This window comes from Schistocerca gregaria, chromosome 11 (assembly GCF_023897955.1).
Source record: "Schistocerca gregaria isolate iqSchGreg1 chromosome 11, iqSchGreg1.2, whole genome shotgun sequence".
Classification (NCBI taxonomy): Eukaryota; Metazoa; Arthropoda; class Insecta; order Orthoptera; family Acrididae; genus Schistocerca; species Schistocerca gregaria.
Genome location: NC_064930.1, coordinates 8,442,540 through 8,514,628, shown reverse-complemented (window position 1 = coordinate 8,514,628; position 72,089 = coordinate 8,442,540). Strand labels below are relative to the sequence as shown.

Here is a 72,089-nt window from a genome sequence, read left to right as displayed (position 1 = left end):
GTATACATCATATCAGTCTGTGACGATGGCTTTGCAACATCTTGCGTGCCTTTAGGTTCGCCGCGACCAACACTTACAATGCACTGACCACAAAAAATGGAGGCGCTGCGGCTTGAACACTGCACCTCTCTCTTGTGAAGCGAACGCTCTACCAACTGAGCTACGCCCCAGGCACGACCAAACTGCGCTATTCCCCAATCTTTGCGACTCTGATGCGCACAGACACGATGGTTGGTTGGTTTGTAGCGGTGAAGGGAGCAGAGTACAAAGGCGCGGAAACGTTCATATACACAAAAGTTCCAAGTAGTTTCGATGCTCTGGTATTACAAATGCAAATTCCGTCTGTTTTTAACGTCTTAAATTGAAAGAGCCGTCACAAATTGCTCCGTTTTCACTCCTTGTCGACAATCATACAGCACCTGAGGTAACAAACACATCTCGAGCCCCATTGTGCACTCCATTATTCATGCCAACTCAGTGCCTCGCTCTTTACTACTGTGTACTAATCTTGTCGTCCAGCTGCAAAACACTGGGCCACAACAAGTTTCCGCGTCTCCATTGCACTGCGCATACTACAAAACGCTCCCCAAACTTGGCACTCACCCACGCAGCCGACTTTTCCGACTTTCCACGACGCTCACGCTAGTGACAGCATTATTTATAGTTCGACGTCGCGCCAAAGCGAATGAGCACATTTCGCCTACGGCTTAGGCCGCCCTCCTAGTGTGGCTGCTCGGTGTCTGCAGGCAGCGAGGGTCTGCTAGCTTCCTGTGTTCGCACCTATGTCACCTGTGCTTGCTTGTCAGAGACAGACTATCGCAAAACATACAACTCACTCCATGAATTGATTGCTACAGCATCTGTTATCAGCAGTCACAACTAGCAACACCAGTAGCAGCCGACTGCACGCAAAGAATAGGAATGTGCAGTGGGATTTACGTGAACTCGGCGCAACGCAGATCTTTCCGACATAGGCTTGAGAATCTTACGGGAACACTTGTACTGTTTCTAAATAAAGTGTAGGCGTGGGAGGAGGGTGCTTCCCGCGCACTAATAACAGCACGCTTGCCAATTGTGGATGCTAATCATTCGCTTGTATCTTCCTAGACACATCTACAGGCTGTGAATTATTCCACTTGCATGGCAAGGTGCGCATGTAGGTGTGTTAAAAATTCTGGAGGCACTGGGTATTGATCCCACTACCTCTCGCATACTAAGCGAGCGCTCTACCATCTGAGCTAAGCCCGCCCCCCGATGACTAATGGTGCTACATACAGCAATATAGACGACGCAGAACCTTGCACTCCCATTATTCAGCAGACAAACACTACTCTCTATGTATCTGTTAGGGTGTCTTTCAGGTTTCGTGCATTCTGTATCGAATCGTAGTTGGCCACAATGAAAGTGGCACGTATAACGTCGAAAATAGAGTTCGGACACCACTCTGAGTAAGACGAACGTGTTGTCCACCCTCTAGACTTCAATGAGGTTAAGCCGTGATACCTAAGACAGATCTGCACTCGATGACACCTCGATAACAGCCGGTCCCCACACTTACATCTTGCTCTCCTTACGTCAGTATACATCATATCAGTCTGTGACGATGGCTTTGCTATATCTTGCGTGCCTTTAGGTTCGCCGCGACCAACACTTACAATGCACTGACCACAAAAAATGGAGGCACCGCGGCTTGAACCCTGCACCTCTCTCTTGTGAAGCGAACGCTCTACCAACTGAGCTACGCCCCAGGCACGACCAAACTGCGCTATTCCCCAATCTTTGCGACTCTGATGCGCACAGACACGATGGTTGGTTGGTTTGTAGCGGTGAAGGGAGCAGAGTACAAAGGCGCGGACACGTTCATATACACAAGAGTTCCAAGTAATTTCGATGCTCTGGTATTACAAATGCAAATTCCGTCGGTTTTTAACGTCTTAAATTGAAAGAGCCGTCACAAATTGCTCCGTTTTCACTCCTTGTCGACAATCATACAGCACCTGAGGTAACAAACACATCTCGAGCCCCATTGTGCACTCCATTATTCATGCCAACTCAGTGCCTCGCTCTTTACTACTGTGTACTAATCTTGTCGTCCAGCTGCAAAACACTGGGCCACAACAAGTTTCCGCGTCTCCATTGCACTGCGCATACTACAAAACGCTCCCCAAACTTGGCACTCACCCACGCAGCCGACTTTTCCGACTTTCCACGACGCTCACGCTAGTGACAGCATTATTTATAGTTCGACGTCGCGCCAAAGCGAATGAGCACATTTCGCCTACGGCTTAGGCCGCCCTCCTAGTGTGGATGCTCGGTGTCTGCAGGCAGCGAGGGTCTGCTAGCTTCCTGTGTTCGCACCTATGTCACCTGTGCTTGCTTGTCAGAGACAGACTATCGCAAAACATACAACTCACTCCATGAATTGATTGCTACGGCATCTGTTATCAGCAGTCACAACTAGCAACACCAGTAGCAGCCGACTGCACGCAAAGAATAGGAATGTGCAGTGGGATTTACGTGAACTCGGCGCAAGGCAGATCTTTCCGACATAGGCTTGAGAATCTTACGGGAACACTTGTTCTGTTTCTAAATAAAGTGTAGGCGTGGGAGGAGTGTGCTTCCCGCGCACTAATAACAGCACGCTTGCCAATTGTGGATGCTAATCATTCGGTTGTATCTTCCTAGACACATCTGCAGGCTGAGAATTATTCCACTTGCATGGCAAGGTGCGCATGTAGGTGTGTTAAACATTCTGGAGGCACTGGGTATTGATCCCAGTACCTCTCGCATACTAAGCGAGCACTCTACCATCTGAGCTAAGCCCGCCCCCCGAAGACTAATGGTGCTACATACAGCCATATAGACGACACAGACATTTGCACTCCCATTATTCAGCAGACAAACACTACTCTCTATGTATCCGTTAGGGTGTCTTTCAGGTTTCGTGCATTCTGTATCGAATCGTAGTTGGCCACAATGAAAGTGGCACGTATAACGTCGAAAATAGAGTTCGGACACCACTCTGAGTAAGACGAACGTGTTGTCCACCCTCTAGACTTCAATGAGGTTAAGCCGTGATACCTAAGACAGCCATATAGACGACACAGACCCTTGCACTCCCATTATTCAGCAGACAAACACTACTCTCTATGTATCCGTTAGGGTGTCTTTCAGGTTTCGTGCATTCTGTATCGAATCGTAGTTGGCCACAATGAAAGTGGCACGTAGTACGTCGAAAATAGAGTTCGGACACCACTCTGAGTAAGACGAACGTGTTGTCCACCCTCTAGACTTCAATGAGGTTAAGCCGTGATACCTAAGACAGATCTGCACTCGATGACACCTCGATAACAGCCGGTCCCCACACTTACATCTTGCTCTCCTTACGTCAGTATAAATCATATCAGTCTGTGACGCTGGCTTTGCAACATCTTGCGTGCCTTTAGGTTCGCCGCGACCAACACTTACAATGCACTGAACACAAAAAATGGAGGCGCCGCGGCTTGAACCCTGCACCTTTCTCATGCGAAGCGAACACTCTACTAACTGAGCTACGCCCCAGGCACGACCAAACTGCGCTATTCCCCATTCTTTGCGACTCTGATGCGCACGGACACGATGGTTGGTTGGTTTGTAGCGGTGAAGGGAGCAGAGTACAAAGGCGCGGACACGTTCATATACACAAAAGTTCCAAGTAGTTTCGATGCTCTGGTATTACAAATGCAAATTCCGTCTGTTTTTAACGTCTTAAATTGAAAGAGCCGTCACAAATTGCTACGTTTTCACTCCTTGTCGACAATCGTACAGCACCTGAGGTAACAAACACATTTCGAGCCCCATTGTGTCCTCCATTATTCATGTCAACTCAGTGCCTCGCTCTTTGCTACTGTGTACCAATGTTGTCGTCCAACTGCAAAACACTAGGCCACAACAAGTTTCCGCATCTCCATTGCACTGCGCATACTACAAAACGCTCCCCAAACTTGGCACTCACCCACGCAGCCGACTTTTCCGACTTTCGACGACGCTCACGCTAGTGACAGCATTATTTATAGTTCGACGTCGCGCCAAAGCGAATGAGCACATTTCGCCTACGGCTTAGGCCGCCCTCCTAGTGTGGCTGCTCGGTGTCTGCAGGCAGCGAGGGTCTGCTAGCTTCCTGTGTTCGCACCTATGTCACCTGTGCTTGCTTGTCAGAGACAGACTATTGCAAAACATACAACTCACTCCATGAATTGATTGCTACGGCATCTGTTATCAGCAGTCACAACTAGCAACACCAGTAGCAGCCGACTGCACGCAAAGAATAGGAATGTGCAGTGGTATTTAAGTGAACTCGGCGCAACGCAGATCTTTCCGACATAGGCTTGAGAATCTTACGGGAACACTTGTACTGTTTCTAAATAAAGTGTAGGCGTGGGAGGAGGGTGCTTCCCGCGCACTAATAACAGCACGCTTGCCAATTGTGGATGCTAATCATTCGCTTGTATCTTCCTAGACACATCTGCAGGCTGAGAATTGTTCCACTTGCGTGGCAAGGTGCGCATGTAGGTGTGTTAAAAATTCTGGAGGCACTGGGTATTGATCCCAGTACCTCTCGCATACTAAGCGAGCGCTCTACCATCTGAGCTACGCCCGCCTCCCCGAAGACTAATAGTGCTACATACAGCTATATACACGACACAGACCCTTGCACTCCCATTATTCAGCAGACAAACACTACTCTCTATGTATCCGTTAGGGTGTCTTTCAGGTTTTGTGCATTCTGTATCGAATCGTAGTTGGCCACAATGAAAGTGGCACGTATAACGTCGAAAATAGAGTTCGGACACCACTCTGAGTAAGACGAACGTGTTGTCCACCCTCTAGACTTCAATGAGGTTAAGCCGTGATACCTAAGACAGATCTGCACTCGATGACACCTCGATAATAGCCGGTCCCCACACTTACATCTTGCTTTCCTTACGTCAGTATACATCACATCAGTCTGTGACGCTGGCTTTGCAACATCTTGCGTGCCTTTAGGTTCGCCGCGACCAACACTTACAATGCACTGACCACAAAAAATGGAGGCGCCGCGGCTTGAACCCTGGACCTTTCACATGCGAAGCGAACGCTCTACCAACTGAGCTACGCCCCAGGCACGTCCAAACTGCGCTATTCCCCTTTCATTGCGACTCTGATGCGCACGGACACGATGGTTGGTTGGTTTGTAGCGGTGAAGGGAGCAGAGTACAAAGGCGCGGACACGTTCATATACACAAAAGTTCCAAGTAGTTTCGATGCTCTGGTATTACAAATGCAAATTCCGTCTGTTTTTAACGTCTTAAATTGAAAGAGCCGTCACAAATTGCTCCGTTTTCACTCCTTTTCGACAATCATACAGCACCTGAGGTAAGAAACACATCTCGAGCCCCATTGTGCACTCCATTATTCATGCCAACTCAGTGCCTCGCTCTTTACCACTGTGTACTAATCTTGTCGTCCAACTGCAAAACACTGGACCACAACAAGTTTCCGCGTCTCCATTGCACTGCGCATACTACAAAACGCTCCCCAAACTTGGCACTCACCCACGCAGCCGACTTTTCCGACTTTCCACGACGCTCACGCAACGCTCACGCTAGTGACAGCATTATTTATAGTTCGACGTCGCGCCAAAGCGAATGAGCACATTTCGCCTACGGCTTAGGCCGCCCTCCTAGTGTGGCTGCTCGGTGTCTGCAGGCAGCGAGGGTCTGCTAGCTTCCTGTGTTCGCACCTATGTCACCTGTGCTTGCTTGTCAGAGACAGACTATCGCAAAACATACAACTCACTCCATGAATTGATTGCTACGGCATCTGTTATCAGCAGTCACAACTAGCAACACCAGTAGCAGCCGACTGCACGCAAAGAATAGGAATGTGCAGTGGGATTTACGTGAACTCGGCGCAACGCAGATCTTTCCGACATAGGCTTTAGAATCTTACGGGAACACTTGTACTGTTTCTAAATAAAGTGTAGGCGTGGGAGGAGGGTGCTTCCCGCGCACTAATAACAGCACGCTTGCCAATTGTGGATGCTAATCATTCGCTTGTATCTTCCTAGACACATCTACAGGCTGAGAATTATTCCTCTTGCATGGCAAGGTGCGAATGTAGGTGTGTTAAAAATTCTGGAGGCACTGGGTATTGATCCCAGTACCTGTCGCATACTAAGCGAGCGCTCTACCATCTGAGCTAAGCCCGCCCCCCGAAGACTAATGGTGCTACATACAGCAATATAGACGACGCAGAACCTTGCACTCCCATTATTCAGCAGACGAACACTACTCTCTATGTATCTGTTAGGGTGTCTTTCAGGTTTCGTTCATTCTGTATCGAATCGTAGTTGGCCACAATGAAAGTGGCACGTATAACGTCGAAAATAGAGTTCGGACACCACTCTGAGTAAGACGAACGTGTTGTCCACCCTCTAGACTTCAATGAGGTTAAGCCGTGATACCTAAGACAGATCTGCACTCGATGACACCTCGATAACAGCCGGTCCCCACACTTACATCTTGCTCTCCTTACGTCAGTATACATCATATCAGTCTGTGACGATGGCTTTGCTACATCTTGCGTGCCTTTAGGTTCGCCGCGACCAACACTTACAATGCACTGACCACAAAAAATGGAGGCGCCGCGGCTTGAACCCTGCAACTCTCTCTTGTGAAGCGAACGCTCTACCAACTGAGCTACGCCCCAGGCACGACCAAACTGCGCTATTCCCCAATCTTTGCGACTCTGATGCGCACAGACACGATGGTTGGTTGGTTTGTAGCGGTGAAGGGAGCAGAGTACAAAGGCGCGGACACGTTCATATACACAAAAGTTCCAAGTAGTTTCGATGCTCTGGTATTACAAATGCAAATTCCGTCTGTTTTTAACGTCTTAAATTGAAAGAGCCGTCACAAATTGCTCCGTTTTCACTCCTTGTCGACAATCGTACAGCACCTGAGGTAAAAAACACATTTCGAGCCCCATTGTGCACTCCATTATTCATGCCAACTCAGTGCCTCGCTCTTTACTACTGTGTACTAATCTTGTCGTCCAACTGCAAAACACTGGGCCACAACAAGTTTCCGCGTCTCCATTGCACTGCGCATACAACAAAACGCTCCCCAAACTTGGCACTCACCCACGCAGCCGACTTTTCCGACTTTCCACGACGCTCACGCTAGTGACAGCATTAATTATAGTTCGACGTCGCGCCGAAGCGAATGAGCACATTTCGCCTACGGCTTAGGCCGCCCTCCTAGTGTGGCTGCTCGGTGTCTGCAGGCAGCGAGGGTCTGCTAGCTTCCTGTGTTCGCACCTATGTCACCTGTGCTTGCTTGTCAGAGACAGACTATCGCAAAACATACAACTCACTCCATGAATTGATTGCTACGGCATCTGTTATCAGCAGTCACAACTAGCAACACCAGTAGCAGCCGACTGCACGCAAAGAATAGGAATGTGCAGTGGGATTTACGTGAACTCGGCGCAACGCAGATCTTTCCGACATAGGCTTGAGAATCTTACGGGAACACTTGTACTGTTTCTAAATAAAGTGTAGGCGTGGGAGGAGGGTGCTTCCCGCGCACTAATAACAGCACGCTTGCCAATTGTGGATGCTAATCATTCGCTTGTATCTTCCTAGACACATCTACAGGCTGAGAATTATTCCACTTGCATGGCAAGGTGCGCATGTAGGTGTGTTAAAAATTCTGGAAGCACTGGGTATTGATCCCAGTAACTCTCGCATACTAACCGAGCGCTCTACCATCTGAGCTAAGCCCACCCCCCGAAGACTAATGGTGCTACATACAGCAATATAGACGACGCAGAACCTTGCACTCCCATTCTTCAGCAGACGAACACTACTCTCTATGTATCTGTTAGGGTGTCTTTCAGATTTCGTGCATTCTGTATCGAATCGTAGTTGGCCACAATGAAAGTGGCACGTATAACGTCGAAAATAGAGTTCGGACACCACTCTGAGTAAGACGAACGTGTTGTCCACCCTCTAGACTTCAATGAGGTTAAGCCGTGATACCTAAGACAGATCTGCACTCGATGACACCTCGATAACAGCCGGTCCCCACACTTACATCTTGCTCTCCTTACGTCAGTATACATCATATCAGTCTGAGACGCTGGCTTTGCAACATCTTGCGTGCCTTTATGTTCGCCGCGACCAACACTTACCATGCACTGACCACAAAAAATGGAGGCGCCGCGGCTTGAACCCTGCACCTTTCTCATGCGAAGCGAACGCTCTACCAACTGAGCTACGCCCCAGGCACGACCAAACTGCGCTATTCCCCATTCATTGCGACTCTGATGCGCACGGACACGATGGTTGGTTGGTTTGTAGCGGTGAAGAGAGCAGAGTACAAAGGCGCGGACACGTTCATATACACAAAAGTTCCAAGTAGTTTCGATGCTCTGGTATTACAAATGCGAATTCGGTCTGTTTTTAACGTCTTAAATTGAAAGAGCCGTCACAAATTGCTCCGTTTTCACTCCTTGTCGACAATCATACAGCACCTGAGGTAACAAACACATCTCGAGCCCCATTGTGCACTCCATTATTCATGCCAACTCAGTGCCTCGCTCTTTACTACTGTGTACTACTCTTGTCGTCCAACTGCAAAACACTGGGCCACAACAAGTTTCCGCGTCTCCATTGCACTGCGCATACTACAAAACGCTCCCCAAATTGGGCACTCACCCACGCAGCCGACTTTTCCGACTTTCCACGACGCTCACGCTAGTGACAGCATTATTTATAGTTCGACGTCGCGCCAAAGCGAATGAGCACATTTCGCCGACGGCTTAGGCCGCCCTCCTAGTGTGGCTGCTCGGTGTCTGCAGGCAGCGAGGGTCTGCTAGCTTCCTGTGTTCGCACCTATGTCACCTGTGCTTGCTTGTTAGAGACAGACTATCGCAAAACATACAACTCACTCCATGAATTGATTGCTACAGCATCTGTTATCAGCAGTCACAACTAGCAACACCAGTAGCAGCCGACTGCACGCAAAGAATAGGAATGTGCAGTGGGATTTACGTGAACTCGGCGCAAGGCAGATCTTTCCGACATAGGCTTGAGAATCTTACGGGAACACTTGTACTGTTTCTAAACAAAGTGTAGGCGTGGGAGGAGGGTGCTTCCCGCGCACCAATAACAGCACGCTTGCCAATTGTGGATGCTAATCATTCGCTTGTATCTTCCTAGACACATCTACAGGCTGAGAATTATTCCACTTGCATGGCAAGGTGCGCATGTAGGTGTGTTACAAATTCTGGGGGCACTGGGTATTGATCCCAGTACCTCTCGCATACTAAGCGAGCGCTCTACCATCTGAGCTAAGCCCGCCCCCCGAAGACTAATGGTGCTACATACAGCAATACAGACGACGCAGAACCTTGCACTCCCATTATTCAGCAGACAAACACTACTCTCTATGTATCTGTTAGGGTGTCTTTCAGGTTTCGTGCATTCTGTATCGAATCGTAGTTGGCCACAATGAAAGTGGCACGTATAACGTCGAAAATAGAGTTCGGACACCACTCTGAGTAAGACGAACGTGTTGTCCACCCTCTAGACTTCAATGAGGTTAAGCCGTGATACCTAAGACAGATCTGCACTCGATGACACCTCGATAACAGCCGGTCCCCACACTTACATCTTGCTCTCCTTACGTCAGTATACATCATATCAGTCTGTGACGATGGCTTTGCAACATCTTGCGTGCCTTTAGGTTCGCCGCGACCAACACTTACAATGCACTGACCACAAAAAATGGAGGCGCTGCGGCTTGAACCCTGCACCTCTCTCTTGTGAAGCGAACGCTCTACCAACTGAGCTACGCCCCAGGCACGACCAAACTGCACTATTCCCCAATCTTTGCGACTCTGATGCGCACAGATACGATGGTTGGTTGGTTTGTAGCGGTGAAGGGAGCAGAGTACAAAGGCGCGGAAACGTTCATATACACAAAACTTCCAAGTAGTTTCGATGCTCTGGTATTACAAATGCAAATTACGTCTGTTTTTAACGTCTTAAATTGAAAGAGCCGTCACAAATTGCTCCGTTTTCACTCCTTGTCGACAATCATACAGCACCTGAGGTAACAAACACATCTCGAGCCCCATTGTGCACTCCATTATTCATGCCAACTCAGTGCCTCGCTCTTTACTACTGTGTACTAATCTTGTCGTCCAGCTGCAAAACACTGGGCCACAACAAGTTTCCGCGTCTCCATTGCACTGCGCATACTACAAAACGCTCCCCAAACTTGGCACTCACCCACGCAGCCGACTTTTCCGACTTTCCACGACGCTCACGCTAGTGACAGCATTATTTATAGTTCGACGTCGCGCCAAAGCGAATGAGCACATTTCGCCTACGGCTTAGGCCGCCCTCCTAGTGTGGCTGCTCGGTGTCTGGAGGCAGCGAGGGTCTGCTAGCTTCCTGTGTTCGCACCTATGTCACCTGTGCTTGCTTGTCAGAGACAGACTATCGCAAAACATACAACTCACTCCATGAATTGATTGCTACGGCATCTGTTATCAGCAGTCACAACTAGCAACACCAGTAGCAGCCGACTGCACGCAAAGAATAGGAATGTGCAGTGGGATTTACGTGAACTCGGCGCAAGGCAGATCATTCCGACATAGGCTTGAGAATCTTACGGGAACACTTGTTCTGTTTCTAAATAAAGTGTAGGCGTGGGAGGAGTGTGCTTCCCGCGCACTAATAACAGCACGCTTGCCAATTGTGGATGCTAATCATTCGCTTGTATCTTCCTAGACACATCTGCAGGCTGAGAATTATTCCACTTGCATGGCAAGGTGCGCATGTAGGTGTGTTAAAAATTCTGGAGGCACTGGGTATTGATCCCAGTACCTCTCGCATACTAAGCGAGCGCTCTACCATCTGAGCTAAGCCCGCCCCCCGAAGACTAATGGTGCTACATACAGCCATATAGACGACACAGACCCTTGCACTCCCATTATTCAGCAGACAAACACTACTCTCTATGTATCCGTTAGGGTGTCTTTCAGGTTTCGTGCATTCTGTATCGAATGGTAGTTGGCCACAATGAAAGTGGCACGTATAACGTCGAAAATAGAGTTCGGACACCACTCTGAGTAAGACGAACGTGTTGTCCACCCTCTAGACTTCAATGAGGTTAAGCCGTGATACCTAAGACAGCCATATAGACGACACAGACCCTTGCACTCCCATTATTCAGCAGACAAACACTACTCTCTATGTATCCGTTAGGATGTCTTTCAGGTTTCGTGCATTCTGTATCGAATCGTAGTTGGCCACAATGAAAGTGGCACGTATAACGTCGAAAATAGAGTTCGGACACCACTCTGAGTAAGACGAACGTGTTGTCCACCCTCTAGACTTCAATGAGGTTAAGCCGTGATACCTAAGACAGATCGGCACTCGATGACACCTCGATAACAGCCGGTCCCCACACTTACATCTTGCTCTCCTTACGTCAGTATACATCATATCAGTCTGTGACGCTGGCTTTGCAACATCTTGCGTGCCTTTAGGTTCGCCGCGACCAACACTTACAATGCACTGACCACAAAAAATGGTGGCGCCGCGGCTTGAACCCTGCACCTTTCTCATGCGAAGCTAACACTCTACCAACTGAGCTACGCCCCAGCCACGACCAAACTGCGCTATTCCCCATTCTTTGCGACTCTGATGCGCACGGACACGATGGTTGGTTGGTTTGTAGCGGTGAAGGGAGCAGAGTACAAAGGCGCGGACACGTTCATATACACAAAAGTTCCAAGTAGTTTCGATGCTCTGGTATTACAAATGCAAATTCCGTCTGTTTTTAACGTCTTAAATTGAAAGAGGCGTCACAAATTGCTACGTTTTCACTCCTTGTCGACAATCGTACAGCACCTGAGGTAACAAACACATTTCGAGCCCCCTTGTGTCCTCCATCATTCATGTCAACTCAGTGCCTCGCTCTTTGCTACTGTGTACCAATGTTGTCGTCCAACTGCAAAACACTAGGCCACAACAAGTTTCCGCAACTCCATTGCACTGCGCATACTACAAAACGCTCCCCAAACTTGGCACTCACCCACGCAGCCGACTTTTCCGACTTTCCACGACGCTCACGCTAGTGACAGCATTATTTATAGTTCGACGTCGCGCCGAAGCGAATGAGCACATTTCGCCTACGGGTTAGGCCGCCCTCCTAGTGTGGCTGCTCGGTGTCTGCAGGCAGCGAGGGTCTGCTAGCTTCCTGTGTTCGCACCTATGTCACCTGTGCTTGCTTGTCAGAGACAGACTATCGCAAAACATACAACTCACTCCATGAATTGATTGCTACGGCATCTGTTATCAGCAGTCACAAATAGCAACACCAGTAGCAGCCGACTGCACGCAAAGAATAGGAATGTGCAGTGGGATTTACGTGAACTCGGCGCAACGCAGATCTTTCCGACATAGGCTTGAGAATCTTACGGGAACACTTGTACTGTTTCTAAATAAAGTGTAGGCGTGGGAGGAGGGTGCTTCCCGCGCACTAATAACAGCACGCTTGCCAATTGTGGATGCTAATCATTCGCTTGTATCTTCCTAGACACATCTACAGGCTGTGAATTATTCCACTTGCATGGCAAGGTGCGCATGTAGGTGTGTTAAAAATTCTGGAGGCACTGGGTATTGATCCCACTACCTCTCGCATACTAAGCGAGCGCTCTACCATCTGAGCTAAGCCCGCCCCCCGATGACTAATGGTGCTACATACAGCAATATAGATGACGCAGTACCTTGCACTCCCATTATTCAGCAGACAAACACTACTCTCTATGTATCTGTTAGGGTGTCTTTCAGGTTTCGTGCATTCTGTATCGAATCGTAGTTGGCCACAATGAAAGTGGCACGTATAACGTCGAAAATAGAGTTCGGACACCACTCTGAGTAAGACGAACGTGTTGTCCACCCTCTAGACTTCAATGAGGTTAAGCCGTGATACCTAAGACAGATCTGCACTCGATGACACCTCGATAACAGCCGGTCCCCACACTTACATCTTGCTCTCCTTACGTCAGTATACATCATATCAGTCTGTGACGATGGCTTTGCTACATCTTGCGTGCCTTTAGGTTCGCCGCGACCAACACTTACAATGCACTGACCACAAAAAATGGAGGCGCTGCGGCTTGAACCCTGCACCTCTCTCTTGTGAAGCGAACGCTCTACCAACTGAGCTACGCCCCAGGCACGACCAAACTGCGCTATTCCCCAATCTTTGCGACTCTGATGCGCACAGACACGATGGTTGGTTGGTTTGTAGCGGTGAAGGGAGCACAGTACAAAGGCGCGGACACGTTCATATACACAAAACTTCCAAGTAGTTTCGATGCTCTGGTATTACAAATGCAAATTCCGTCGGTTTTTAACGTCTTAAATTGAAAGAGCCGTCACAAATTGCTCCGTTTTCACTCCTTGTCGACAATCATACAGCACCTGAGGTAACAAACACATCTCGAGCCCCATTGTGCACTCCATTATTCATGCCAACTCAGTGCCTCGCTCTTTACTACTGTGTACTAATCTTGTCGTCCAGCTGCAAAACACTGGGCCACAACAAGTTTCCGCGTCTCCATTGCACTGCGCATACTACAAAACGCTCCCCAAACTTGGCACTCACCCACGCAGCCGACTTTTCCGACTTTCCACGACGCTCACGCTAGTGACAGCATTATTTATAGTTCGACGTCGCGCCAAAGCGAATGAGCACATTTCGCCTACGGCTTAGGCCGCCCTCCTAGTGTGGCTGCTCGGTGTCTGCAGGCAGCGAGGGTCTGCTAGCTTCCTGTGTTCGCACCTATGTCACCTGTGCTTGCTTGTCAGAGACAGACTATCGCAAAACATACAACTCACTCCATGAATTGATTGCTACGGCATCTGTTATCAGCAGTCACAACTAGCAACACCAGTAGCAGCCGACTGCACGCAAAGAATAGGAATGTGCAGTGGGATTTACGTGAACTCGGCGCAAGGCAGATCTTTCCGACATAGGCTTGAGAATCTTACGGGAACACTTGTTCTGTTTCTAAATAAAGTGTAGGCGTGGGAGGAGTGTGCTTCCCGCGCACTAATAACAGCACGCTTGCCAATTGTGGATGCTAATCATTCGCTTGTATCTTCCTAGACACATCTGCAGGCTGAGAATTATTCCACTTGCATGGCAAGGTGCGCATGTAGGTGTGTTAAACATTCTGGAGGCACTGGGTATTGATCCCAGTACCTCTCGCATACTAAGCGAGCACTCTACCATCTGAGCTAAGCCCGCCCCCCGAAGACTAATGGTGCTACATACAGCCATATAGACGACACAGACCCTTGCACTCCCATTATTCAGCAGACAAACACTACTCTCTATGTATCCGTTAGGGTGTCTTTCAGGTTTCGTGCATTCTGTATCGAATCGTAGTTGGCCACAATGAAAGTGGCACGTATAACGTCGAAAATAGAGTTCGGACACCACTCTGAGTAAGACGAACGTGTTGTCCACCCTCTAGACTTCAATGAGGTTAAGCCGTGATACCTAAGACAGCCATATAGACGACACAGACCCTTGCACTCCCATTATTCAGCAGACAAACACTACTCTCTATGTATCCGTTAGGGTGTCTTTCAGGTTTCGTGCATTCTGTATCGAATCGTAGTTGGCCACAATGAAAGTGGCACGTAGTACGTCGAAAATAGAGTTCGGACACCACTCTGAGTAAGACGAACGTGTTGTCCACCCTCTAGACTTCAATGAGGTTAAGCCGTGATACCTAAGACAGATCTGCACTCGATGACACCTCGATAACAGCCGGTCCCCACACTTACATCTTGCTCTCCTTAGATCAGTATACATCATATCAGTCTGTGACGCTGGCTTTGCAACATCTTGCGTGCCTTTAGGTTCGCCGCGACCAACACTTACAATGCACTGAACACAAAAAATGGAGGCGCCGCGGCTTGAACCCTGCACCTTTCTCATGCGAAGCGAACACTCTACTAACTGAGCTACGCCCCAGGCACGACCAAACTGCGCTATTCCCCATTCTTTGCGACTCTGATGCGCACGGACACGATGGTTGGTTGGTTTGTAGCGGTGAAGGGAGCAGAGTACAAAGGCGCGGACACGTTCATATACACAAAAGTTCCAAGTAGTTTCGATGCTCTGGTATTACAAATGCAAATTCCGTCTGTTTTTAACGTCTTAAATTGAAAGAGCCGTCACAAATTGCTACGTTTTCACTCCTTGTCGACAATCGTACAGCACCTGAGGTAACAAACACATTTCGAGCCCCATTGTGTCCTCCATTATTCATGTCAACTCAGTGCCTCGCTCTTTGCTACTGTGTACCAATGTTGTCGTCCAACTGCAAAACACTAGGCCACAACAAGTTTCCGCATCTCCATTGCACTGCGCATACTACAAAACGCTCCCCAAACTTGGCACTCACACACGCAGCCGAGTTTTCCGACTTTCCACGACGCTCACGCTAGTGACAGCATTATTTATAGTTCGACGTCGCGCCAAAGCGAATGAGCACATTTCGCCTACGGCTTAGGCCGCCCTCCTAGTGTGGCTGCTCGGTGTCTGCAGGCAGCGAGGGTCTGCTAGCTTCCTGTGTTCGCACCTATGTCACCTGTGCTTGCTTGTCAGAGACAGACTATTGCAAAACATACAACTCACTCCATGAATTGATTGCTACGGCATCTGTTATCAGCAGTCACAACTAGCAACACCAGTAGCAGCCGACTGCACGCAAAGAATAGGAATGTGCAGTGGGATTTACGTGAACTCGGCGCAACGCAGATCTTTCCGACATAGGCTTGAGAATCTTACGGGAACACTTGTACTGTTTCTAAATAAAGTGTAGGCGTGGGAGGAGGGTGCTTCCCGCGCACTAATAACAGCACGCTTGCCAATTGTGGATGCTAATCATTCGCTTGTATCTTCCTAGACACATCTGCAGGCTGAGAATTATTCCACTTGCGTGGCAAGGTGCGCATGTAGGTGTGTTAAAAATTCTGGAGGCACTGGGTATTGATCCCAGTACCTCTCGCATACTAAGCGAGCGCTCTACCATCTGAGCTACGCCCGCCTCCCCGAAGACTAATAGTGCTACATACAGCCATATAGACGACACAGACCCTTGCACTCCCATTATTCAGCAGACAAACACTACTCTCTATGTATCCGTTAGGGTGTCTTTCAGGTTTTGTGCATTCTGTATCGAATCGTAGTTGGCCACAATGAAAGTGGCACGTATAACGTCGAAAATAGAGTTCGGACACCGCTCTGAGTAAGACGAACGTGTTGCCCACCCTCTAGACTTCAATGAGGTTAAGCCGTGATACCTAAGACAGATCTGCACTCGATGACACCTCGATAATAGCCGGTCCCCACACTTACATCTTGCTTTCCTTACGTCAGTATACATCACATCAGTCTGTGACGCTGGCTTTGCAACATCTTGCGTGCCTTTAGGTTCGCCGCGACCAACACTTACAATGCACTGACCACAAAAAATTGAGGCGCCGCGGCTTGAACCCTGGACCTTTCACATGCGAAGCGAACGCTCTACCAACTGAGCTACGCCCCAGGCACGTCCAAACTGCGCTATTCCCCTTTCATTGCGACTCTGATGCGCACGGACACGATGGTTGGTTGGTTTGTAGCGGTGAAGGGAGCAGAGTACAAAGGCGCGGACACGTTCATATACACAAAAGTTCCAAGTAGTTTCGATGCTCTGGTATTACAAATGCAAATTCCGTCTGTTTTTAACGTCTTAAATTGAAAGAGCCGTCACAAATTGCTCCGTTTTCACTCCTTTTCGACAATCATACAGCACCTGAGGTAAGAAACACATCTCGAGTCCCATTGTGCACTCCATTATTCATGCCAACTCAGTGCCTCGCTCTTTACCACTGTGTACTAATCTTGTCGTCCAACTGCAAAACACTGGACCACAACAAGTTTCCGCGTCTCCATTGCACTGCGCATACTACAAAACGCTCCCCAAACTTGGCACTCACCCACGCAGCCGACTTTTCCGACTTTCCACGACGCTCACGCTAGTGACAGCATTATTTATAGTTCGACGTCGCGCCAAAGCGAATGAGCACATTTCGCCTACGGCTTAGGCCGCCCTCCTAGTGTGGCTGCTCGGTGTCTGCAGGCAGCAAGGGTCTGCTAGCTTCCTGTGTTCGCACCTATGTCACCTGTGCTTGCTTGTCAGAGACAGACTATCGCAAAACATACAACTCACTCCATGAATTGATTGCTACGGCATCTGTTATCAGCAGTCACAACTAGCAACACCAGTAGCAGCCGACTGCACGCAAAGAATAGGAATGTGCAGTGGGATTTACGTGAACTCGGCGCAAGGCAGATCTTTCCGACATAGGCTTGAGAATCTTACGGGAACACTTGTTCTGTTTCTAAATAAAGTGTAGGCGTGGGAGGAGTGTGCTTCCCGCGCACTAATAACAGCACGCTTGCCAATTGTGGATGCTAATCATTCGCTTGTATCTTCCTAGACACATCTGCAGGCTGAGAATTATTCCACTTGCATGGCAAGGTGCGCATGTAGGTGTGTTAAACATTCTGGAGGCACTGGGTATTGATCCCAGTACCTCTCGCATACTAAGCGAGCACTCTACCATCTGAGCTAAGCCCGCCCCCCGAAGACTAATGGTGCTACATACAGCCATATAGACGACACAGACCCTTGCACTCCCATTATTCAGCAGACAAACACTACTCTCTATGTATCCGTTAGGGTGTCTTTCAGGTTTCGTGCATTCTGTATCGAATCGTAGTTGGCCACAATGAAAGTGGCACGTATAACGTCGAAAATAGAGTTCGGACACCACTCTGAGTAAGACGAACGTGTTGTCCACCCTCTAGACTTCAATGAGGTTAAGCCGTGATACCTAAGACAGCCATATAGACGACACAGACCCTTGCACTCCCATTATTCAGCAGACAAACACTACTCTCTATGTATCCGTTAGGGTGTCTTTCAGGTATCGTGCATTCTGTATCGAATCGTAGTTGGCCACAATGAAAGTGGCACGTAGTACGTCGAAAATAGAGTTCGGACACCACTCTGAGTAAGACGAACGTGTTGTCCACCCTCTAGACTTCAATGAGGTTAAGCCGTGATACCTAAGACAGATCTGCACTCGATGACACCTCGATAACAGCCGGTCCCCACACTTACATCTTGCTCTCCTTACGTCAGTATACATCATATCAGTCTGTGACGCTGGCTTTGCAACATCTTGCGTGCCTTTAGGTTCGCCGCGACCAACACTTACAATGCACTGAACACAAAAAATGGAGGCGCCGCGGCTTGAACCCTGCACCTTTCTCATGCGAAGCGAACACTCTACTAACTGAGCTACGCCCCAGGCACGACCAAACTGCGCTATTCCCCATTCTTTGCGACTCTGATGCGCACGGACACGATGGTTGGTTGGTTTGTAGCGGTGAAGGGAGCAGAGTACAAAGGCGCGGACACGTTCATATACACAAAAGTTCCAAGTAGTTTCGATGCTCTGGTATTACAAATGCAAATTCCGTCTGTTTTTAACGTCTTAAATTGAAAGAGCCGTCACAAATTGCTACGTTTTCACTCCTTGTCGACAATCGTACAGCACCTGAGGTAACAAACACATTTCGAGCCCCATTGTGTCCTCCATTATTCATGTCAACTCAGTGCCTCGCTCTTTGCTACTGTGTACCAATGTTGTCGTCCAACTGCAAAACACTAGGCCACAACAAGTTTCCGCATCTCCATTGCACTGCGCATACTACAAAACGCTCCCCAAACTTGGCACTCACCCACGCAGCCGAGTTTTCCGACTTTCCACGACGCTCACGCTAGTGACAGCATTATTTATAGTTCGACGTCGCGCCAAAGCGAATGAGCACATTTCGCCTACGGCTTAGGCCGCCCTCCTAGTGTGGCTGCTCGGTGTCTGCAGGCAGCGAGGGTCTGCTAGCTTCCTGTGTTCGCACCTATGTCACCTGTGCTTGCTTGTCAGAGACAGACTATTGCAAAACATACAACTCACTCCATGAATTGATTGCTACGGCATCTGTTATCAGCAGTCACAACTAGCAACACCAGTAGCAGCCGACTGCACGCAAAGAATAGGAATGTGCAGTGGGATTTACGTGAACTCGGCGCAACGCAGATCTTTCCGACATAGGCTTGAGAATCTTACGGGAACACTTGTACTGTTTCTAAATAAAGTGTAGGCGTGGGAGGAGGGTGCTTCCCGCGCACTAATAACAGCACGCTTGCCAATTGTGGATGCTAATCATTCGCTTGTATCTTCCTAGACACATCTGCAGGCTGAGAATTATTCCACTTGCGTGGCAAGGTGCGCATGTAGGTGTGTTAAAAATTCTGGAGGCACTGGGTATTGATCCCAGTACCTCTCGCATACTAAGCGAGCGCTCTACCATCTGAGCTACGCCCGCCTCCCCGAAGACTAATAGTGCTACATACAGCCATATAGACGACACAGACCCTTGCACTCCCATTATTCAGCAGACAAACACTACTCTCTATGTATCCGTTAGGGTGTCTTTCAGGTTTTGTGCATTCTGTATCGAATCGTAGTTGGCCACAATGAAAGTGGCACGTATAACGTCGAAAATAGAGTTCGGACACCGCTCTGAGTAAGACGAACGTGTTGCCCACCCTCTAGACTTCAATGAGGTTAAGCCGTGATACCTAAGACAGATCTGCACTCGATGACACCTCGATAATAGCCGGTCCCCACACTTACATCTTGCTTTCCTTACGTCAGTATACATCACATCAGTCTGTGACGCTGGCTTTGCAACATCTTGCGTGCCTTTAGGTTCGCCGCGACCAACACTTACAATGCACTGACCACAAAAAATGGAGGCGCCGCGGCTTGAACCCTGGACCTTTCACATGCGAAGCGAACGCTCTACCAACTGAGCTACGCCCCAGGCACGTCCAAACTGCGCTATTCCCCTTTCATTGCGACTCTGATGCGCACGGACACGATGGTTGGTTGGTTTGTAGCGGTGAAGGGAGCAGAGTACAAAGGCGCGGACACGTTCATATACACAAAAGTTCCAAGTAGTTTCGATGCTCTGGTATTACAAATGCAAATTCCGTCTGTTTTTAACGTCTTAAATTGAAAGAGCCGTCACAAATTGCTCCGTTTTCACTCCTTGTCGACAATCGTACAGCACCTGAGGTAAAAAACACATTTCGAGCCCCATTGTGCACTCCATTATTCATGCCAACTCAGTGCCTCGCTCTTTACTACTGTGTACTAATCTTGTCGTCCAACTGCAAAACACTGGGCCACAACAAGTTTCCGCGTCTCCATTGCACTGCGCATACTACAAAACGCTCCCCAAACTTGGCACTCACCCACGCAGCCGACTTTTCCGACTTTCCACGACGCTCACGCTAGTGACAGCATTAATTATAGTTCGACGTCGCGCCAAAGCGAATGAGCACATTTCGCCTACGGCTTAGGCCGCCCTCCTAGTGTGGCTGCTCGGTGTCTGCAGGCAGCGAGGGTCTGCTAGCTTCCTGTGTTCGCACCTATGTCACCTGTGCTTGCTTGTCAGAGACAGACTATCGCAAAACATACAACTCACTCCATGAATTGATTGCTACGGCATCTGTTATCAGCAGTCACAACTAGCAACACCAGTAGCAGCCGACTGCACGCAAAGAATAGGAATGTGCAGTGGGATTTACGTGAACTCGGCGCAACGCAGATCTTTCCGACATAGGCTTTAGAATCTTACGGGAACACTTGTACTGTTTCTAAATAAAGTGTAGGCGTGGGAGGAGGGTGCTTCCCGCGCACTAATAACAGCACGCTTGCCAATTGTGGATGCTAATCATTCGCTTGTATCTTCCTAGACACATCTACAGGCTGAGAATTATTCCTCTTGCATGGCAAGGTGCGAATGTAGGTGTGTTAAAAATTCTGGAAGCACTGGGTATTGATCCCAGTACCTCTCGCATACTAAGCGAGCGCTCTACCATCTGAGCTAAGCCCGCCCCCCGAAGACTAATGGTGCTACATACAGCAATATAGACGACGCAGAACCTTGCACTCCCATTATTCAGCAGACGAACACTACTCTCTATGTATCTGTTAGGGTGTCTTTCAGGTTTCGTGCATTCTGTATCGAATCGTAGTTGGCCACAATGAAAGTGGCACGTATAACGTCGAAAATAGAGTTCGGACACCACTCTGAGTAAGACGAACGTGTTGTCCACCCTCTAGACTTCAATGAGGTTAAGCCGTGATACCTAAGACAGATCTGCACTCGATGACACCTCGATAACAGCCGGTCCCCACACTTACATCTTGCTCTCCTTACGTCAGTATACATCATATCAGTCTGTGACGATGGCTTTGCTACATCTTGCGTGCCTTTAGGTTCGCCGCGACCAACACTTACAATGCACTGACCACAAAAAATGGAGGCGCCGAGGCTTGAACCCTGCACCTCTCTCTTGTGAAGCGAACGCTCTACCAACTGAGCTACGCCCCAGGCACGACCAAACTGCGCTATTCCCCAATCTTTGCGACTCTGATGCGCACGGACACGATGGTTGGTTGGTTTGTAGCGGTGAAGGGAGCAGAGTACAAAGGCGCGGACACGTTCATATACACAAAAGTTCCAAGTTGTTTCGATGCTCTGGTATTACAAATGCAAATTCCGTCTGTTTTTAACGTCTTAAATTGAAAGAGCCGTCACAAATTGCTCCGTTTTCACTCCTTGTCGACAATCGTACAGCACCTGAGGTAAAAAACACATTTCGAGCCCCATTGTGCACTCCATTATTCATGCCAACTCAGTGCCTCGCTCTTTACTACTGTGTACTAATCTTGTCCTCCAACTGCAAAACACTGGGCCACAACAAGTTTCCGCGTCTCCATTGCACTGCGCATACAACAAAACGCTCCCCAAACTTGGCACTCACCCACGCAGCCGACTTTTCCGACTTTCCACGACGCTCACGCTAGTGACAGCATCAATTATAGTTCGACGTCGCGCCGAAGCGAATGAGCACATTTCGCCTACGGCTTAGGCCGCCCTCCTAGTGTGGCTGCTCGGTGTCTGCAGGCAGCGAGGGTCTGCTAGCTTCCTGTGTTCGCACCTATGTCACCTGTGCTTGCTTGTCAGAGACAGACTATCGCAAAACATACAACTCACTCCATGAATTGATTGCTACGGCATCTGTTATCAGCAGTCACAACTAGCAACACCAGTAGCAGCCGACTGCACGCAAAGAATAGGAATGTGCAGTGGGATTTACGTGAACTCGGCGCAACGCAGATCTTTCCGGCATAGGCTTGAGAATCTTACGGGAACACTTGTATTGTTTCTAAATAAAGTGTAGGCGTGGGAGGAGGGTGCTTCCCGCGCACTAATAACAGCACGCTTGCCAATTGTGGATGCTAATCATTCGCTTGTATCTTCCTAGACACATCTACAGGCTGAGAATTATTCCTCTTGCATGGCAAGGTGCGAATGTAGGTGTGTTAAAAATTCTGGAAGCACTGGGTATTGATCCCAGTACCTCTCGCATACTAAGCGAGCGCTCTACCATCTGAGCTAAGCCCGCCCCCCGAAGACTAATGGTGCTACATACAGCAATATAGACGACGCAGAACCTTGCACTCCCATTATTCAGCAGACGAACACTACTCTCTATGTATCTGTTAGGGTGTCTTTCAGGTTTCGTGCATTCTGTATCGAATCGTAGTTGGCCACAATGAAAGTGGCACGTATAACGTCGAAAATAGAGTTCGGACACCACTCTGAGTAAGACGAACGTGTTGTCCACCCTCTAGACTTCAATGAGGTTAAGCCGTGATACCTAAGACAGATCTGCACTCGATGACACCTCGATAACAGCCGGTCCCCACACTTACATCTTGCTCTCCTTACGTCAGTATACATCATATCAGTCTGTGACGATGGCTTTGCTACATCTTGCGTGCCTTTAGGTTCGCCGCGACCAACACTTACAATGCACTGACCACAAAAAATGGAGGCGCCGAGGCTTGAACCCTGCACCTCTCTCTTGTGAAGCGAACGCTCTACCAACTGAGCTACGCCCCAGGCACGACCAAACTGCGCTATTCCCCATTCTTTGGGACTCTGATGCGCACGGACACGATGGTTGGTTGGTTTGTAGCGGTGAAGGGAGCAGAGTACAAAGGCGCGGACACGTTCATATACACAAAAGTTCCCAGTAGTTTCGATGCTCTGGTATTACAAATGCAAATTCCGTCTGTTTTTAACGTCTTAAATTGAAAGAGCCGTCACAAATTGCTCCGTTTTCACTCCTTGTCGACAATCGTACAGCACCTGAGGTAACAAACACATTTCGAGCCCCATTGTGTCCTCCATTATTCATGTCAACTCAGTGCCTCGCTCTTTGCTACTGTGTACCAATGTTGTCGTCCAACTGCAAAACACTAGGCCACAACAAGTTTCCGCATCTCCATTGCACTGCGCATACTACAAAACGCTCCCCAAACTTGGCACTCACCCACGCAGCCGACTTTTCCGACTTTCCACGACGCTCACGCTAGTGACAGCATTATTTATAGTTCGACGTCGCGCCAAAGCGAATGAGCACATTTCGCCTACGGCTTAGGCCGCCCTCCTAGTGTGGCTGCTCGGTGTCTGCAGGCAGCGAGGGTCTGCTAGCTTCCTGTGTTCGCACCTATGTCACCTGTGCTTGCTTGTCAGAGACAGACTATTGCAAAACATCCAACTCACTCCATGAATTGATTGCTACGGCATCTGTTATCAGCAGTCACAACTAGCAACACCAGTAGCAGCCGACTGCACGCAAAGAATAGGAATGTGCAGTGGGATTTACGTGAACTCGGCGCAACGCAGATCTTTCCGGCATAGGCTTGAGAATCTTACGGGAACACTTGTACTGTTTCTAAATAAAGTGTAGGCGTGGGAGGAGGGTGCTTCCCGCGCACTAATAACAGCACGCTTGCCAATTGTGGATGCTAATCATTCGCTTGTATCTTCCTAGACACATCTGCAGGCTGAGAATTATTCCACTTGCATGGAAAGGTGCGCATGTAGGTGTGTTAAAAATTCTGGTGGCACTGGGTATTGATCCCAAGACCTCTCGCATACTAAGCTAGCGCTCTACCACCTGAGCTACGCCCCCCCCCCCCCCCCCCCGAAGGCTAATGGTGCTATAAACAGCCATATAGACGACACAGACCCTTGCACTCCCATTATTCAGCAGACAAACACAACTCTCTGTGTATCCGTTAGGGTGTCTTTCAGGTTTCGTGCATTCTGTATCGAATCGTAGTTGGCCACAATGAAAGTGGCACGTATAACGTCGAAAATAGAGTTCGGACACCGCTCTGAGTAAGTCGAACGTCTTGTCCACCCTCTAGACTTCAATGAGGTTAAGCCGTGATACCTAAGACAGATCTGCACTCGATGACACCTCGATAACAGCCGGTCCCCACACTTACACCTTGCTCTCCTTACATCAGTTTACATCATATCAGTCTGTGACGCTGGCTTTGCAACATCTTGCGTGCCTTTAGGTTCGCCGCGACCAACACTTACAATGCACTGACCACAAAAAATGGAGGCGCCGCGGCTTGAACGCTGCACCTTTCACATGCGAAGCGAACGCGCTACCAACTGAGCTACGCCACATGCACGACCAAACTGCGCTATTCCCCATTCTTTGCGACTCTGATGCGCACGGACACGATGGTTGGTTGGTTTGTAGCGGTGAAGGGAGCAGAGTACAAAGGCGCGGACACGTTCATATACACAAAAGTTCCAAGTAGTTTCGATGCTCTGGTATTACAAATGCAAATTCCGTCGGTTTTTAACGTCTTAAATTGAAAGAGCCGTCACAAATTGCTCCGTTTTCACTCCTTGTCGACAATCATACAGCACCTGAGGTAACAAACACATCTCGAGCCCCATTGTGCACTCCATTATTCATGCCAACTCAGTGCCTCGCTCTTTACTACTGTGTACTAATCTCGTCGTCCAGCTGCAAAACACTGGGCCACAACAAGTTTCCGCGTCTCCATTGCACTGCGCATACTACAAAACGCTCCCCAAACTTGGCACTCACCCACGCAGCCGATTTTTCCGACTTTCCACGACGCTCACGCAACGCTCACGCTAGTGACAGCATTATTTAAGGTTCGACGTCGCGATAAAGCGAATGAGCACATTTCGCCTACGGCTTAGGCCGCCCTCCTAGTGTGGCTGCCCTGGTGTCTGCAGGCAGCGAGGGTCTGCTAGCTTCCTGTGTTCGCACCTATGTCACCTGTGCTTGCTTGTCAGAGACAGACTATCGCAAAACATACAACTCACTCCATGAATTGATTGGTTCGGCATCTGTTATCAGCAGTCACAACTAGCAACACCAGTAGCAGCCGACTGCACGCAAAGAATAGGAATGTGCAGTGGGATTTACGTGAACTCGGCGCAAGGTAGATCTTTCCGACATAGGCTTGAGAATCTTACGGGAACACTTGTTCTGTTTCTAAATAAAGTGTAGGCGTGGGAGGAGTGTGCTTCCCGCGCACTAATAACAGCACGCTTGCCAATTGTGGATGCTAATCATTCGCTTGTATCTTCCTAGACACATCTGCAGGCTGAGAATTATTCCACTTGCATGGCAAGGTGCGCATGTAGGTGTGTTAAAAATTCTGGAGGCACTGGGTATTGATCCCAGTACCTCTCGCATACTAAGCGAGCGCTCTACCATCTGAGCTAAGCCCGCCCCCCGAAGACTAATGGTGCTACATACAGCCATATAGACGACACAGACCCTTGCACTCCCATTATTCAGCAGACAAACACTACTCTCTATGTATCCGTTAGGGTGTCTTTCAGGTTTCGTGCATTCTGTATCGAATCGTAGTTGGCCACAATGAAAGTGGCACGTATAACGTCGAAAATAGAGTTCGGACACCACTCTGAGTAAGACGAACGTGTTGTCCACCCTCTAGACTTCAATGAGGTTAAGCCGTGATACCTAAGACAGATCTGCACTCGATGACACCTCGATAACAGCCGGTCCCCACACTTACATCTTGCTCTCCTTACGTCAGTATACATCATATCAGTCTGTGACGCTGGCTTTGCAACATCTTGCGTGCCTTTAGGTTCGCCGCGACCAACACTTACAATGCACTGACCACAAAAAATGGAGGCGCCGCGGCTTGAACCCTGCACCTTTCTCATGCGAAGCGAACACTCTACCAACTGAGATACGCCCCAGGCACGACCAAACTGCGCTATTCCCCATTCTTTGCGACTCTGATGCGCACGGACACGATGGTTGGTTGGTTTGTAGCGGTGAAGGGAGCAGAGTACAAAGGCGCGGACACGTTCATATACACAAAAGTTCCCAGTAGTTTCGATGCTCTGGTATTACAAATGCAAATTCCGTCTGTTTTTAACGTCTTAAATTGAAAGAGCCGTCACAAATTGCTCCGTTTTCACTCCTTGTCGACAATCGTACAGCACCTGAGGTAACAAACACATTTCGAGCCCCATTGTGTCCTCCATTATTCATGTCAACTCAGTGCCTCGCTCTTTGCTACTGTGTACCAATGTTGTCGTCCAACTGCAAAACACTAGGCCACAACAAGTTTCCGCATCTCCATTGCACTGCGCATACTACAAAACGCTCCCCAAACTTGGCACTCACCCACGCAGCCGACTTTTCCGACTTTCCACGACGCTCACGCTAGTGACAGCATTATTTATAGTTCGACGTCGCGCCAAAGCGAATGAGCACATTTCGCCTACGGCTTAGGCCGCCCTCCTAGTGTGGCTGCTCGGTGTCTGCAGGCAGCGAGGGTCTGCTAGCTTCCTGTGTTCGCACCTATGTCACCTGTGCTTGCTTGTCAGAGACAGACTATTGCAAAACATCCAACTCACTCCATGAATTGATTGCTACGGCATCTGTTATCAGCAGTCACAACTAGCAACACCAGTAGCAGCCGACTGCACGCAAAGAATAGGAATGTGCAGTGGGATTTACGTGAACTCGGCGCAACGCAGATCTTTCCGACATAGGCTTGAGAATCTTACGGGAACACTTGCACTGTTTCTAAATAAAGTGTAGGCGTGGGAGGAGGGTGCTTCCCGCGCACTAATAACAGCACGCTTGCCAATTGTGGATGCTAATCATTCGCTTGTATCTTCCTAGACACATCTGCAGGCTGAGAATTATTCCACTTGCATGGCAAGGTGCGCATGTAGGTGTGTTAAAAATTGAGGAGGCACTGGGTATTAATCCCAGTACCTCTCGCATACTAAGCGAGCGCTCTACCATATGAGCTACGCCCACCTCCCCGAAGACTAATAGTGCTACATACAGCCATATAGACGACACAGACACTTGCACTCCCATTATTCAGCAGACAAACACTACTCTCTATGTATCCGTTAGCGTGTCTTTCAGGTTTTGTGCATTCTGTATCGAATCGTAGTTGGCCACAATGAAAGTGGCACGTATAACGTCGAAAATAGAGTTCGGACACCGCTCTGAGTAAGACGAACGTGTTGTCCACCCTCTAGACTTCAATGAGGTTAAGCCGTGATACCTAAGACAGATCTGCACTCGATGACACCTCGATAACAGCCGGTCCCCACACTTACATCTTGCTTTCCTTACGTCAGTATACGTCACAACAGTCTGTGACGCTGGCTTTGCAACATCTTGCGTGCCTTTAGGTTCGCCGCGACCAACACTTACAATGCACTGACCACAAAAAATGGAGGCGCCGCGGCTTGAACGCTGGACCTTTCACATGCGAAGCGAACGCTCTACCAACTGAGCTACGCCCCAGGCACGACCAAACTGCGCTATTCCCCATTCTTTGCGACTCTGATGCGCACGGACACGATGGTTGGTTGGTTTGTAGCGGTGAAGGGAGTAGAGTACAAAGGCGCGGACACGTTCATATACACAAAAGTTCCAAGTAGTTTCGATGCTCTGGTATTACAAATGCAAATTCCGTCTGTTTTTAACGTCTTAAATTGAAAGAGCCGTCACATATTGCTCCGTTTTCACTCCTTGTCGACAATCATACAGCACCTGAGGTAACAAACACATCTCGAGCCCCATTGTGCACTCCATTATTCATGCCAACTCAGTACCTCGCTCTTTACTACTGTGTACTAATCTTGTCCTCCAACTGCAAAACACTGGGCTACAACAAGTTTCCGCGTCTCCATTGCACTGCGCATACAACAAAACGCTCCCCAAACTTGGCACTCACCCACGCAGCCGCCTTTTCCGACTTTCCACGACGCTCACCCTAGTGACAGCATTATTTATAGTTCGACGTCGCGCCAAAGCGAATGAGCACATTTCGCCTACGGCTTAGGCCGCCCTCCTAGTGTGGCTGCTCGGTGTCTGCAGGCAGCGAGGGTCTGCTAGCTTCCTGTGTTCGCACCTATGTCACCTGTGCTTGCTTGTCAGAGACAGACTATCGCAAAACATACAACTCACTCCATGAATTGATTGCTGCGGCATCTGTTATCAGCAGTCACAACTAGCAACACCAGTAGCAGCCGACTGCACGCAAAGAATAGGAATGTGCAGTGGGATTTACGTGAACTCGGCGCAACGCAGATCTTTCCGACATAGGCCTGAGAATCTTACGGGAACACTTGTACTGTTTCTAAATAAAGTGTAGGCGTGGGAGGAGGGTGCTTCCCGCGCACTAATAACAGCACGCTTGCCAATTGTGGATGCTAATCATTCGCTTGTATCTTCCTAGACACATCTGCAGGCTGAGAATTATTCCACTTGTTTGGCAAGATGCGCATGTAGGTGTGTTAAAGTTTCTGGAGGAACTGGGTATTGATCCCAGTACCTCTCGCATACTAAGCGAGCGCTCTACCATCTGAGCTACGCCCGCCCCACCCCCGAAGACGAATGGTGCTACATACAGCCATATAGACGACACAGACCCTTGCACTCCCATTATTCAGCAGACAAACACTACTCTCTATGTATCCGTTAGGGTGTCTTTCTGGTTTCGTGCATTCTGTATCGAATCGTAGTTGGCCACAATGAAAGTGGCATGTACAACGTCGATAATAGAGTTCGGACACCGCTCTGAGTAAGACGAACGTGTTGTCCACCCTCTAGACTTCAATGAGGTTAAGCCGTGATACCTAAGACCGATCTGCACTCGATGACACCTCGACAACAGCCGGTCCCCTCACTTACATCTTGCTCTCCTTACGTCAGTATACATCATATCAGTCTGTGACGCTGGCTTTGCAACATCTTGCGTGCCTTTAGGTTCGCCGCGACCAACACTTACAATGCACTGACCACAAAAAATGGAGGCGCCGCGGCTTGAACGCTGCTCCTTTCACATGCGAAGCGAACGCTCTACCAACTGAGCTACGCCCCAGGCACGACCAAACTGCGCTATTCCCCATTATTTGCGACTCTGATGCGCACGGACACGATGGTTGGTTGGTTTGTAGCGGTGAAGGGAGCAGAGTACAAAGGCGCGGACACGTTCATATACACAAAAGTTCCAAGTAGTTTCGATGCTCTGGTATTACAAATGCAAATTCCGTCTGTTTTTAACGTCTTAAATTGAAAGAGCCGTCACAAATTGCTCCGTTTTCACTCCTTGTCGACAATCATACAGCACCTGAGGTAACAAACACATCTCGAGCCCCATTGTGCACTCCATTATTCATGCCAACTCAGTGCCTCGCTCTTTACTACTGTGTACTAATCTTGTCCTCCAACTGCAAAACACTGGGCCACAACAAGTTTCCGCGTCTCCATTGCACTGCGCATACAACAAAACGCTCCCCAAACTTGGCACTCACCCACGCAGCCGCCTTTTCCGACTTTCCACGACGCTCACGCTAGTGACAGCATTATTTATAGTTCGACGTCGCGCCAAAGCGAATGAGCACATTTCGCCTACGGCTTAGGCCGCCCTCCTAGTGTGGCTGCTCGGTGTCTGCAGGCAGCGAGGGTCTGCTAGCTTCCTGTGTTCGCACCTATGTCACCTGTGCTTGCTTGTCAGAGACAGACTATCGCAAAACATACAACTCACTCCATGAATTGATTGCTACGGCATCTGTTATCAGCAGTCACAACTAGCAACACCAGTAGCAGCCGACTGCACGCAAAGAATAGGAATGTGCAGTGGGATTTACGTGAACTCGGCGCAAGGCAGATCTTTCCGACATAGGGTTGAGAATCTTACGGGAACACTTGTACTGTTTCTAAATAAAGTGTAGGCGTGGGAGGAGGGTGCTTCCCGCGCACTAATAACAGCACGCTTGCCAATTGTGGATGCTAATCATTCGCTTGTATCTTCCTAGACACATCTGCTGGCTGTGAATTATTCCACTTGCATGGCAAGGTGCGCATGTAGGTGTGTTAAAAATCCTGGAGGCACTAGGTATTGATCCCAGTACCTCTCGCATACTAACCGAGCGCTCTACCATCTGAGCTACGCCCGCCCCCCCGAAGACTAATGGTGCTACAAACAGCCATATAGACGACACAGACCCTTGCACTCCCATTATTCAGCAGACAAACACTACTCTCTATGTATCCGTTAGGGTGTCTTTCAGGTTTCGTGCATTCTGTATCGAATCGTAGTTGGCCACAATGAAAGTGGCACGTACAACGTCGAAAATAGAGTTCGGACACCGCTCTGAGTAAGACGAACGTGTTGTCCACCCTCTAGACTTCAATGAGGTTAAGCCGTGATACCTAAGACCGATCTGCACTCGATGACACCTCGATAACAGCCGGTCCCCTCACTTACATCTTGCTCTCCTTACGTCAGTATACATCATATCAGTCTGTGACGCTGGCTTTGCAACATCTTGCGTGCCTTTAGGTTCGCCGCGACCAACACTTACAATGCACTGACCACAAAAAATGGAGGCGCCGCGGCTTGAACGCTGCTCCTTTCACATGCGAAGCGAACGCTCTACCAACTGAGCTACGCCCCAGGCACGACCAAACTGCGCTATTCCCCATTATTTGCGACTCTGATGCGCACGGACACGATGGTTGGTTGGTTTGTAGCGGTGAAGGGAGCAGAGTACAAAGGCGCGGACACGTTCATATACACAAAAGTTCCAAGTAGTTTCGATGCTCTGGTATTACAAATGCAAATTCCGTCTGTTTTTAACGTCTTAAATTGAAAGAGCCGTCACAAATTGCTCCGTTTTCACTCCTTGTCGACAATCATACAGCACCTGAGGTAACAAACACATCTCGAGCCCCATTGTGCACTCCATTATTCATGCCAACTCAGTGCCTCGCTCTTTACTACTGTGTACTAATCTTGTCCTCCAACTGCAAAACACTGGGCCACAACAAGTTTCCGCGTCTCCATTGCACTGCGCATACAACAAAACGCTCCCCAAACTTGGCACTCACCCACGCAGCCGACTTTTCCGACTTTCCACGACGCTCACGCTAGTGACAGCATTATTTATAGTTCGACGTCGCGCCAAAGCGAATGAGCACATTTCGCCTACGGCTTAGGCCGCCCTCCTAGTGTGGCTGCTCGGTGTCTGCAGGCAGCGAGGGTCTGCTAGCTTCCTGTGTTCGCACCTATGTCACCTGTGCTTGCTTGTCAGAGACAGACTATCGCAAAACATACAACTCACTCCATGAATTGATTGCTACGGCATCTGTTATCAGCAGTCACAACTAGCAACACCAGTAGCAGCCGACTGCACGCAAAGAATAGGAATGTGCAGTGGGATTTACGTGAACTCGGCGCAACGCAGATCTTTCCGACATAGGCTTGAGAATCTTACGGGAACACTTGTACTGTTTCTAAATAAAGTGTAGGCGTGGGAGGAGGGTGCTTCCCGCGCACTAATAACAGCACGCTTGCCAATTGTGGATGCTAATCATTCGCTTGTATCTTCCTAGACACATCTGCTGGCTGTGAATTATTCCACTTGCATGGCAAGGTGCGCATGTAGGTGTGTTAAAAATCCTGGAGGCACTGGGTATTGATCCCAGTACCTCTCGCATACTAACCGAGCGCTCTACCATCTGAGCTACGCCCGCCCCCCCGAAGACTAATGGTGCTACAAACAGCCATATAGACGACACAGACCCTTGCACTCCCATTACTCAGCAGACAAACACTACTCTCTATGTATCCGTTAGGGTGTATTTCAGGTTTCGTGCATTCTGTATCGAATCGTAGTTGGCCACAATGAAAGTGGCATGTACAACGTCGAAAATAGAGTTCGGACACCGCTCTGAGTAAGACGAACGTGTTGCCCACCCTCTAGACTTCAATGAGGTTAAGCCGTGATGCCTAAGACCGATCTGCACTCGATGACACCTCGATAACAGCCGGTCCCCTCACTTACATCTTGCTCTCCTTACGTCAGTATACATCATATCAGTCTGTGACGCTGGCTTTGCAACATCTTGCGTGCCTTTAGGTTCGCCGCGACCAACACTTACAATGCACTGACCACAAAAAATGGAGGCGCCGCGGCTTGAACGCTGCACCTTTCACATGCGAAGCGAACGCTCTACCAACTGAGCTACGCCCCAGGCACGACCAAACTCCGCTATTCCCCATTCTTTGCGACTCTGATGCGCACGGACACGATGGTTGGTTGGTTTGTAGCGGTGAAGGGAGCAGAGTACAAAGGCGCGGACACGTTCATATACACAAAAGTTCCAAGTAGTTTCGATGCTCTGGTATTACAAATGCAAATTCCGTCTGTTTTTAACGTCTTAAATTGAAAGAGCCGTCACAAATTGCTCCGTTTTCACTACTTGTCGACAATCATACAGCACCTGAGGTAACAAACACATCTCGAGCCCCATTGTGCACTCCATTATTCATGCCAACTCAGTGCCTCGCTCTTTACTACTGTGTACTAATCTTGTCCTCCAACTGCAAAACACTGGGCCACAACAAGTTTCCGCGTCTCCATTGCACTGCGCATACAACAAAACGCTCCCCAAACTTGGCACTCACCCACGCAGCCGACTTTTCCGACTTTCCACGACGCTCACGCTAGTGACAGCATTATTTATAGTTCGACGTCGCGCCAATGCGAATGAGCACATTTCGCCTACGGCTTAGGCCGCCCTCCTAGTGTGGCTGCTCGGTGTCTGCAGGCAGCGAGGGTCTGCTAGCTTCCTGTGTTCGCACCTATGTCACCTGTGCTTGCTTGTCAGAGACAGACTATCGCAAAACATACAACTCACTCCATGAATTGATTGCTACGGCATCTGTTATCAGCAGTCACAACTAGCAACACCAGTAGCAGCCGACTGCACGCAAAGAATAGGAATGTGCAGTGGGATTTACGTGAACTCGGCGCAACGCAGATCTTTCCGACATAGGCTTGAGAATCTTACGGGAACACTTGTACTGTTTCTAAATAAAGTGTAGGCGTGGGAGGAGGGTGCTTCCCGCGCACTAATAACAGCACGCTTGCCAATTGTGGATGCTAATCATTCGCTTGTATCTTCCTAGACACATCTGCAGGCTGAGAATTATTCCACTTGCTTGGCAAGGTGCGCATGTAGGTGAGTTAAAATTCCTGGAGAAACTGGGTATTGATCCCAGTACCTCTCGCATACTAAGCGAGCGCTCTAACATCTGAGCTACGCCCGCCCCCCCGAAGACTAATGGTGCTACATACAGCCATATAGACGACACAGACCCTTGCACTCCCATTATTCAGCAGACAAACACTACTCTCTATGTATCCGTTAGGGTGTCTTTCAGGTTTCGTGCATTCTGTATCGAATCGTAGTTGGCCACAATGAAAGTGGCACGTACAACGTCGAAAATAGAGTTCGGACACCGCTCTGAGTAAGACGAACGTGTTGTCCACCCTCTAGACTTCAATGAGGTTAAGCCGTGATACCTAAGACCGATCTGCACTCGATGACACCTCGATAACAGCCGGTCCCCTCACTTACATCTTGCTCTCCTTACGTCAGTATACATCATATCAGTCTGTGACGCTGGCTTTGCAACATCTTGCGTGCCTTTAGGTTCGCCGCGACCAACACTTACAATGCACTGACCACAAAAAATGGAGGCGCCGCGGCTTGAACGCTGCTCCTTTCACATGCGAAGCGAACGCTCTACCAATTGAGCTACGCCCCAGGCACGACCAAACTGCGCTATTCCCCATTCTTTGCGACTCTGATGCGCACGGACACGATGGTTGGTTGGTTTGTAGCGGTGAAGGGAGCAGAGTACAAAGGCGCGGACACGTTCATATACACAAAAGTTCCAAGTAGTTTCGATGCTCTGGTATTACAAATGCAAATTCCGTCTGTTTTTAACGTCTTAAATTGAAAGAGCCGTCACAAATTGCTCCGTTTTCACTCCTTGTCGACAATCATACAGCACCTGAGGTAACAAACACATCTCGAGCCCCATTGTGCACTCCATTATTCATGCCAACTCAGTGCCTCGCTCTTTACTACTGTGTACTAATCTTGTCCTCCAACGGCAAAACACTGGGCCACAACAAGTTTCCGCGTCTCCATTGCACTGCGCATACAACAAAACGCTCCCCAAACTTGGCACTCACCCACGCAGCCGACTTTTCCGACTTTCCACGACGCTCACGCTAGTGACAGCATTATTTATAGTTCGACGTCGCGCCAAAGCGAATGAGCACATTTCGCCTACGGCTTAGGCCGCCCTCCTAGTGTGGCTGCTCGGTGTCTGCAGGCAGCGAGGGTCTGCTAGCTTCCTGTGTTCGCACCTATGTCACCTGTGCTTGCTTGTCAGAGACAGACTATCGCAAAACATACAACTCACTCCATGAATTGATTGCTACGGCATCTGTTATCAGCAGTCACAACTAGCAACACCAGTAGCAGCCGACTGCACGCAAAGAATAGGAATGTGCAGTGGGATTTACGTGAACTCGGCGCAACGCCGATCTTTCCGACATAGGCTTGAGAATCTTACGGGAACACTTGTACTGTTTCTAAATAAAGTGTAGGCGTGGGAGGAGGGTGCTTCCCGCGCACTAATAACAGCACGCTTGCCAATTGTGGATGCTAATCATTCGCTTGTATCTTCCTAGACACATCTGCAGGCTGAGAATTATTCCACTTGCTTGGCAAGGTGCGCATGTAGGTGTGTTAAAATTCCTGGAGAAACTGGGTATTGATCCCAGTACCTCTCGCATACTAAGCGAGCGCTCTAACATCTGAGCTACGCCCGCCCCCCCGAAGACTAATGGTGCTACATACAGCCATATAGACGACACAGACCCTTGCACTCCCATTATTCAGCAGACAAACACTACTCTCTATGTATCCGTTAGGGTGTCTTTCAGGTTTCGTGCATTCTGTATCGAATCGTAGTTGGCCACAATGAAAGTGGCACGTACAACGTCGAAAATAGAGTTCGGACACCGCTCTGAGTAAGACGAACGTGTTGTCCACCCTCTAGACTTCAATGAGGTTAAGCCGTGATACCTAAGACCGATCTGCACTCGATGACACCTCGATAACAGCCGGTCCCCTCACTTACATCTTGCTCTCCTTACGTCAGTATACATCATATCAGTCTGTGACGCTGGCTTTGCAACATCTTGCGTGCCTTTAGGTTCGCCGCGACCAACACTTACAATGCACTGACCACAAAAAATGGAGGCGCCGCGGCTTGAACGCTGCTCCTTTCACATGCGAAGCGAACGCTCTACCAACTGAGCTACGCCCCAGGCACGACCAAACTGCGCTATTCCCCATTCTTTGCGACTCTGATGCGCACGGACACGATGGTTGGTTGGTTTGTAGCGGTGAAGGGAGCAGAGTACAAAGGCGCGGACACGTTCATATACACAAAAGTTCCAAGTAGTTTCGATGCTCTGGTATTACAAATGCAAATTCCGTCTGTTTTTAACGTCTTAAATTGAAAGAGCCGTCACAAATTGCTCCGTTTTCACTCCTTGTCGACAATCATACAGCACCTGAGGTAACAAACACATCTCGAGCCCCATTGTGCACTCCATTATTCATGCCAACTCAGTGCCTCGCTCTTTACTACTGTGTACTAATCTTGTCCTCCAACTGCAAAACACTGGGCCACAACAAGTTTCCGCGTCTCCATTGCACTGCGCATACAACAAAACGCTCCCCAAACTTGGCACTCACCCACGCAGCCGACTTTTCCGACTTTCCACGACGCTCACGCTAGTGACAGCATTATTTATAGTTCGACGTCGCGCCAAAGCGAATGAGCACATTTCGCCTACGGCTTAGGCCGCCCTCCTAGTGTGGCTGCTCGGTGTCTGCAGGCAGCGAGGGTCTGCTAGCTTCCTGTGTTCGCACCTATGTCACCTGTGCTTGCTTGTCAGAGACAGACTATCGCAAAACATACAACTCACTCCATGAATTGATTGCTACGGCATCTGTTATCAGCAGTCACAACTAGCAACACCAGTAGCAGCCGACTGCACGCAAAGAATAGGAATGTGCAGTGGGATTTACGTGAACTCGGCGCAACGCAGATCTTTCCGACATAGGCTTGAGAATCTTACGGGAACACTTGTACTGTTTCTAAATAAAGTGTAGGCGTGGGAGGAGGGTGCTTCCCGCGCACTAATAACAGCACGCTTGCCAATTGTGGATGCTAATCATTCGCTTGTATCTTCCTAGACACATCTGCTGGCTGTGAATTATTCCACTTGCATGGCAAGGTGCGCATGTAGGTGTGTTAAAAATCCTGGAGGCACTGGGTATTGATCCCAGTACCTCTCGCATACTAACCGAGCGCTCTACCATCTGAGCTACGCCCGCCACCCCGAAGACTAATGGTGCTACAAACAGCCATATAGACGACACAGACCCTTGCACTCCCATTACTCAGCAGACAAACACTACTCTCTATGTATCCGTTAGGGTGTATTTCAGGTTTCGTGCATTCTGTATCGAATCGTAGTTGGCCACAATGAAAGTGGCATGTACAACGTCGAAAATAGAGTTCGGACACCGCTCTGAGTAAGACGAACGTGTTGCCCACCCTCTAGACTTCAATGAGGTTAAGCCGTGATGCCTAAGACCGATCTGCACTCGATGACACCTCGATAACAGCCGGTCCCCTCACTTACATCTTGCTCTCCTTACGTCAGTATACATCATATCAGTCTGTGACGCTGGCTTTGCAACATCTTGCGTGCCTTTAGGTTCGCCGCGACCAACACTTACAATGCACTGACCACAAAAAATGGAGGCGCCGCGGCTTGAACGCTGCACCTTTCACATGCGAAGCGAACGCTCTACCAACTGAGCTACGCCCCAGGCACGACCAAACTCCGCTATTCCCCATTCTTTGCGACTCTGATGCGCACGGACACGATGGTTGGTTGGTTTGTAGCGGTGAAGGGAGCAGAGTACAAAGGCGCGGACACGTTCATATACACAAAAGTTCCAAGTAGTTTCGATGCTCTGGTATTACAAATGCAAATTCCGTCTGTTTTTAACGTCTTAAATTGAAAGAGCCGTCACAAATTGCTCCGTTTTCACTACTTGTCGACAATCATACAGCACCTGAGGTAACAAACACATCTCGAGCCCCATTGTGCACTCCATTATTCATGCCAACTCAGTGCCTCGCTCTTTACTACTGTGTACTAATCTTGTCCTCCAACTGCAAAACACTGGGCCACAACAAGTTTCCGCGTCTCCATTGCACTGCGCATACAACAAAACGCTCCCCAAACTTGGCACTCACCCACGCAGCCGACTTTTCCGACTTTCCACGACGCTCACGCTAGTGACAGCATTATTTATAGTTCGACGTCGCGCCAATGCGAATGAGCACATTTCGCCTACGGCTTAGGCCGCCCTCCTAGTGTGGCTGCTCGGTGTCTGCAGGCAGCGAGGGTCTGCTAGCTTCCTGTGTTCGCACCTATGTCACCTGTGCTTGCTTGTCAGAGACAGACTATCGCAAAACATACAACTCACTCCATGAATTGATTGCTACGGCATCTGTTATCAGCAGTCACAACTAGCAACACCAGTAGCAGCCGACTGCACGCAAAGAATAGGAATGTGCAGTGGGATTTACGTGAACTCGGCGCAACGCAGATCTTTCCGACATAGGCTTGAGAATCTTACGGGAACACTTGTACTGTTTCTAAATAAAGTGTAGGCGTGGGAGGAGGGTGCTTCCCGCGCACTAATAACAGCACGCTTGCCAATTGTGGATGCTAATCATTCGCTTGTATCTTCCTAGACACATCTGCAGGCTGAGAATTATTCCACTTGCTTGGCAAGGTGCGCATGTAGGTGAGTTAAAATTCCTGGAGAAACTGGGTATTGATCCCAGTACCTCTCGCATACTAAGCGAGCGCTCTAACATCTGAGCTACGCCCGCCCCCCCGAAGACTAATGGTGCTACATACAGCCATATAGACGACACAGACCCTTGCACTCCCATTATTCAGCAGACAAACACTACTCTCTATGTATCCGTTAGGGTGTCTTTCAGGTTTCGTGCATTCTGTATCGAATCGTAGTTGGCCACAATGAAAGTGGCACGTACAACGTCGAAAATAGAGTTCGGACACCGCTCTGAGTAAGACGAACGTGTTGTCCACCCTCTAGACTTCAATGAGGTTAAGCCGTGATACCTAAGACCGATCTGCACTCGATGACACCTCGATAACAGCCGGTCCCCTCACTTACATCTTGCTCTCCTTACGTCAGTATACATCATATCAGTCTGTGACGCTGGCTTTGCAACATCTTGCGTGCCTTTAGGTTCGCCGCGACCAACACTTACAATGCACTGACCACAAAAAATGGAGGCGCCGCGGCTTGAACGCTGCTCCTTTCAAATGCGAAGCGAACGCTCTACCAATTGAGCTACGCCCCAGGCACGACCAAACTGCGCTATTCCCCATTCTTTGCGACTCTGATGCGCACGGACACGATGGTTGGTTGGTTTGTAGCGGTGAAGGGAGCAGAGTACAAAGGCGCGGACACGTTCATATACACAAAAGTTCCAAGTAGTTTCGATGCTCTGGTATTACAAATGCAAATTCCGTCTGTTTTTAACGTCTTAAATTGAAAGAGCCGTCACAAATTGCTCCGTTTTCACTCCTTGTCGACAATCATACAGCACCTGAGGTAACAAACACATCTCGAGCCCCATTGTGCACTCCATTATTCATGCCAACTCAGTGCCTCGCTCTTTACTACTGTGTACTAATCTTGTCCTCCAACGGCAAAACACTGGGCCACAACAAGTTTCCGCGTCTCCATTGCACTGCGCATACAACAAAACGCTCCCCAAACTTGGCACTCACCCACGCAGCCGACTTTTCCGACTCTCCACGACGCTCACGCTAGTGACAGCATTATTTATAGTTCGACGTCGCGCCAAAGCGAATGAGCACATTTCGCCTACGGCTTAGGCCGCCCTCCTAGTGTGGCTGCTCGGTGTCTGCAGGCAGCGAGGGTCTGCTAGCTTCCTGTGTTCGCACCTATGTCACCTGTGCTTGCTTGTCAGAGACAGACTATCGCAAAACATACAACTCACTCCATGAATTGATTGCTACGGCATCTGTTATCAGCAGTCACAACTAGCAACACCAGTAGCAGCCGACTGCACGCAAATAATAGGAATGTGCAGTGGGATTTACGTGAACTCGGCGCAACGCCGATCTTTCCGACATAGGCTTGAGAATCTTACGGGAACACTTGTACTGTTTCTAAATAAAGTGTAGGCGTGGGAGGAGGGTGCTTCCCGCGCACTAATAACAGCACGCTTGCCAATTGTGGATGCTAATCATTCGCTTGTATCTTCCTAGACACATCTGCAGGCTGAGAATTATTCCACTTGCTTGGCAAGGTGCGCATGTAGGTGTGTTAAAATTCCTGGAGAAACTGGGTATTGATCCCAGTACCTCTCGCATACTAAGCGAGCGCTCTAACATCTGAGCTACGCCCGCCCCCCCGAAGACTAATGGTGCTACATACAGCCATATAGACGACACAGACCCTTGCACTCCCATTATTCAGCAGACAAACACTACTCTCTATGTATCCGTTAGGGTGTCTTTCAGGTTTCGTGCATTCTGTATCGAATCGTAGTTGGCCACAATGAAAGTGGCACGTACAACGTCGAAAATAGAGTTCGGACACCGCTCTGAGTAAGACGAACGTGTTGTCCACCCTCTAGACTTCAATGAGGTTAAGCCGTGATACCTAAGACCGATCTGCACTCGATGACACCTCGATAACAGCCGGTCCCCTCACTTACATCTTGCTCTCCTTACGTCAGTATACATCATATCAGTCTGTGACGCTGGCTTTGCAACATCTTGCGTGCCTTTAGGTTCGCCGCGACCAACACTTACAATGCACTGACCACAAAAAATGGAGGCGCCGCGGCTTGAACGCTGCTCCTTTCACATGCGAAGCGAACGCTCTACCAACTGAGCTACGCCCCAGGCACGACCAAACTGCGCTATTCCCCATTCTTTGCGACTCTGATGCGCACGGACACGATGGTTGGTTGGTTTGTAGCGGTGAAGGGAGCAGAGTACAAAGGCGCGGACACGTTCATATACACAAAAGTTCCAAGTAGTTTCGATGCTCTGGTATTACAAATGCAAATTCCGTCTGTTTTTAACGTCTTAAATTGAAAGAGCCGTCACAAATTGCTCCGTTTTCACTCCTTGTCGACAATCATACAGCACCTGAGGTAACAAACACATCTCGAGCCCCATTGTGCACTCCATTATTCATGCCAACTCAGTGCCTCGCTCTTTACTACTGTGTACTAATCTTGTCCTCCAACGGCAAAACACTGGGCCACAACAAGTTTCCGCGTCTCCATTGCACTGCGCATACAACAAAACGCTCCCCAAACTTGGCACTCACCCACGCAGCCGACTTTTCCGACTTTCCACGACGCTCACGCAACGCTCACGCTAGTGACAGCATTATTTATAGTTCGACGTCGCGCCAAAGCGAATGAGCACATTTCGCCTACGGCTTAGGCCGCCCTCCTAGTGTGGCTGCTCGGTGTCTGCAGGCAGCGAGGGTCTGCTAGCTTCCTGTGTTCGCACCTATGTCACCTGTGCTTGCTTGTCAGAGGCAGACTATCGCAAAACATACAACTCACTCCATGAATTGATTGCTACGGCATCTGTTATCAGCAGTCACAACTAGCAACACCAGTAGCAGCCGACTGCACGCAAAGAATAGGAATGTGCAGTGGGATTTACGTGAACTCGGCGCAACGCAGATCTTTCCGACATAGGCTTGAGAATCTTACGGGAACACTTGTACTGTTTCTAAATAAAGTGTAATCGTGGGAGGAGGGTGCTTCCCGCGCACTAATAACAGCACGCTTGCCAATTGTGGATGCTAATCATTCGCTTGTATCTTCCTAGACACATCTGCTGGCTGTGAATTATTCCACTTGCATGGCAAGGTGCGCATGTAGGTGTGTTAAATATCCTGGAGGCACTGGGTATTGATCCCAGTACCTCTCGCATACTAACCGAGCGCTCTACCATCTGAGCTACGCCGGCCCCCCCGAAGACTAATGGTGCTACAAACAGCCATATAGACGACACAGACCCTTGCACTCCCATTATTCCGCAGACAAACACTACTCTCTATGTATCCGTTAGGGTGTCTTTCAGGTTTCGTGCATTCTGTATCGAATCGTAGTTGGCCACAATGAAAGCGGCACGTACAACGTCGAAAATAGAGTTCGGACACCGCTCTGAGTAAGACGAACGTGTTGTCCACCCTCTAGACTTCAATGAGGTTAAGCCGTGATACCTAAGACCGATCTGCACTCGATGACACCTCGATAACAGCCGGTCCCCTCACTTACATCTTGCTCTCCTTACGTCAGTGTACATCATATCAGTCTGTGACGCTGGCTTTGCAACATCTTGCGTGCCTTTAGGTTCGCCGCGACCAACACTTACAATGCACTGACCACAAAAAATGGAGGCGCCGCGGCTTGAACCCTGCACCTTTCACATGCGAAGCGAACGCTCTACCAACTGAGCTACGCCCCAGGCACGACAAAACTGTGCTAATCCCCATTCTTTGCGACTCTGATGCGCACGGACACGATGGTTGGTTGGTTTGTAGCGTCGAAGGGAGCAGAGTACAAAGGCGCGGACACGTTCATATACACAAAAGTTCCAAGTAGTTTCGATGCTCTGGTATTACAAATGCAAATTCCGTCTGTTTTTAACGTCTTAAATTGAAAGAGCCGTCACAAATTGCTCCGTTTTCACTCCTTGTCGACTATCATACAGCACCTGAGGTAACAAACACATCTCGAGCACCATTGTGCACTCCATTATTCATGCCAACTCAGTGCCTCGCTCTTTACTACTGTGTACTAATCTTGTCGTCCAGCTGCAAAACACTGTGCCACAACAAGTTTCCGCGTCTCCATTGCACTGCGCATACAACAAAACGCTCCCCAAACTTGGCACTCACCCACGCAGCCGACTTTTCCGACTTTCCACGACGCTCACGCAACGCTCACGCTAGTGACAGCATTATTTATAGTTCGACGTCGCGCCAAAGCGAATGAGCACATTTCGCCTACGGCTTAGGCCGCCCTCCTAGTGTGGCTGCTCGGTGTCTGGAGGCAGCGAGGGTCTGCTAGCTTCCTGTGTTCGCACCTATGTCACCTGTGCTTGCTTGTCAGAGACAGACTATCGCAAAACATACAACTCATTCCATGAATTGATTGCTACGGCATCTGTTATCAGCAGTCACAACTAGCAACACCAGTAGCAGCCGACTGCACGCAAAGAATAGGAATGTGCAGTGGGATTTACGTGAACTCGGCGCAACGCAGATCTTTCCGACATAGGCTTGAGAATCTTACGGGAACACTTGTACTGTTTCTAAATAAAGTGTAGGCGTGGGAGGAGGGTGCTTCCCGCGCACTAATAACAGCACGCTTGCCAATTGTGGATGCTAATCATTCGCTTGTATCTTCCTAGACACATCTGCTGGCTGTGAATTATTACACTTGCATGGCAAGGTGGGCATGTAGGTGTGTTAAAAATTCTGGAGGCACTGGGTATTGATCCCAGTACCTCTCGCATACTAAGCGAGCGCTCTACCATCTGAGCTACGCCCGCCATCCCAAAGACTAATGGTGCTACAAACAGCCATATAGACGACACAGACCCTTGCACTCCCATTATTCAGCAGACAAACACTACTCTCTATGTATCCGTTAGGGTGTCTTTCAGGTTTCGTGCATTCTGTATCGAATCGTAGTTGGCCACAATGAAAGTGGCACGTACAACGTCGAAAATAGAGTTCGGACACCGCTCTGAGTAAGACGAACGTGTTGTCCACCCTCTAGACTTCAATGAGGTTAAGCCGTGATACCTAAGACCGATCTGCACTCGATGACACCTCGATAACAGCCGGTCCCCTCACTTACATCTTGCTCTCCTTACGTCAGTATACATCATATCAGTCTGTGACGCTGGCTTTGCAACATCTTGCGTGCCTTTAGGTTCGCCGCGACCAACACTTACAATGCACTGACCACAAAAAATGGAGGCGCCGCGGCTTGAAGCCTGCACCTTTCACATGCGAAGCGAACGCTCTACCAACTGAGCTACGCCCCAGGCACGACCAATCTCCGCTATTCCCCATTCTTTGCGACTCTGATGCGCACGGACACGATGGTTGGTTGGTTTGTAGCGGTGAAGGGAGCAGAGTACAAAGGCGCGGACACGTTCATATACACAAAAGTTCCAAGTAGTTTCGATGCTCTGGTATTACAAATGCAAATTCCGTCTGTTTTTAACGTCTTAAATTGAAAGAGCCGTCACAAATTGCTCCGTTTTCACTCCTTGTCGACAATCATACAGCACCTGAGGTAACAAACACATCTCGAGCACCATTGTGCACTCCATTATTCATGCCAACTCAGTGCCTCGCTCTTTACTACTGTGTACTAATCTTGTCGTCCAGCTGCAAAACACTGTGCCACAACAAGTTTCCGCGTCTCCATTGCACTGCGCATACAACAAAACGCTCCCCAAACTTGGCACTCACCCACGCAGCCGACTTTTCCGACTTTCCACGACGCTCACGCAACGCTCACGCTAGTGACAGCATTATTTATAGTTCGACGTCGCGCCAAAGCGAATGAGCACATTTCGCCTACGGCTTAGGCCGCCCTCCTAGTGTGGCTGGTCGGTGTCTGCAGGCAGCGAGGGTCTGCTAGCTTCCTGTGTTCGCACCTATGTCACCTGTGCTTGCTTGTCAGAGACAGACTATCGCAAAACATACAACTCACTCCATGAATTGATTGCTACGGCATCTGTTATCAGCAGTCACAACTAGCAACACCAGTAGCAGCCGACTGCACGCAAAGAATAGGAATGTGCAGTGGGATTTACGTGAACTCGGCGCAACGCAGATCTTTCCGACATAGGCTTGAGAATCTTACGGGAACACTTGTACTGTTTCTAAATAAAGTGTAGTCGTGGGAGGAGGGTGCTTCCCGCGCACTAATAACAGCACGCTTGCCAATTGTGGATGCTAATCATTCGCTTGTATCTTCCTAGACACATCTGCTGGCTGTGAATTATTACACTTGCATGGCAAGGTGCGCATGTAGGTGTGTTAAAAATTCTGGAGGCACTGGGTATTGATCCCAGTACCTCTCGCATACTAAGCGAGCGCTCTACCATCTGAGCTACGCCCGCCATCCCAAAGACTAATGGTGCTACAAACAGCCATATAGACGACACAGACCCTTGCACTCCCATTATTCAGCAGACAAACACTACTCTCTATGTATCCGTTAGGGTGTCTTTCAGGTTTCGTGCATTCTGTATCGAATCGTAGTTGGCCACAATGAAAGTGGCACGTACAACGTCGAAAATAGAGTTCGGACACCGCTCTGAGTAAGACGAACGTGTTGTCCACCCTCTAGACTTCAATGAGGCTAAGCCGTGATACCTAAGACCGATCTGCACTCGATGACACCTCGATAACAGCCGGTCCCCTCACTTACATCTTGCTCTCCTTACGTCAGTATACATCATATCAGTCTGTGACGCTGGCTTTGCAACATCTTGCGTGCCTTTAGGTTCGCCGCGACCAACACTTACAATGCACTGACCACAAAAAATGGAGGCGCCGCGGCTTGAAGCCTGCACCTTTCACATGCGAAGCGAACGCTCTACCAACTGAGCTACGCCCCAGGCACGACCAATCTCCGCTATTCCCCATTCTTTGCGACTCTGATGCGCACGGACACGATGGTTGGTTGGTTTGTAGCGGTGAAGGGAGCAGAGTACAAAGGCGCGGACACGTTCATATACACAAAAGTTCCAAGTAGTTTCGATGCTCTGGTATTACAAATGCAAATTCCGTCTGTTTTTAACGTCTTAAATTGAAAGAGCCGTCACAAATTGCTCCGTTTTCACTCCTTGTCGACAATCATACAGCACCTGAGGTAACAAACACATCTCGAGCACCATTGTGCACTCCATTATTCATGCCAACTCAGTGCCTCGCTCTTTACTACTGTGTACTAATCTTGTCGTCCAGCTGCAAAACACTGTGCCACAACAAGTTTCCGCGTCTCCATTGCACTGCGCATACAACAAAACGCTCCCCAAACTTGGCACTCACCCACGCAGCTGACTTTTCCGACTTTCCACGACGCTCACGCAACGCTCACGCTAGTGACAGCATTATTTATAGTTCGACGTCGCGCCAAAGCGAATGAGCACATTTCGCCTACGGCTTAGGCCGCCCTCCTAGTGTGGCTGGTCGGTGTCTGCAGGCAGCGAGGGTCTGCTAGCTTCCTGTGTTCGCACCTATGTCACCTGTGCTTGCTTGTCAGAGACAGACTATCGCAAAACATACAACTCACTCCATGAATTGATTGCTACGGCATCTGTTATCAGCAGTCACAACTAGCAACACCAGTAGCAGCCGACTGCACGCAAAGAATAGGAATGTGCAGTGGGATTTACGTGAACTCGGCGCAACGCAGATCTTTCCGACATAGGCTTGAGAATCTTACGGGAACACTTGTACTGTTTCTAAATAAAGTGTAGTCGTGGGAGGAGGGTGCTTCCCGCGCACTAATAACAGCACGCTTGCCAATTGTGGATGCTAATCATTCGCTTGTATCTTCCTAGACACATCTGCTGGCTGTGAATTATTACACTTGCATGGCAAGGTGCGCATGTAGGTGTGTTAAAAATTCTGGAGGCACTGGGTATTGATCCGAGTACCTCTCGCATACTAAGCGAGCGCTCTACCATCTGAGCTACGCCCGCCATCCCAAAGACTAATGGTGCTACAAACAGCCATATAGACGACACAGACCCTTGCACTCCCATTATTCAGCAGACAAACACTACTCTCTATGTATCCGTTAGGGTGTCTTTCAGGTTTCGTGCATTCTGTATCGAATCGTAGTTGGCCACAATGAAAGTGGCACGTACAACGTCGAAAATAGAGTTCGGACACCGCTCTGAGTAAGACGAACGTGTTGTCCACCCTCTAGACTTCAATGAGGCTAAGCCGTGATACCTAAGACCGATCTGCACTCGATGACACCTCGATAACAGCCGGTCCCCTCACTTACATCTTGCTCTCCTTACGTCAGTATACATCATATCAGTCTGTGACGCTGGCTTTGCAACATCTTGCGTGCCTTTAGGTTCGCCGCGACCAACACTTACAATGCACTGACCACAAAAAATGGAGGCGCCGCGGCTTGAAGCCTGCACCTTTCACATGCGAAGCGAACGCTCTACCAACTGAGCTACGCCCCAGGCACGACCAAACTCCGCTATTCCCCATTCTTTGCGACTCTGATGCGCACGGACACGATGGTTGGTTGGTTTGTAGCGGTGAAGGGAGCAGAGTACAAAGGCGCGGACACGTTCATATACACAAAAGTTCCAAGTAGTTTCGATGCTCTGGTATTACAAATGCAAATTCCGTCTGTTTTTAACGTCTTAAATTGAAAGAGCCGTCACAAATTGCTCCGTTTTCACTCCTTGACGACAATCATACAGCACCTGAGGTAACAAACACATCTCGAGCCCCATTGTGCACTCCATTATTCATGCCAACTCAGTGCCTCGCTCTTTACTACTGTGTACTAATCTTGTCCTCCAACTGCAAAACACTGGGCCACAACAAGTTTCCGCGTCTCCATTGCACTGCGCATACTACAAAACGCTCCCCAAACTTGGCACTCACCCACGCAGCCGACTTTTCCGACTTTCCACGACGCTCACGCTAGTGACAGCATTATTTATAGTTCGACGTCGCGCCAAAGCGAATGAGCACATTTCGCCTACGGCTTAGGCCGCCCTCCTAGTGTGGCTGCTCGGTGTCTGGAGGCAGTGAGGGTCTGCTAGCTTCCTGTGTTCGCACCTATGTCACCTGTGCTTGCTTGTCAGAGACAGACTATCGCAAAACATACAACTCACTCCATGAATTGATTGCTACGGCATCTGTTATCAGCAGTCACAACTAGCAACACCAGTAGCAGCCGACTGCACGCAAAGAATAGGAATGTGCAGTGGGATTTACGTGAACTCGGCGCAACGCAGATCTTTCCGACATAGGCTTGAGAATCTTACGGGAACACTTGTACTGTTTCTAAATAAAGTGTAGGCGTGGGAGGAGGGTGCTTCCCGCGCACTAATAACAGCACGCTTGCCAATTGTGGATGCTAATCATTCGCTTGTATCTTCCTAGACACATCTGCTGGCTGTGAATTATTACACTTGCATGGCAAAGTGCGCATGTAGGTGTGTTAAAAATTCTGGAGGCACTGGGTATTGATCCCAGTACCTCTCGCATACTAAGCGAGCGCTCTACCATCTGAGCTACGCCAGCCATCCCAAAGACTAATGGTGCTACAAACAGCCATATAGACGACACAGACCCTTGCACTCCCATTATTCAGCAGACAAACACTACTCTCTATGTATCCGTTAGGGTGTCTTTCAGGTTTCGTGCATTCTGTATCGAATCGTAGTTGGCCACAATGAAAGTGGCACGTACAACGTCGAAAATAGAGTTCGGACACCGCTCTGAGTAAGACGAACGTGTTGTCCACCCTCTAGACTTCAATGAGGTTAAGCCGTGATACCTAAGACCGATCTGCACTCGATGACACCTCGATAACAGCCGGTCCCCTCACTTACATCTTGCTCTCCTTACGTCAGTATACATCATATCAGTATGTGACGCTGGCTTTGCAACATCTTGCGTGCCTTTAGGTTCGCCGCGACCAACACTTACAATGCACTGACCACAAAAAATGGAGGCGCAGCGGCTTGAAGCCTGCACCTTTCACATGCGAAGCGAACGCTCTACCAATTGAGCTACGCCCCAGGCACGACCAAACTGCGCTATTCCCCATTCTTTGCGACTCTGATGCGCACGGACACGATGGTTGGTTGGTTTGTAGCGGTGAAGGGAGCAGAGTACAAAGGCGCGGACACGTTCATATACACAAAAGTTCCAAGTAGTTTCGATGCTCTGGTATTACAAATGCAAATTCCGTCTGTTTTTAACGTCTTAAATTGAAAGAGCCGTCACAAATTGCTCCGTTTTCACTCCTTGTCGACAATCATACAGCACCTGAGGTAACAAACACATCTCGAGCCCCATTGTGCACTCCATTATTCATGCCAACTCAGTGCCTCGCTCTTTACTACTGTGTACTAATCTTGTCCTCCAACTGCAAAACACTGGGCCACAACAAGTTTCCGCGACTCCATTGCACTGCGCATACTACAAAACGCTCCCCAAACTTGGCACTCACCCACGCAGCCGACTTTTCCGACTTTCCACGACGCTCACGCAACGCTCACGCTAGTGACAGCATTATTTATAGTTCGACGTCGCGCCAAAGCGAATGAGCACATTTCGCCTACGGCTTAGGCCGCCCTCCTAGTGTGGCTGCTCGGTGTCTGCAGGCAGCGAGGGTCTGCTAGCTTCCTGTGTTCGCACCTATGTCACCTGTGCTTGCTTGTCAGAGACAGACTATCGCAAAACATACAAATCACTCCATGAATTGATTGCTACGGCATCTGTTATCAGCAGTCACAACTAGCAACACCAGTAGCAGCCGACTGCACGCAAAGAATGGGAATGTGCAGTGGGATTTACGTGAACTCGGCGCAACGCAGATCTTTCCGACATAGGCTTGAGAATCTTACGGGAACACTTGTACTGTTTCTAAATAAAGTGTAGGCGTGGGAGGAGGGTGCTTCCCGCGCACTAATAACAGCACGCTTGCCAATTGTGGATGCTAATCATTCGCTTGTATCTTCCTAGACACATCTGCTGGCTGTGAATTATTCCACTTGCATGGCAAGGTGCGCATGTAGGTGTGTTAAAAATTCTGGAGGCACTGGGTATTGATCCCAGTACCTCTCGCATACTAAGCGAGCGCTCTACCATCTGAGCTACGCCCGCCCCCCCCGAAGACTAATGGTGCTACAAACAGCCTTATAGACGACACAGACCCTTGCACTCCCATTATTCAGCAGACAAACACTACTCTCTATGTATCCGTTAGGGTGTCTTTCAGGTTTCGTGCATTCTGTATCGAATCGTAGTTGGCCACAATGAAAGTGGCACGTACAACGTCGAAAATAGAGTTCGGACACCGCTCTGAGTAAGACGAACGTGTTGTCCACCCTCTAGACTTCAATGAGGTTAAGCCGTGATACCTAAGACCGATCAGCACTCGATGACACCTCGATAACAGCCGGTCCCCTCACTTACATCTTGCTCTCCTTACGTCAGTATACATCATATCAGTCTGTGACGCTGGCTTTGCAACATCTTGCGTGCCTTTAGGTTCCCCGCGACCAACACTTACAATGCACTGACCACAAAAAATGGAGGCGCCGCGGCTTGAACGCTGCACCTTTCACATGCGAAGCGAACGCTCTACCAACTGAGCTACGCCCCAGGCACGACCAAACTGCGCTATTCCCAATTATTTGCGACTCTGATGCGCACGGACACGATGGTTGGTTGGTTTGTAGCGGTGAAGGGAGCAGAGTACAAAGGCGCGGACACGTTCATATACACAAAAGTTCCAAGTAGTTTCGATGCTCTGGTATTACAAATGCAAATTCCGTCTGTTTTTAACGTCTTAAATTGAAAGAGCCGTCACAAATTGCTCCGTTTTCACTCCTTGTCGACAATCATACAGCACCTGAGGTAACAAACACATCTCGAGCCCCATTGTGCACTCCATTATTCATGCCAACTCAGTGCCTCGCTCTTTACTACTGTGTACTAATCTTGTCCTCCAACTGCAAAACACTGGGCCACAACAAGTTTCCGCGTCTCCATTGCACTGCGCATACAACAAAACGCTCCCCAAACTTGGCACTCACCCACGCAGCCGACTTTTCCGACTTTCCACGACGCTCACGCAACGCTCACGCTAGTGACAGCATTATTTATAGTTCGACGTCGCGCCAAAGCGAATGAGCACATTTCGCCTACGGCTTAGGCCTCCCTCCTAGTGTGGCTGCTCGGTGTCTGCAGGCAGCGAGGGTCTGCTAGCTTCCTGTGTTCGCACCTATGTCACCTGTGATTGCTTGTCAGAGACAGACTATCGCAAAACATACAACTCACTCCATGAATTGATTGCTACGGCATCTGTTATCAGCAGTCACAACTAGCAACACCAGTAGCAGCCGACTGCACGCAAAGAATGGGAATGTGCAGTGGGATTTACGTGAACTCGGCGCAACGCAGATCTTTCCGACATAGGCTTGAGAATCTTACGGGAACACTTGTACTGTTTCTAAATTAAGTGTAGGCGTGGGAGGAGGGTGCTTCCCGCGCACTAATAACAGCACGCTTGCCAATTGTGGATGCTAATCATTCGCTTGTATCTTCCTAGACACATCTGCAGCCTGAGAATTATTCCACTTGCATGGCAAGGTGCGCATGTAGGTGTGTTAAAAATTCTGGAGGCACTGGGTATTGATCCCAGTACCTCTCGCATACTAAGCGTGCGCTCTACCATCTGAGGTACGCCCGCCCCCCCGAAGACTAATGGTGCTACAAACAGCCATATAGACGACACAGACCCTTGCACTCCCATTATTCAGCAGACAAACACTACTCTCTATGTATCCGTTAGGGTGTCTTTCAGGTTTCGTGCATTCTGTATCGAATCGTAGTTGGCCACAATGAAAGTGGCACGTACAACGTCGAAAATAGAGTTCGGACACCGCTCTGAGTAAGACGAACGTGTTGTCCACCCTCTAGACTTCAATGAGGTTAAGCCGTGATACCTAAGACCAATCTGCACTCGATGACACCTCGATAACAGCCGGTCCCCTCACTTACATCTTGCTCTCCTTACGTCAGTATACATCATATCAGTCTGTGACGCTGGCTTTGCAACATCTTGCGTGCCTTTAGGTTCGCCGCGACCAACACTTACAATGCACTGACCACAAAAAATGGAGGCGCCGCGGCTTGAAGCCTGCACCTTTCACATGCGAAGCGAACGCTCTACCAACTGAGCTACGCCCCAGGCACGACCAAACTGCGCTATTCCCCATTCTTTGCGACTCTGATGCGCACGGACACGATGGTTGGTTGGTTTGTAGCGGTGAAGGGAGCAGAGTACAAAGGCGCGGACATGTTCATATACACAAAAGTTCCAAGTAGTTTCGATGCTCTGGTATTACAAATGCAAATACCGTCTGTTTTTAACGTCTTAAATTGAAAGAGCCGTCACAAATTGCTCCGTTTTCACTCCTTGACGACAATCATACAGCACCTGAGGTAGCAAACACATATCGAGCCCCATTGTGCACTCCATTATTCATGCCAACTCAGTGCCTCGCTCTTTACTACTGTGTACTAATCTTGTCCTCCAACTGCAAAACACTGGGCCACAACAAGTTTCCGCGTCTCCATTGCACTGCGCATACTACAAAACGCTCCCCAAACTTGGCACTCACCCACGCAGCCGACTTTTCCGACTTTCCACGACGCTCACGCTAGTGACAGCATTATTTATAGTTCGACGTCGCGCCAAAGCGAATGAGCACATTTCGCCTACGGCTTAGGCCGCCCTCCTAGTGTGGCTGCTCGGTGTCTGCAGGCAGCGAGGGTCTGCTAGCTTCCGGTGTTCGCACCTATGTCACCTGTGCTTGCTTGTCAGAGACAGACTATCGCTAAACATACAACTCACTCCATGAATTGATTGCTACGGCATCTGTTATCAGCAGTCACAACTAGCAACACCAGTAGCAGCCGACTGCACGCAAAGAATGGGAATGTGCAGTGGGATTTACGTGAACTCGGCGCAACGCAGATCTTTCCGACATAGGCTTGAGAATCTTACGGGAACACTTGTACTGTTTCTAAATAAAGTGTAGGCGTGGGAGGAGGGTGCTTCCCGCGCACTAATAACAGCACGCTTGCCAATTGTGGATGCTAATCATTCGCTTGTATCTTCCTAGACACATCTGCAGCCTGAGAATTATTCCACTTGCATGGCAAGGTGCGCATGTAGGTGTGTTAAAAATTCTGGAGGCACTGGGTATTGATCCCACTACCTCTCGCATACTAAGCGTGCGCTCTACCATCTGAGGAACGCCCGCCCCCCCGAAGACTAATGGTGCTACAAACAGCCATATAGACGACACAGACCCTTGCACTCCCATTATTCAGCAGACAAACACTACTCTCTATGTATCCGTTAGGGTGTCTTTCAGGTTTCGTGCATTCTGTATCGAATCGTAGTTGGCCACAATGAAAGTGGCACGTACAACGTCGAAAATAGAGTTCGGACACCGCTCTGAGTAAGACGAACGTGTTGTCCACCCTCTAGACTTCAATGAGGTTAAGCCGTGATACCTAAGACCGATCTGCACTCGATGACACCTCGATAACAGCCGGTCCCCTCACTTACATCTTGCTCTCCTTACGTCAGTATACATCATATCAGTCTGTGACGCTGGCTTTGCAACATCTTGCGTGCCTTTAGGTTCCCCGCGACCGACACTTACAATGCACTGACCACAAAAAATGGAGGCGCCGCGGCTTGAACGCTGCACCTTTCACATGCGAAGCGAACGCTCTACCAACTGAGCTACGCCCCAGGCACGACCAAACTGCGCTTTTCCCCATTCTTTGCGACTCTGATGCGCACGGACACGATGCTTGGTTGGTTTGTAGCGGTGAAGGGAGCAGAGTACAAAGGCGCGGACACGTTCATATACACAAAAGTTCCAAGTAGTTTCGATGCTCTGGTATTACAAATGCAAATTCCGTCTGTTTTTAACGTCTTAAATTGAAAGAGCCGTCACAAATTGCTCCGTTTTCACTCCTTGACGACAATCATACAGCACCTGAGGTAACAAACACATCTCGAGCCCCATTGTGCATTCCATTATTCATGCCAACTCAGTGCCTCGCTCTTTACTACTGAGTACTAATCTTGTCCTCCAACTGCAAAACACTGGGCCACAACAAGTTTCCGCGTCTCCATTGCACTGCGCATACTACAAAACGCTCCCCAAACTTGGCACTCACCCACGCAGCCGACTTTTCCGACTTTCCACGACGCTCACGCTAGTGACAGCATTATTTATAGTTCGACGTCGCGCCAAAGCGAATGAGCACATTTCGCCTACGGCTTAGGCCTCCCTCCTAGTGTGGCTGCTCGGTGTCTGCAGGCAGCGAGGGTCTGCTAGCTTCCTGTGTTCGCACCTATGTCACCTGTGCTTGCTTGTCAGAGACAGACTATCGCAAAACATACAACTCACTCCATGAATTGATTGGTACGGCATCTGTTATCAGCAGTCACAACTAGCAACACCAGTAGCAGCCGACTGCACGCAAAGAATAGGAATGTGCAGTGGGATTTACGTGAACTCGGCGCAACGCAGATCTTTCCGACATAGGCTTGAGAACCTTACGGGAACACTTGTACTGTTTCTAAATAAAGTGTAGGCGTGGGAGGAGGGTGCTTCCCGCGCACTAATAACAGCACGCTTGCCAATTGTGGATGCTAATCATTTGCTTGTATCTTCCTAGACACATCTGCTGGCTGAGAATTATTCCACTTGCATGGCAAGGTGCGCATGTAGGTGTGTTAAAAATTATGGAGGCACTGGGTATTGATCCCACTACCTCTCGCATACTAACCGAGCGCTCTACCATCTGAGCTACGCCCGCCTCCCCGAAGACTAATGGTGCTACAAACAGCCATATAGACGACACAGACCCTTGCACTCCCATTATTCAGCAGACAAACACTACTCTCTATGTATCCGGTAGGGTGTCTTTCAGGTTTCGTGAATTCTGTATCGAATCGTAATTGGCCACAATGAAAGTGGCACGTACAACGTCGAAAATAGAGTTCGGACACCGCTCTGAGTAAGACGAACGTGTTGTCCACCCTCTAGACTTCAATGAGGTTAAGCCGTGATACCTAAGACCGATCTGCACTCGATGACACCTCGATAACAGCCGGTCCCCTCACTTACATCTTGCTCTCCTTACGTCAGTATACATCATATCAGTCTGTGACGCTGGCTTTGCAACATCTTGCGTGCCTTTAGGTTCGCCGCGACCAACACTTACAATGCACTGACCACAAAAAATTGAGGCGCCGCGGCTTGAACGCTGCACCTTTCACATGCGAAGCGAACGCTCTACCAACTGAGCTACGCCCCAGGCACGACCAAACTGCGCTATTCCCCATTCTTTGCGACTCTGATGCGCACGGACACGATGGTTGGTTGGTTTGTAGCGGTGAAGGGAGCAGAGTACAAAGGCGCGGACACGTTCATATACACAAAAGTTCCAAGTAGTTTCGATGCTCTGGTATTACAAATGCAAATTCCGTCTGTTTTTAACGTCTTAAATTGAAAGAGCCGTCACAAATTGCTCCGTTTTCACTCCTTGTCGACAATCATACAGCACCTGAGGGAACAAACACATCTCGAGCCCCATTGTGCACTCCATTATTCATGCCAACTCAGTGCCTCGCTCTTTACTACTGTGTACTAATCTTGTCCTCCAACTGCAAAACACTGGGCCACAACAAGTTTCCGCGTCTCCATTGCACTGCGCATACTACAAAACGCTCCCCAAACTTGGCACTCACCCACGCAGCCGACTTTTCCGACTTTCCACGACGCTCACGCAACACTCACGCTAGTGACAGCATTATTTATAGTTCGACGTCGCGCCAAAGCGAATGAGCACATTTCGCCTACGGCTTAGGCCGCCCTCCTAGTGTGGCAGCTCGGTGTCTGCAGGCAGCGAGGGTCTGCTAGCTTCCTGTGTTCGCACCTATGTCACCTGTGCTTGCTTGTCAGAGACAGACTATCGCTAAACATACAACTCACTCCATGAATTGATTGCTACGGCATCTGTTATCAGCAGTCACAACTAGCAACACCAGTAGCAGCCGACTGCACGCAAAGAATGGGAATGTGCAGTGGGATTTACGTGAACTCGGCGCAACGCAGATCTTTCCGACATAGGCTTGAGAATCTTACGGGAACACTTGTACTGTTTCTAAATAAAGTGTAGGCGTGGGAGGAGGGTGCTTCCCGCGCACTAATAACAGCACGCTTGCCAATTGTGGATGCTAATCATTCGCTTGTATCTTCCTAGACACATCTGCAGCCTGAGAATTATTCCACTTGCATGGCAAGGTGCGCATGTAGGTGTGTTAAAAATTCTGGAGGCACTGGGTATTGATCCCAGTACCTCTCGCATACTAAGCGTGCGCTCTACCATCTGAGGTACGCCCGCCCCCCCGAAGACTAATGGTGCTACAAACAGCCATATGGACGACACAGACCCTTGCACTCCCATTATTCAGCAGACAAACACTACTCTCTATGTATCCGTTAGGGTGTCTTTCAGGTTTCGTGCATTCTGTATCGAATCGTAGTTGGCCACAATGAAAGTGGCACGTACAACGTCGAAAATAGAGTTCGGACACCGCTCTGAGTAAGACGAACGTGTTGTCCACCCTCTAGACTTCAATGAGGTTAAGCCGTGATACCTAAGACCGATCTGTACTCGATGACACCTCGATAACAGCCGGTCCCCTCACTTACATCTTGCTCTCCTTACGTCAGTATACATCATATCAGTCTGTGACGCTGGCTTTGCAACATCTTGCGTGCCTTAATGTTCGCAGCGACCAACACTTACAATGCACTGACCACAAAAAATGGAGGCGCCGCGGCTTGAACGCTGCACCTTTCACATGCGAAGCGAACGCTCTACCAACTGAGCTACGCCCCAGGCACGACCAAACTGCGCTATTCCCCATTCTTTGCGACTCTGATGCGCACGGACACGATGCTTGGTTGGTTTGTAGCGGTGAAGGGAGCAGAGTACAAAGGCGCGGACACGTTCATATACACAAAAGTTCCAAGTAGTTTCGATGCTCTGGTATTACAAATGCAAATTCCGTCTGTTTTTAACGTCTTAAATTGAAAGAGCCGTCACAAATTGCTCCGTTTTCACTCCTTGACGACAATCATACAGCACCTGAGGGAACAAACACATCTCGAGCCCCATTGTGCACTCCATTATTCATGCCAACTCAGTGCCTCGCTCTTTACTACTGTGTACTAATCTTGTCCTCCAACTGCAAAACACTGGGCCACAACAAGTTTCCGCGTCTCCATTGCACTGCGCATACAACAAAACGCTCCTCAAACTTGGCACTCACCCACGCAGCCGACTTTTCCGACTTTCCACGACGCTCACGCTAGTGACAGCATTATTTATAGTTCGACGTCGCGCCAAAGCGAATGAGCACATTTCGCCTACGGCTTAGGCCGCCCTCCTAGTGTGGCAGCTCGGTGTCTGCAGGCAGCGAGGGTCTGCTAGCTTCCTGTGTTCGCACCTATGTCACCTGTGCTTGCTTGTCAGAGACAGACTATCGCTAAACATACAACTCACTCCATGAATTGATTGCTACGGCATCTGTTATCAGCAGTCACAACTAGCAACACCAGTAGCAGCCGACTGCACGCAAAGAATGGGAATGTGCAGTGGGATTTACGTGAACTCGGCGCAACGCAGATCTTTCCGACATAGGCTTGAGAATCTTACGGGAACACTTGTACTGTTTCTAAATAAAGTGTAGGCGTGGGAGGAGGGTGCTTCCCGCGCACTAATAACAGCACGCTTGCCAATTGTGGATGCTAATCATTCGCTTGTATCTTCCTAGACACATCTGCAGCCTGAGAATTATTCCACTTGCATGGCAAGGTGCGCATGTAGGTGTGTTAAAAATTCTGGAGGCACTGGGTATTGATCCCAGTACCTCTCGCATACTAAGCGTGCGCTCTACCATCTGAGGTACGCCCGCCCCCCCGAAGACTAATGGTGCTACAAACAGCCATATGGACGACACAGACCCTTGCACTCCCATTATTCAGCAGACAAACACTACTCTCTATGTATCCGTTAGGGTGTCTTTCAGGTTTCGTGCATTCTGTATCGAATCGTAGTTGGCCACAATGAAAGTGGCACGTACAACGTCGAAAATAGAGTTCGGACACCGCTCTGAGTAAGACGAACGTGTTGTCCACCCTCTAGACTTCAATGAGGTTAAGCCGTGATACCTAAGACCGATCTGTACTCGATGACACCTCGATAACAGCCGGTCCCCTCACTTACATCTTGCTCTCCTTACGTCAGTATACATCATATCAGTCTGTGACGCTGGCTTTGCAACATCTTGCGTGCCTTAATGTTCGCAGCGACCAACACTTACAATGCACTGACCACAAAAAATGGAGGCGCCGCGGCTTGAACGCTGCACCTTTCACATGCGAAGCGAACGCTCTACCAACTGAGCTACGCCCCAGGCACGACCAAACTGCGCTATTCCCCATTCTTTGCGACTCTGATGCGCACGGACACGATGCTTGGTTGGTTTGTAGCGGTGAAGGGAGCAGAGTACAAAGGCGCGGACACGTTCATATACACAAAAGTTCCAAGTAGTTTCGATGCTCTGGTATTACAAATGCAAATTCCGTCTGTTTTTAACGTCTTAAATTGAAAGAGCCGTCACAAATTGCTCCGTTTTCACTCCTTGACGACAATCATACAGCACCTGAGGGAACAAACACATCTCGAGCCCCATTGTGCACTCCATTATTCATGCCAACTCAGTGCCTCGCTCTTTACTACTGTGTACTAATCTTGTCCTCCAACTGCAAAACACTGGGCCACAACAAGTTTCCGCGTCTCCATTGCACTGCGCATACAACAAAACGCTCCTCAAACTTGGCACTCACCCACGCAGCCGACTTTTCCGACTTTCCACGACGCTCACGCTAGTGACAGCATTATTTATAGTTCGACGTCGCGCCAAAGCGAATGAGCACATTTCGCCTACGGCTTAGGCCGCCCTCCTAGTGTGGCTGCTCGGTGTCTGCAGGCAGCGAGGGTCTGCTAGCTTCCTGTGTTCGCACCTATGTCACCTGTGCTTGCTTGTCAGACACAGACTATCGCAAAACATACAACTCACTCCATGAATTGATTGCTACGGCATCTGTTATCAGCAGTCACAACTAGCAACACCAGTAGCAGCCGACTGCACGCAAAGAATAGGAATGTGCAGTGGGATTTACGTGAACTCGGCGCAACGCAGATCTTTCCGACATAGGCTTGAGAATCTTACGGGAACACTTGTACTGTTTCTAAATAAAGTGTAGGCGTGGGAGGAGGGTGCTTCCCGCGCACTAATAACAGCACGCTTGCCAATTGTGGATGCTAATCATTTGCTTGTATCTTCCTAGACACATCTGCAGGCTGAGAATTATTCCACTTGCATGGCAAGGTGCGCATGTAGGTGTGTTAAAAATTATGGAGGCACTGGGTATTGATCCCACTACCTCTCGCATACTAACCGAGCGCTCTACCATCTGAGCTACGCCCGCCCCCCCGAAGACTAATGGTGCTACAAACAGCCATATAGACGACACAGACCCTTGCACTCCCATTATTCAGCAGACAAACACTACTCTCTATGTATCCGTTAGGGTGTCTTTCAGGTTTCGTGCATTCTGTATCGAATCGTAGTTGGCCACAATGAAAGTGGCACGTACAACGTCGAAAATAGAGTTCGGACACCGCTCTGAGTAAGACGAACGTGTTGTCCACCCTCTAGACTTCAATGAGGTTAAGCCGTGATACCTAAGACCGATCTGCACTCGATGACACCTCGATAACAGCCGGTCCCCTCACTTACATCTTGCTCTCCTTACGTCAGTATACATCATATCAGTCTGTGACGCTGGCTTTGCAACATCTTGCGTGCCTTTAGGTTCGCCGTGACCAACACTTACAATGCACTGACCACAAAAAATGGAGGCGCCGCGGCTTCAACGCTGCACCTCTCACATGCGAAGCGAACGCTCTACCAACTGAGCCACGCCCCAGGCACGACCAAACTGCGCTATTCCCCATTCTTTGCGACTCTGATGCGCACGGACACGATGGTTGGTTGGTTTGTAGCGGTGAAGGGAGCAGAGTACAAAGGCGCGGACACGTTCATATACACAAAAGTTCCAAGTAGTTTCGATGCTCTGGTATTACAAATGCAAATTCCGTCTGTTTTTAACGTCTTAAATTGAAAGAGCCGTCACAAATTGCTCCGTTTTCACTCCTTGTCGACAATCATACAGCACCTGAGGTAACAAACACATCTCGAGCCCCATTGTGCACTCCATTATTCATGCCAACTCAGTGCCTCGCTCTTTACTACTGTGTACTAATCTTGTCCTCCAACTGCAAAACACTGGGCCACAACAAGTTTCCGCGTCTCCATTGCACTGCGCATACTACAAAACGCTCCCCAAACTTGGCACTCACCCACGCAGCCGACTTTTCCGACTTTCCACGACGCTCACGCTAGTGACAGCATTATTTATAGTTCGACGTCGCGCCAAAGCGAATGAGCACATTTCGCCTACGGCTTAGGCCGCCCTCCTAGTGTGGCTGCTCGGTGTCTGCAGGCAGCGAGGGTCTGCTAGCTTCCTGTGTTCGCACCTATGTCACCTGTGCTTGCTTGTCAGAGACAGACTATCGCAAAACATACAAATCACTCCATGAATTGATTGCTACGGCATCTGTTATCAGCAGTCACAACTAGCAACACCAGTAGCAGCCGACTGCACGCAAAGAATGGGAATGTGCAGTGGGATTTACGTGAACTCGGCGCAACGCAGATCTTTCCGACATAGGCTTGAGAATCTTACGGGAACACTTGTACTGTTTCTAAATAAAGTGTAGGCGTGGGAGGAGGGTGCTTCCCGCGCACTAATAACAGCACGCTTGCCAATTGTGGATGCTAATCATTCGCTTGTATCTTCCTAGACACATCTGCTGGCTGTGAATTATTCCACTTGCATGGCAAGGTGCGCATGTAGGTGTGTTAAAAATTCTGGAGGCACTGGGTATTGATCCCAGTACCTCTCGCATACTAAGCGAGCGCTCTACCATCTGAGCTACGCCCGCCCCCCACGAAGACTAATGGTGCTACATACAGCCATATAGACGACACAGACCCTTGCACTCCCATTATTCAGCAGACAAACACTACTCTCTATGTATCCGTTAGGGTGTCTTTCAGGTTTCGTGCATTCTGTATCGAATCGTAGTTGGCCACAATGAAAGTGGCACGTACAACGTCGAAAATAGAGTTCTGACACCGCTCTGAGTAAGACGAACGTGTTGTCCACCCTCTAGACTTCAATGAGGTTAAGCCGTGATACCTAAGACAGATCTGCACTCGATGACACCTCGATGACAGCCGGTCCCCTCACTTACATCTTGCTCTCCTTACGTCAGTATACATCATATCAGTCTGTGACGCTGGCTTTGCAACATCTTGCGTGCCTTTAGGTTCCCCGCGACCAACACTTACAATGCACTGACCACAAAAAATGGAGGCGCCGCGGCTTGAACGCTGCACCTTTCACATGCGAAGCGAACGCTCTACCAACTGAGCTACGCCCCAGGCACGACCAAACTGCGCTATTCCCCATTCTTTGCGACTCTGATGCGCACGGACACGATGCTTGGTTGGTTTGTAGCGGTGAAGGGAGCAGAGTACAAAGGCGCGGACACGTTCATATACACAAAAGTTCCAAGTAGTTTCGATGCTCTGGTATTACAAATGCAAATTCCGTCTGTTTTTAACGTCTTAAATTGAAAGAGCCGTCACAAATTGCTCCGTTTTCACTCCTTGACGACAATCATACAGCACCTGAGGTAACAAACACATCTCGAGCCCCATTGTGCACTCCATTATTCATGCCAACTCAGTGCCTCGCTCTTTACTACTGTGTACTAATCTTGTCCTCCAACTGCAAAACACTGGGCCACAACAAGTTTCCGCGTCTCCATTGCACTGCGCATACTACAAAACGCTCCCCAAACTTGGCACTCACCCACGCAGCCGACTTTTCCGACTTTCCACGACGCTCACGCTAGTGACAGCATTATTTATAGTTCGACGTCGCGCCAAAGCGAATGAGCACATTTCGCCTACGGCTTAGGCCGCCCTCCTAGTGTGGCTGCTCGGTGTCTGCAGGCAGCGAGGGTCTGCTAGCTTCCTGTGTTCGCACCTATGTCACCTGTGCTTGCTTGTCAGAGACAGACTATCGCTAAACATACAACTCACTCCATGAATTGATTGCTACGGCATCTGTTATCAGCAGTCACAACTAGCAACACCAGTAGCAGCCGACTGCACGCAAAGAATGGGAATGTGCAGTGGGATTTACGTGCACTCGGCGCAACGCAGATCTTTCCGACATAGGCTTGAGAATCTTACGGGAACACTTGTACTGTTTCTAAATAAAGTGTAGGCGTGGGAGGAGGGTGCTTCCCGCGCACTAATAACAGCACGCTTGCCAATTGTGGATGCTAATCATTCGCTTGTATCTTCCTAGACACATCTGCTGGCTGTGAATTATTCCACTTGCATGGCAAGGTGCGCATGTAGGTGTGTTAAAAATTCTGGAGGCACTGGGTATTGATCCCAGTACCTCTCGCATACTAATCGAGCGCTCTACCATCTGAGCTACGCCCGCCCCCCACGAAGACAAATGGTGCTACATACAGCCATATAGACGACACAGACCCTTGCACTCCCATTATTCAGCAGACAAACACTACTCTCTATGTATCCGTTAGGGTGTCCTTCAGGTTTCGTGCATTCTGTATCGAATCGTAGTTGGCCACAATGAAAGTGGCACGTACAACGTCGAAAATAGAGTTCGGACACCGCTCTGAGTAAGACGAACGTGTTATCCACCCTCTAGACTTCAATGAGGTTAAGCCGTGATACCTAAGACAGATCTGCACTCGATGACACCTCGATGACAGCCGGTCCCCTCACTTACATCTTGCTCTCCTTACGTCAGTATACATCATATCAGTCTGTGACGCTGGCTTTGCAACATCTTGCGTGCCTTTAGGTTGGCCGCGACCAACACTTACAATGCACTGACCACAAAAAATGGAGGCGCCGCGGCTTGAACGCTGCACCTTTCACATGCGAAGCGAACGCTCTACCAACTGAGCTACGCCCCAGGCACGACCAAACTGCGCTATTCCCCATTCTTTACGACTCTGATGCGCACGGACACGATGGTTGGTTGGTTTGTAGCGGTGAAGGGAGCTGAGTACAAAGGCGCGGACACGTTCATATACACAAAAGTTCCAAGTAGTTTCGATGCTCTGGTATTACAAATGCAAATTCCGTCGGTTTTTAACGTCTTAAATTGAAAGAGCCGTCACAAATTGCTCCCTTTTCACTCCTTGACGACAATCATACAGCACCTGAGGTAACAAACACATCTCGAGCCCCATTGTGCACTCCATTATTCATGCCAACTCAGTGCCTCGCTCTTTACTACTGTGTACTAATCTTGTCCTCCAACTGCAAAACACTGGGCCACAACAAGTTTCCGCGTCTCCATTGCACTGCGCATACTACAAAACGCTCCCCAAACTTGGCACTCACCCACGCAGCCGACTTTTCCGACTTTCCACGACGCTCACGCTAGTGACAGCATTATTTATAGTTCGACGTCGCGCCAAAGCGAATGAGCACATTTCGCCTACGGCTTAGGCCGCCCTCCTAGTGTGGCTGCTCGGTGTCTGCAGGCAGCGAGGGTCTGCTAGCTTCCTGTGTTCGCACCTATGTCACCTGTGCTTGCTTGTCAGAGACAGACTATCGCTAAACATACAACTCACTCCATGAATTGATTGCTACGGCATCTGTTATCAGCAGTCACAACTAGCAACACCAGTAGCAGCCGACTGCACGCAAAGAATGGGAATGTGCAGTGGGATTTACGTGAACTCGGCGCAACGCAGATCTTTCCGACATAGGCTTGAGAATCTTACGGGAACACTTGTACTGTTTCTAAATAAAGTGTAGGCGTGGGAGGAGGGTGCTTCCCGCGCACTAATAACAGCACGCTTGCCAATTGTGGATGCTAATCATTCGCTTGTATCTTCCTAGACACATCTGCTGGCTGTGAATTATTCCACTTGCATGGCAAGGTGCGCATGTAGGTGTGTTAAAAATTCTGGAGGCACTGGGTATTGATCCCAGTACCTCTCGCATAGTAAGTGAGCGCTCTTCCATCTGAGCTACGACCGCCATCCCAAAGACTAATGGTGCTACAAACAGCCATATAGACGACACAGACCCTTGCACTCCCATTATTCAGCAGACAAACACTACTCTCTATGTATCCGTTAGGGTGTCTTTCAGGTTTCGTGCATTCTGTATCGAATCGTAGTTGGCCACAATGAAAGTGGCACGTACAACGTCGAAAATAGAGTTCGGACACCGCTCTGAGTAAGACGAACGTGTTGTCCACCCTCTAGACTTCAATGAGGTTAAGCCGTGATACCTAAGACCGATCTGCACTCGATGACACCTCGATAACAGCCGGTCCCCTCACTTACATCTTGCTCTCCTTACGTCAGTATACATCATATCAGTCTGTGACGCTGGCTTTGCAACATCTTGCGTGCCTTTAGGTTCGCCGCGACCAACACTTACAATGTACTGACCACAAAAAATGGAGGCGCCGCGGCTTGAACGCTGCACCTTTCACATGCGAAGCGAACGCTCTACCAACAGAGCTACGCCCCAGGCACGACCAAACTGCGCTATTCCACATTCTTTGCGACTCTGATGCGCACGGACACGATGGTTGGTTGGTTTGTAGCGGTGAAGGGAGCAGAGTACAAAGGCGCGGACACGTTCATATACACAAAAGTTCCAAGTAGTTTCGATGCTCTGGTATTACAAATGCAAATTCCGTCTGTTTTTAACGTCTTAAATTGAAAGAGCCGTCACAAATTGCTCCGTTTTCACTCCTTGTCGACAATCATACAGCACCTGAGGGAACAAACACATCTCGAGCCCCATTGTGCACTCCATTATTCATGCCAACTCAGTGCCTCGCTCTTTACTACTGTGTACTAATCTTGTCCTCCAACTGCAAAACACTGGGCCACAACAAGTTTCCGCGTCTCCATTGCACTGCGCATACTACAAGACACTCCCCAAACTTGGCACTCACCCACGCAGCTGACTTTCCACGACGCTCACGCAACGCTCACGCTAGTGACAGCATTATTTATAGTTCGACGTCGCGCCAAAGCGAATGAGCACATTTCGCCTACGGCTTAGCCCGCCCTCCTAGTGTGGCTGCTCGGTGTCTGCAGGCAGCGTGGGTCTGCTAGCTTCCTGTGTTCGCACCTATGTCACCTGTGCTCGCTTGTCAGAGACAGACTATCGCTAAACATACAACTCACTCCATGAATTGATTGCTACGGCATCTGTTATCAGCAGTCACAACTAGCAACACCAGTAGCAGCCGACTGCACGCAAAGAATGGGAATGTGCAGTGGGATTTACGTGAACTCGGCGCAACGCAGATCTTTCCGACATAGGCTTGAGAATCTTACGGGAACACTTGTACTGTTTCTAAATAAAGTGTAGGCGTGGGAGGAGGGTGCTTCCCGCGCACTAATAACAGCACGCTTGCCAATTGTGGATGCTAATCATTCGCTTGTATCTTCCTAGACACATCTGCTGGCTGTGAATTATTCCACTTGCATGGCAAGGTGCGCATGTAGGTGTGTTAAAAATTATGGAGGCACTGGGTATTGATCCCAGTACCTCTCGCATACTAAGTGAGCGCTCTACCATCTGAGCTACGACCGCCACCCCAAAGACTAATGGTGCTACAAACAGCCATATAGACGACACAGACCCTTGCACTCCCATTATTCAGCAGACAAACACTACTCTCTATGTATCCGTTAGGGTGGCTTTCAGGTTTCGTGCATTCTGTATCGAATCGTAGTTGGCCACAATGAAAGTGGCACGTACAACGTCGAAAATAGAGTTCTGACACCGCTCTGAGTAAGACGAACGTGTTGTCCACCCTCTAGACTTCAATGAGGTTAAGCCGTGATACCTAAGACCGATCTGCACTCGATGACACCTCGATAACAGCCGGTCCCCTCACTTACATCTTGCTCTCCTTACGTCAGTATACATCATATCAGTCTGTGACGCTGGCTTTGCAACATCTTGCGTGCCTTTAGGTTCCCCGCGACCAACACTTACAATGCACTGACAAAAAAAAATTGAGGCGCCGCGGCTTGAACGCTGCACCTTTCACATGCGAAGCGAACGCTCTACCAACTGAGCTACGCCCCAGGCACGAACAAACTGCGCTATTCCCCATTCTTTGCGACTCTGATGCGCACGGACACGATGGTTGGTTGGTTTGTAGCGGTGAAGGGAGCAGAGTACAAAGGCGCGGACACGTTCATATACACAAAAGTTCCAAGTAGTTTCGATGCTCTGGTATTACAAATGCAAATTCCGTCTGTTTTTAACGTCTTAAATTGAAAGAGCCGTCACAAATTGCTCCGTTTTCACTCCTTGTCGACAATCATACAGCACCTGAGGGAACAAACACATCTCGAGCCCCATTGTGCACTCCATTATTCATGCCAACTCAGTGCCTCGCTCTTTACTACTGTGTACTAATCTTGTCCTCCAACTGCAAAACACTGGGCCACAACAAGTTTCCGCGTCTCCATTGCACTGCGCATACTACAAGACACTCCCCAAACTTGGCACTCACCCACGCAGCTGACTTTCCACGACGCTCACGCAACGCTCACGCTAGTGACAGCATTATTTATAGTTCGACGTCGCGCCAAAGCGAATGAGCACATTTCGCCTACGGCTTAGGCCGCCCTCCTAGTGTGGCTGCTCGGTGTCTGCAGGCAGCGAGGGTCTGCTAGCTTCCTGTGTTCGCACCTATGTCACCTGTGCTCGCTTGTCAGAGACAGACTATCGCTAAACATACAACTCACTCCATGAATTGATTGCTACGGCATCTGTTATCAGCAGTCACAACTAGCAACACCAGTAGCAGCCGACTGCACGCAAAGAATGGGAATGTGCAGTGGGATTTACGTGAACTCGGCGCAACGCAGATCTTTCCGACATAGGCTTGAGAATCTTACGGGAACACTTGTACTGTTTCTAAATAAAGTGTAGGCGTGGGAGGAGGGTGCTTCCCGCGCACTAATAACAGCACGCTTGCCAATTGTGGATGCTAATCATTCGCTTGTATCTTCCTAGACACATCTGCTGGCTGTGAATTATTCCACTTGCATGGCAAGGTGCGCATGTAGGTGTTTTAAAAATTATGGAGGCACTGGGTATTGATCCCAGTACCTCTCGCATACTAAGTGAGCGCTCTACCATCTGAGCTACGACCGCCACCCCAAAGACTAATGGTGCTACAAACAGCCATATAGACGACACAGACCCTTGCACTCCCATTATTCAGCAGACAAACACTACTCTCTATGTATCCGTTAGGGTGGCTTTCAGGTTTCGTGCATTCTGTATCGAATCGTAGTTGGCCACAATGAAAGTGGCACGTACAACGTCGAAAATAGAGTTCTGACACCGCTCTGAGTAAGACGAACGTGTTGTCCACCCTCTAGACTTCAATGAGGTTAAGCCGTGATACCTAAGACCGATCTGCACTCGATGACACCTCGATAACAGCCGGTCCCCTCACTTACATCTTGCTCTCCTTACGTCAGTATACATCATATCAGTCTGTGACGCTGGCTTTGCAACATCTTGCGTGCCTTTAGGTTCCCCGCGACCAACACTTACAATGCACTGACAAAAAAAAATTGAGGCGCCGCGGCTTGAACGCTGCACCTTTCACATGCGAAGCGAACGCTCTACCAACTGAGCTACGCCCCAGGCACGACCAAACTGCGCTATTCCCCATTCTTTGCGACTCTGATGCGCACGGACACGATGGTTGGTTGGTTTGTAGCGGTGAAGGGAGCAGAGTACAAAGGCGCGGACACGTTCATATACACAAAAGTTCCAAGTAGTTTCGATGCTCTGGTATTACAAATGCAAATTCCGTCTGTTTTTAACGTCTTAAATTGAAAGAGCCGTCACAAATTGCTCCGTTTTCACTCCTTGACGACAATCATACAGCACCTGAGGGAACAAACACATCTCGAGCCCCATTGTGCACTCCATTATTCATGCCAACTCAGTGCCTCGCTCTTTACTACTGTGTACTAATCTTGTCCTCCAACTGCAAAACACTGGGCCACAACAAGTTTCCGCGTCTCCATTGCACTGCGCATACTACAAAACGCTCCCCAAACTTGGCACTCACCCACGCAGCCGAATTTTCCGACTTTCCACGACGCTCACGCTAGTGACAGCATTATTTATAGTTCGACGTCGCGCCAAAGCGAATGAGCACATTTCGCCTACGGCTTAGGCCTCCCTCCTAGTGTGGCTGCTCGGTGTCTGCAGGCAGCGAGGGTCTGCTAGCTTCCTGTGTTCGCACCTATGTCACCTGTGCTTGCTTGTCAGAGACAGACTATCGCAAAACATACAACTCACTCCATGAATTGATTGGTACGGCATCTGTTATCAGCAGTCACAACTAGCAACACCAGTAGCAGCCGACTGCACGCAAAGAATAGGAATGTGCAGTGGTATTTACGTGAACTCGGCGCAACGCAGATCTTTCCGACATAGGCTTGAGAATCTTACGGGAACACTTGTACTGTTTCTAAATAAAGTGTAGGCGTGGGAGGAGGGTGCTTCCCGCGCACTAATAACAGCACGCTTGCCAATTGTGGATGCTAATCATTTGCTTGTATCTTCCTAGACACATCTGCAGGCTGAGAATTATTCCACTTGCATGGCAAGGTGCACATGTAGGTGTGTTAAAAATTATGGAGGCACTGGGTATTGATCCCACTACCTCTCGCATACTAACCGAGCGCTCTACCATCTGAGCTACGCCCGCCCCCCCGAAGACTAACGGTGCTACAAACAGCCATATAGACGACACAGACCCTTGCACTCCCATTATTCAGCAGACAAACACTACTCTCTATGTATCCGTTAGGGTGGCTTTCAGGTTTCGTGCATTCTGTATCGAATCGTAGTTGGCCACAATGAAAGTGGCACGTACAACGTCGAAAATAGAGTTCTGACACCGCTCTGAGTAAGACGAACGTGTTGTCCACCCTCTAGACTTCAATGAGGTTAAGCCGTGATACCTAAGACCGATCTGCACTCGATGACACCTCGATAACAGCCGGTCCCCTCACTTACATCTTGCTCTCCTTACGTCAGTATACATCATATCAGTCTGTGACGCTGGCTTTGCAACATCTTGCGTGCCTTTAGGTTCGCCGCGACCAACACTTACAATGCACTGACAAAAAAAAATTGAGGCGCCGCGGCTTGAACGCTGCACCTTTCACATGCGAAGCGAACGCTCTACCAACTGAGCTACGCCCCAGGCACGACCAAACTGCGCTATTCCCCATTCTTTGCGACTCTGATGCGCACGGACACGATGGTTGGTTGGTTTGTAGCGGTGAAGGGAGCAGAGTACAAAGGCGCGGACACGTTCATATACTCAAAAGTTCCAAGTAGTTTCGATGCTCTGGTATTACAAATGCAAATTCCGTCTGTTTTTAACGTCTTAAATTGAAAGAGCCGTCACAAATTGCTCCGTTTTCACTCCTTGTCGACAATCATACAGCACCTGAGGGAACAAACACATCTCGAGCCCCATTGTGCACTCCATTATTCATGCCAACTCAGTGCCTCGCTCTTTACTACTGTGTACTAATCTTGTCCTCCAACTGCAAAACACTGGGCCACAACAAGTTTCCGCGTCTCCATTGCACTGCGCATACTACAAGACACTCCCCAAACTTGGCACTCACCCACGCAGCTGACTTTCCACGACGCTCACGCAACGCTCACGCTAGTGACAGCATTATTTATAGTTCGACGTTGCGCCAAAGCGAATGAGCACATTTCGCCTACGGCTTAGCCCGCCCTCCTAGTGTGGCTGCTCGGTGTCTGCAGGCAGCGAGGGTCTGCTAGCTTCCTGTGTTCGCACCTATGTCACCTGTGCTCGCTTGTCAGAGACAGACTATCGCTAAACATACAACTCACTCCATGAATTGATTGCTACGGCATCTGTTATCAGCAGTCACAACTAGCAACACCAGTAGCAGCCGACTGCACGCAAAGAATGGGAATGTGCAGTGGGATTTACGTGAACTCGGCGCAACGCAGATCTTTCCGACATAGGCTTGAGAATCTTACGGGAACACTTGTACTGTTTCTAAATAAAGTGTAGGCGTGGGAGGAGGGTGCTTCCCGCGCACTAATAACAGCACGCTTGCCAATTGTGGATGCTAATCATTCGCTTGTATCTTCCTAGACACATCTGCTGGCTGTGAATTATTCCACTTGCATGGCAAGGTGCGCATGTAGGTGTGTTAAAAATTATGGAGGCACTGGGTATTGATCCCAGTACCTCTCGCATACTAAGTGAGCGCTCTACCATCTGAGCTACGACCGCCACCCCAAAGACTAATGGTGCTACAAACAGCCATATAGACGACACAGACCCTTGCACTCCCATTATTCAGCAGACAAACACTACTCTCTATGTATCCGTTAGGGTGTCTTTCAGGTTTCGTGCATTCTGTATCGAATCGTAGTTGGCCACAATGAAAGTGGCACGTACAACGTCGAAAATAGAGTTCTGACACCGCTCTGAGTAAGACGAACGTGTTGTCCACCCTCTAGACTTCAATGAGGTTAAGCCGTGATACCTAAGACCGATCTGCACTCGATGACACCTCGATAACAGCCGGTCCCCTCACTTACATCTTGCTCTCCTTACGTCAGTATACATCATATCAGTCTGTGACGCTGGCTTTGCAACATCTTGCGTGCCTTTAGGTTCCCCGCGACCAACACTTACAATGCACTGACAAAAAAAAATTGAGGCGCCGCGGCTTGAACGCTGCACCTTTCACATGCGAAGCGAACGCTCTACCAACTGAGCTACGCCCCAGGCACGACCAAACTGCGCTATTCCCCATTCTTTGCGACTCTGATGCGCACGGACACGATGGTTGGTTGGTTTGTAGCGGTGAAGGGAGCAGAGTACAAAGGCGCGGACACGTTCATATACACAAAAGTTCCAAGTAGTTTCGATGCTCTGGTATTACAAATGCAAATTCCGTCTGTTTTTAACGTCTTAAATTGAAAGAGCCGTCACAAATTGCTCCGTTTTCACTCCTTGTCGACAATCATACAGCACCTGAGGTAACAAACACATCTCGAGCCCCATTGTGCACTCCATTATTCATGCCAACTCAGTGCCTCGCTCTTTACTACTGTGTACTAATCTTGTCCTCCAACTGCAAAACACTGGGCCACAACAAGTTTCCGCGTCTCCATTGCACTGCGCAAACTACAAAACGCTCCCCAAACTTGGCACTCACCCACGCAGCCGACTTTTCCGACTTTCCACGACGCTCACGCTAGTGACAGCATTATTTATAGTTCGACGTCGCGCCAAAGCGAATGAGCACATTTCGCCTACGGCTTAGGCCTCCCTCCTAGTGTGGCTGCTCGGTGTCTGCAGGCAGCGAGGGTCTGCTAGCTTCCTGTGTTCGCACCTATGTCACCTGTGCTTGCTTGTCAGAGACAGACTATCGCAAAACATACAACTCACTCCATGAATTGATTGGTACGGCATCTGTTATCAGCAGTCACAACTAGCAACACCAGTAGCAGCCGACTGCACGCAAAGAATAGGAATGTGCAGTGGGATTTACGTGAACTCGGCGCAACGCAGATCTTTCCGACATAGGCTTGAGAATCTTACGGGAACACTTGTACTGTTTCTAAATAAAGTGTAGGCGTGGGAGGAGGGTGCTTCCCGCGCACTAATAACAGCACGCTTGCCAATTGTGGATGCTAATCATTTGCTTGTATCTTCCTAGACACATCTGCAGGCTGAGAATTATTCCACTTGCATGGCAAGGTGCACATGTAGGTGTGTTAAAAATTATGGAGGCACTGGGTATTGATCCCACTACCTCTCGCATACTAACCGAGCGCTCTACCATCTGAGCTACGCCCGCCCCCCCGAAGACTAATGGTGCTACAAACAGCCATATAGACGACACAGACCCTTGCACTCCCATTATTCAGCAGACAAACACTACTCTCTATGTATCCGTTAGGGTGTCTTTCAGGTTTCGTGCATTCTGTATCGAATCGTAGTTGGCCACAATGAAAGTGGCACGTACAACGTCGAAAATAGAGTTCGGACACCGCTCTGAGTAAGACGAACGTGTTGTCCACCCTCTAGACTTCAATGAGGTTAAGCCGTGATACCTAAGACCGATCTGCACTCGATGACACCTCGATAACAGCCGGTCCCCTCACTTACATCTTG

The 72,089-nt window shown here is 49.2% G+C and overlaps 6 non-coding genes across 6 annotated transcripts; all 6 read right to left on the bottom strand.

Annotated features, from left to right (window-relative positions):
- Window positions 1-16,595: 16,595 nt before the first annotated feature.
- On the bottom strand, window positions 16,596-16,668 carry Trnaa-cgc (transfer RNA alanine (anticodon CGC)). The gene has a single exon. It is a non-coding gene; the product is annotated as a tRNA-Ala (tRNA).
- A 38,144-nt stretch (window positions 16,669-54,812) lies between these two features.
- On the bottom strand, window positions 54,813-54,885 carry Trnaa-cgc (transfer RNA alanine (anticodon CGC)). The gene has a single exon. It is a non-coding gene; the product is annotated as a tRNA-Ala (tRNA).
- A 10,995-nt stretch (window positions 54,886-65,880) lies between these two features.
- Trnaa-cgc (transfer RNA alanine (anticodon CGC)) lies at window positions 65,881-65,953 on the bottom strand. The gene has a single exon. It is a non-coding gene; the product is annotated as a tRNA-Ala (tRNA).
- A 1,508-nt stretch (window positions 65,954-67,461) lies between these two features.
- On the bottom strand, window positions 67,462-67,534 carry Trnaa-cgc (transfer RNA alanine (anticodon CGC)). Its single transcript has one exon. It is a non-coding gene; the product is annotated as a tRNA-Ala (tRNA).
- Window positions 67,535-69,040: 1,506 nt separating this feature from the next.
- Window positions 69,041-69,113, bottom strand: Trnaa-cgc (transfer RNA alanine (anticodon CGC)). The gene has a single exon. It is a non-coding gene; the product is annotated as a tRNA-Ala (tRNA).
- A 1,508-nt stretch (window positions 69,114-70,621) lies between these two features.
- On the bottom strand, window positions 70,622-70,694 carry Trnaa-cgc (transfer RNA alanine (anticodon CGC)). Its single transcript has one exon. It is a non-coding gene; the product is annotated as a tRNA-Ala (tRNA).
- Window positions 70,695-72,089: the final 1,395 nt, after the last annotated feature.